General features: G+C 43.3%; 4 protein-coding genes across 7 annotated transcripts in view; 3 read left to right on the top strand and 1 right to left on the bottom strand.

Annotated features, from left to right (window-relative positions):
• rassf5 (Ras association domain family member 5) overlaps positions 1 to 10940 on the top strand; it is a 24587-nt gene extending 13647 nt beyond the window's left edge. For 2 of the 4 annotated variants that reach the window (XM_035630792.2, XM_035630795.2), the window contains exons 3-6: positions 7160 to 7273; positions 7923 to 8256; positions 8346 to 8461; positions 8585 to 10940. In XM_035630792.2, coding sequence (XP_035486685.1) covers positions 7160 to 7273; positions 7923 to 8256; positions 8346 to 8461; positions 8585 to 8728 — 708 coding nt within the window. In that variant the 3' untranslated portion in view covers positions 8729 to 10940. Of the gene's footprint in view, positions 1 to 2140; positions 3159 to 7159; positions 7274 to 7922; positions 8257 to 8345; positions 8462 to 8584 lie in introns of those variants that run through there. The other 2 variants (XM_035630794.2, XM_035630793.2) reach the window with 2 other exon arrangements.
• Positions 10941 to 13747: 2807 nt separating this feature from the next.
• dyrk3 (dual specificity tyrosine phosphorylation regulated kinase 3) lies at positions 13748 to 24576 on the top strand. Its single transcript, XM_035630791.2, has 6 exons — positions 13748 to 14616; positions 16516 to 16625; positions 20451 to 20656; positions 20779 to 21082; positions 21224 to 21640; positions 21739 to 24576. Exons 1-6 carry the CDS (start codon positions 14574 to 14576, stop codon positions 22468 to 22470), a joined length of 1812 nt encoding a protein of 603 aa, XP_035486684.1. The 5' UTR covers positions 13748 to 14573; the 3' UTR covers positions 22471 to 24576.
• Positions 24577 to 37919: 13343 nt separating this feature from the next.
• On the top strand, positions 37920 to 59468 carry mapkapk2a (MAPK activated protein kinase 2a). Its single transcript, XM_035631529.2, has 10 exons — positions 37920 to 38654; positions 50234 to 50373; positions 54350 to 54414; positions 54635 to 54714; positions 54882 to 55008; positions 55145 to 55220; positions 55317 to 55441; positions 56782 to 56867; positions 57008 to 57088; positions 57600 to 59468. Exons 1-10 carry the CDS (start codon positions 38451 to 38453, stop codon positions 57747 to 57749), a joined length of 1134 nt encoding a protein of 377 aa, XP_035487422.1. The 5' UTR covers positions 37920 to 38450; the 3' UTR covers positions 57750 to 59468.
• Positions 59469 to 61953: 2485 nt separating this feature from the next.
• il10 (interleukin 10) lies at positions 61954 to 65226 on the bottom strand. Its single transcript, XM_035632547.2, has 5 exons — positions 64862 to 65226; positions 64607 to 64666; positions 64276 to 64440; positions 63492 to 63554; positions 61954 to 63382 (listed from the first exon to the last, which is right to left on the bottom strand). Exons 1-5 carry the CDS (start codon positions 65024 to 65026, stop codon positions 63272 to 63274), a joined length of 564 nt encoding a protein of 187 aa, XP_035488440.1. The 5' UTR covers positions 65027 to 65226; the 3' UTR covers positions 61954 to 63271.
• Positions 65227 to 71470: the final 6244 nt, after the last annotated feature.

Genomic DNA, 71470 nt, shown 5'->3' with positions numbered 1-71470 from the left:
TACCTGAGTCAGGATTGGGTAATGTCAGGGTTCATCCTGCAGCCTACACTTTTACATAACCCCCCTCCTCTTTCACAACGAGCCGTCCCACCTCCTCAGCTGTGCACTTATATATTCACGTATGCGCTCATTTGCTGTTTTGTGGTCACAGAATGTTCTCTGGACAGAATCTGCTACGTCACATCATCGTCCTCATCATCTTGATGTGCCTCCTTCTCCTGCCTGCTCTCTCTCCCTCTCACGGCCTCTCTCAGCTCTCCGTGTGAAGTCTCCCTGTCGTATCCCCGCTGTAGGAAACATGTGGCGGTGTATCCTCACATCGTCAATTCCTCAGCTTCTGTCAAGAGAATGAGAACTAATTAGGTTAATCACTTTTATGTGTAGGGACCTCCCTTGTGAAACAGCTGTATTTGTTTCAGTGTTCAGCTATCCACTATTTTCCTATATTGTATCAGGGTAATTTCAAAATCTCTAATTGCAGCTTGCATACTCACATATTATGCGAGTCACGTGACATACAGATTCATGTACCACGCACAGGAGACAACTGGCGTGCAGCAGAGTGTTGGCAGCTATTTCATGGCCCGGGGGCAGATATCGTAGAATTAGACCCCTGGTAGTGTGCCAGGTACTACTCCGCTTCCACCTCTAGAGAGTGTGAACAAATAATGTTGCTCTGAAACGCAGTAATGGGGATGGAGGAAGAGGATGAAAAGCATTCAAATTTACCAAATGACTTTTACCAAACATCTGTTTGATGGTTTGGTGCCAAGCAGGACTAATACAACCACATTTTTTCCAATATACAAAATCTGCAGGAACAAAATGATGGCATGTACTTTTTTTGTACTTATTTTTAGCCTAACCACTGCTACTCTCATTATGTTTAATGGCCGTGTAGTTAAAGATGATGAGCAGGAAGTCAGAATTAAGTGAGCGTTGATGATATCTGTCTTGATGGTATGTGACCTCCCTCTCCACACCCGAGTGCTCGAGTGCTGCGGACAAGAGCAGAGATGACAGTTGGTCTCCTGCAGTCCTCTTTCTCCCCCTTTTACAGCTACAGCGCTCTGTGTGTGCTTGGGGGGTCGTACAGGCCGCTCAGACACTGCTGCAGTCACCATGCACACGCAGTAGACTGACCACACTTCATTGATTTGTGCTGTTCAGTATACATGGATGCATGCGTGTGTGTATAGAATACCAACCCCCCGCACGCTGCCCTCTCCCATGGTGATTACACCGATGGAGGCGAGGAGCCTGGCTGCAGGTGATCAGTATTCGGCCGACTCGATCCTGACTGAAAGACACCCGATGAAAGGGAGACACACTGTCCCTGCCCGCTGCAGCTCCTCAGTGCCATTCATGCTCACCTATCATCATGTCTGAGAGTATACTAAAATCACAGAAAACCATGCACACATATGTCCCCATTAGTGTCATCATTGACATTGACAACAGCAGCTGTTTGACAGGGGGGGGGGGGGTCACTGCCAGAGTCAGAGGCCAGATTGCAGGGCCAGTGTAGGGTCAGAGGTCACTGTAATCTCCATCCTGATGGCAATCAGTCATTATTTTCCTCAATCTCACCTGAAGCACTGTGATCTCACCCCTCCACCGACACCACAGCAGTGGCAGTGGCGCTGGTTCTGGGTTTTGCCATGCCGTGTCTGTCCCTGATTGATTTTCGTGTGTTGATGGATAACGTCCTAAATATTGCCTGTTCCTACATAAAAGCCACACGTTCGCAGCGGTTGTTGTGCTTTGCATCGCGCTGCAGTAGAAGGTCAGGAGCATAGCAGCCGTCGTCCCCTGCCTCTGAGCTGCTTCCTGTCAGTGCTGCTCTTATGTATGTAAAACAGGAGCTGCAAGGCTTCACATCTCTCACTCAGTCTCTATTTCATGCCCCTCTCTCTCGCTCTTGCTCCCTCTCCGTGTAAGAGGAGGTGGCCATGCTTTGCAGAGTCCACTAGCTTGCAGGAAGAGAGAGAGAGTGGAGGGAGGGAGGGAGGGAGGAGAAGAAGGGGGTGCTTGCAGTCTGATAACACAGATGGTTGAGCAAGGCTGCGAGACAGTGAGTGAGAGAGAGAGAGAGAGAGAGAGAGAGAGAGAGAGAGAGAGAAAAAGGAGAGGGGGAGAGTAAGAAGAAATAGAGCGAGGCTGAGTGGGAGGCATCTGTCTCTCGTATTGCCAAAGCAACAGAGAGAAGAGGAGAGAGGACGAGAGAGGAGGCAGTGCGATGTTTGCGAGCGTCTTGTTGCTGTGGCCGAGATCTCCTGCTACTGTTTGCTCTGGACTCGAGGGACGGGTGGATGCTCACACGCATAAGTGCAGTTATAATTGAGCTGCTGCTGCTGCTGCTGCTGCTGCTGCTGCAACAACCAGGACTTGAACTGCACCTACAGCAGTGCAGTGGGTGCTCACAGAGACACCGTGCGAGACAGAAGCAGGACGTGGTATTGCGTGCATGCTTTTTAGGAGCGTTTGTTTGCGGGTGTAACAGGTGCTGTCAGGTGAGCGGGGTTAACTTGACACCGACCTGTAAACTGACTCCATGATGCCTGTGTGTGTGTGTGTGTGTGTGTGTGTGTGTGTGTGTGTGTGTGTGTGTGTGAATGTGTGTATGTTTAGCTGAAAATGACCAGGTGCATATGCTGCATGGTGTGTGCATTTTTGTGACGCCGTGAGGGCATTCACACACACACACACACACACACACGCACACACAGGCACGCGTCAGGAGGAAGTGACAAGCTTCTGCTCGCTCTCGGATTTCCTGGTCCCGTCTCCGGTGGCACGCAAAGTGTCGAATCTGAGCCGAGTTCACCTGTCTCGCCGTCACAGGTGGGACGTCGGACTCCCTGGATGCCTCAGCAGAGCAGCGCTGTCTTCATCTGGATGAGTAGAGGACAGTTAGATGCACGTAGACTCTGATTTGTGGCTGAGCGTCACATCAGCCCGTGCCTTTTTTCGAGATAAACCAGCACTTCCTCAAGCCTGTCAACCGCTCCATGACCGTCAATACGGTGCTGACCCCCTCCATGACCAGCAGTAACAGCATGAGCAGCGGGTACTGCAGCCTGGACGATGAGAGCGAGGACTCCCATTTCTTCACGGCCAAGACCTCGTTCTTCCGCAAGCCCAGGCAGGCGGCAAAGGTACAGAATGGGGATAGAACTCTGACCCTGATAGATTCAACTGTAAGAGTAAGACAAACTCATGTGGGTCAGGTAGCTGGCTGGGAAACAAACGGCCATTTATATCGAGAGAGAGAGAAAAAAACGGCCAAAAAGCAGAAGTGCGGAGAGGAAGTGGTAGGGGGCCAGCTCAAATAGGCCTCTAGGTCTGTGTGTGAACGTCTTTGAGAGTGTAGCAAGCCATGTGTTGTGTAACGTCAATGTGCCGTCCCGTCAGCCTTGCTCATCGACCTCGATGCCTTCCGGCGGCTCGTTTATCATGTTGAACGGCTCGCATAGATTCAAGCGCCACAGTCTGACAGCACCGCGCGGAGACCGGAGACGTCAACAGAGATCGCGTGTTTGCATTGTTTCAGCAGAAATGATGAGCTAATGACGTTAACCCACAGATTTCATAGAGGTCTCTGCTCTGCACTGCGTGGGAGAGGTTTCCGTAGAAACAGAGTTGGTAGAACCAGAGAGAGAGAGTGTGTGTGTGTGTGTGTGTGTGTGTGTGTGTGTGTGTGTGTGTGTGTGTGTGTGTGTGTGTGTGTGTGTGTGTGTGTGTGTGTGTGTGTGTGTGTGTGTATGTGTGTGTGCGTGCGTGCGTGCGTGCCTGCGTGTGTGTAGGCCAACTACTTAACTCTAGCAAACCAGTTTCCTAGTTACCATAGCAACTCATGGTTTTGTTGGCCCCTCCATGCACTCCCTGAGGTTTGGTTTTTTGAAAACTTTACACATTATTGTGCCATACACAGTCCTGTAACCACAGTGTGTACAGAGCTGCGGGCTCTGCAGGATGTGAGGTGCTGCCTGGTCATTGTTTGGTCTTGATGCACATCAGGCGATTCAATGTTTTTCTGTAACAAAAGAGCGAGGGAGGCCGATTGACACGGGGAAAGTGTTTCAGGGTTCTCAGGAGTCCTGGAGATGAACGTCTCGCGAATGCGGCGACGTTTTACGTTCATCCAAAACACGACCAGCGCTGTTCTTACTGTCCTCGTCCTGGCACTGCCTTTGGTGTCGGACTTGGAGACTGTTTAATCTCTGAATAATTGACCAGCTGTGTTGTCAGTGTGTGGAGTTAGGATTTGCCGTCGTCCTCAGATGGGAGGGTATTGGGGTTAGCTCGCCTGGGCTGCCAGCGAAGAAGCTGCCAGCCGATGGAAACTCTGGCACCTCACCCTCGGAGAAATACTGTGTGGAATACAATATAGCGGCACTATCAGCCAATGGGAATTGGAGGGAATTGCTCTACATGCTAAAAGTAATTGAGTTGTAGCCGCTGAAAGTAGCCCTGCGTTGTCCTAGAGGGTTAAGGGTTTGGGTCTAGCTGTCCATAATGAATGGAAGTCAGTGCAATGTCCTGACAAGGATAGCTGTGCCAACTTGTGTGTGTATATGTGTTGAGCTGTGAAACAGAATCTGTGTGTTCTCAATTGTGCTTCTCCTCAACACACTGTATCATTGTGTGTGTGCAAACGTGCATGTGAGTGTAAGTGTGTCTCACGCGTGCCGATTTGTGATTGTTGCAATCTGTCCACATTTTAGCATTGATTATTTGATGATTGTCAGTTCAGTTTTGGCAGAGCTCATCACGATCACGTCGTCAGACTTACAGGCCAGTTGTAACAGATCCCAGCGTCTAGTGTTTCCTGAAGATCATGATGAAGAACACACACACACACACACACACACACACACACAATTTGGCACGGTGTTTTGATGCTGACTTCTTTGCAGCGTCATTTCAAGTAGTCGTATGACCTCTGCTGTCTGATCTCATCAGTGAGAGCATCAACACGTGCCAGTGTCACCCAAGGGTGTGTATCTACAAGGCTTGTTAACGTGTGTGTGTGTGTGTGTGTGTGTGTGTGTGTTTCCATTACGTAACAGTTCCAGACATCTTACACATATAAGCTGCCTTGGGTCTATCTGAGTCACGTTAAACTGGGAAAACGTGGCCTTGATACTTGTTAGTACCAGACAGTGACGAATCATTCGGTGGGTACACTTAGTGACCGGTCATTGTCATATTCATTCAGTTAAAAACAACACGTTTGTACATCACCTGTGTCCTCGGGTTTCGTTTTTCACGCGGAGCTCAGTGCTGTCTGTGTATTTTTAAGTAAAGTGGGATTTTAAAGCAAGATTTCGAAGGTTGGTGTATGAGATTGGAACATTTTGTAGTAGTATTAATAATAATAGATCTGAAGCTTAACCTGGCTGCATCACTTGCGTTGAATCATTGATATAGTGTTGACATATGTCTGAATGTGCTCTGCTAAACATAAGATAAGTCATCACTCAGTGTATATTAATAAGTAAAAAAAGAACTTGGGATCCAATGATCTGCTGGGGGGGGAATGTATGTGAATGAGTTTCACGTCACATTTTTACCACTTCATAAGTAGTTGACCAAAGTGCTCGTCCTTGGACGTTTTCGTCCCAGGACTTTGCTGAACTCTCACGGACTGAAACTGCACTATTGTCCAGCGCTATTGTCCTCGGACCACTCTCACTGGTATGCAGAGAGGCCGGGCAGGGCACTGGCTCTGATACATGTAGAAACATGTATACAAACGCAGGAATTCCTGCTGCGTTCTTTTCACTTTGTTGATTCAGACTTGGTGGAAATTTTGCTAGAAAAAATCGGCTCCATCACAACCCTACCATTCACACTTGTGCACGTCTGTGGCCACTCAGGCCCAGTGATATTTAAATGTATGTTTTTGTCCTAATTAGAAGGGGTTTCAATTATTTGTCACATGGAGTGACCGTGGGCGCATCGGCCTCTGTCCCTGCTGTTTCACTGCGGTGTCAGCAGTTACCTTGAGAGCGCAGAGGAGTGGCTGAAGGGAGACAAATGCGGCAACCAGCAGAATGAGCGAGGTGGTCGGCAAAATGACATCATATTCCGAACAGCAGCCTTGAATTTCAAATGTTGTGCCCTTGGTTTTGCTGAATGTTGGCCAGGATGACCTGAGCCTCAATCTATATGTGTCCACACACAGAGAGAAATTCATGCAGTCACGCTCACTGCGTCTGTATTGAATGAAACAGTGACTTCATCACACAACATGAGGACTCCCCTCCAGAAACCGTCCCTGCCCTGCATTCGCTCTCTCTCTCTCTCTCTCTCTCTCTCTCTCTCTCTCTCACTCTCTTTCTCTCTCTGCCCCAGAAAATGAAAACGAACAGGCTAAGGGGAGAAAAAAAAAGCTTTTGTGAGATAGAGACCATGCATCCCACTGTACTATAAATAACCTAGTCAAACTCTGTGTTGCTAAGGCTGGCTCAGCAGCCGCTCTCTCATCAGTCCTCACCCCCTACTCGCTTCCTTCACTGCATCCCCCTCTTTCACTCCCTGCCTCTCATCCTCCTTTCATGGCTTCTTTCCCCCCTCTCTCTCTCTCTGTCTCTCTCTTTCTCCTTCTCTCTTTCTGTCATTCCTAGTCACAGAAGGAAAGGAGTAACAGTGACAATATTCTGAATGATGCTGAATGTGTGATTTGCTCCATTCACAGCGTTTCCTGTCCCTGTGTCTAAGGGCAGGGTTGCGAGGAGGAAGTCGTGTCTACAAGAACCCTCATTAGCTTCAGTCAGGGCAGCTTTTATTCTGAGAATGGCTGGAGGGTGGAACAGTGTTGTCACGAATGGCAGTGAACGGGAGAGACGGGGCGGTGCTGGAACCAGCCTCCGTGCCGTCTTGTTTTCAACCAAATATAACACACGATATACCTGCAAGTCAGTCAGTCCACTATCTTTAAAGCGATGCAGGGTGGAAGGAGTTCAGCTTGGCGTATTCGGATATATCTATTCATAAACTCATCGAGATAGAGCATTTGACTTTTCCTGGACACATGGTTGGGAGAAGTGGCGCCATCTGCTGGTAAAACATGAGACAAGCCTACCACACGATCAATTACTCTGATAACTTCAGCACTGACATTTTCTCTCTCTCTTTCTCTCTCATGTTACAGCAGAATGAGGCAAAGGAGGAAGAGGAGGGAGGGACAAAGGACCTGTCGGCCGAAGAGGTGTGGAGCAGGATAGAAGAGTATAATGCTCAAGTCAGTGAAAATGGCATGACGCTGGTGAGTTTCGAAGCTGGTGACTGGGCCGATTCACATCTAAGTAACAATGAAAATTGATTTAGTTTTTTTTAGCTTCCTTGCTTTCTCACTTCATACAATTTGTAATACAATAATTAATATGAAATTGGAAATAATGTGGTATCATGAGATACATACAACAGTAAAAAAAAAAGGTAGGATGTGCAGTGCAATGACCATCAAAGGTGCATGATGTACAATAGAAGAAGATATATCTATATGTGTTTGTTTTTATTGATCAGTACCACTCTCAGGTCAGTCCAGACATGATGGAGCTACAAGCAGCAGCGGCTTAGCTTAGCATAAAGACTTGTGTTGTGCCATAATAACAGCTCTGCCATGAAAAGCACGTCTGTACATTTAGGAGTGATGGTTGGTTTGGGTCAGCATTAAAAAACGGGAGGCGCTGGTTTGTTATATTCCACTTTAGAGTTGTTGTTAACCAGCTGCTGGCAGCAAGAAAGTGAATGTTCATTTCTGAAAATAAATGTCTCTTTAGAGAATCACATGTAGTACTCCTTTTCAGTCCTGCTATAGTGCAAACAATGCCGCGATGCTCCTCCACCCTCTTATCGTCTCCTACTGTCTCTCTCTCTGTGTGTGTGTGTGTGTGTGTGTTTGTGTTTTCTAGGCTTCAGACGGATCCTACACAGGTTTCATCAAGGTCCACTTGAAGCTCAGTCGACCCGTCACTGTCCCCTCTGTGGAGGCGGTGGGTTCGGAGGGAGCGTCCAGGCAGATGGGCGGTCACAACCGAGCACCGCTGGAGGACCAGGAAGGGAATGACTGCACGCCGAGTGAAAAGAGGACGTCCTTCTACCTTCCAAGCGACTGTGTGAAGCAGATCCACATCAGCTCCCTGACCACCACCAGAGAGGTCATCCAGGGCTTGCTGAAGAAGTTCATGGTGTTGGACAATCCCCGCAAGTTCGCATTGTACAGGCTGATGCACCGCGATGGCCAGGGTGAGGAAAACGGCTACGAGCTCACCGGCTCGTCTGCAGAATGTAAAGTGACGCCATTGAATAAAGTGTTTTTTCTTTTCTGCATGCAGATCTCTTTCAGAAGCTTCCTCTGTGTGAACGTCCTCTTCTTCTAAGGTTGATTGCAGGGCCTGACCCAGAGCTGCACAGCTTTGTCCTTAAGGAAAATGAGACTGGAGAGGTGGAGGTGAGAAATCACAGAAACATGCTTGGAACAGGCTATGTGCAATTTTGAGAGAAAAAGTTCAAATAAGTATCTGGAATAGTATAACAATCTGTTCCTCTCATATTCACCCTTTTCGCACAACAGTGGCATGCGTTCTCCGTCCCTGAGCTGCAAAACTTCCTGGTAATCCTGGAGAAAGAGGAGGCAGAGCGAGTGCGGGCAGTGGAGCAAAAATATGCCATGTACCGGCAGAAACTACAACGGGCCCTACAACAACATGACCCCTGACCTGTTACCTTATGACCTCAAACCAGGGAGAGACTGACCCTTTGAATGCTGACCCCTCAAGACCCCGTGATCTATTCAGAGACTGGAGCCGGAGCTGAACTTGTCTTCACTCTCCATGGATACACACAAACACACAGTACATTCATACACAGATGCATACACTTTCTCAGGACGTTTACGACACCCCCCCCCCCCCCCCAAACAATCACCATCCATATGTCCACTCCCTGAGGAAAAAATCAGGGGTTGAAAGGGATGTGAAAGTCTACAGGGTGTGTGGTCTGCTCGCTGATAGGACATACAGTGTTTTCATTGCCAAGGACACAAACAGAAAGATCTTGCCACTTTCTGTGTGTGAGACTTGAGATCTCATTTGGGACTGATGTGAATCAACGGTGTTTCGAAAGATTCCGTCGTCTCCTGCTACTGCTGCTGCTGCTGCTGCTACTGCAAGTGTTACTTATGCATGAGTCTCTCTCATCCCCCTGCACACGCTAGAATAGAAACCGAGGGCATGATTACTTTTTTTCTGCATCTCTGTGGGATGGAAGGACAATCATACTGTGTGTTTTTATTTTTTTCCCCCTCAGAATTGATGCATATATTTACCAGATGTTTTAATTTTGTTGCTGGAATATGTGTGAATTTGTGAGGGATGCATTTAGGGTCAAGGCTGCGAGTTCTGGCAATGAGTGCTTCGCCCTTAAGCAAGGGTAGGAAGTAGGAGGCTGTAAGAAGGAATGGAAGGACAAGAAAGCCAGATTCTTTCTCTGATTTTTCTCAGGGAGCATGTGTTGAGTGAATAGGAAACTTAAAGCAGGAAAGAGGAGCCTCTTCCACCCTACACATCCCTACTTCAACGCACATTGTCGGTTCTTATTTTTCCTCTTAAATGCCATTTGATGGACCTTTGTGAAGTCAGGTGCTTCACTTGATTGAGAGACCTTCAGTCAGATTCAGTTACCACCTCTGCCCTTGCTCTTTCATACAACCACATGATCCCAACCTTTTCTTAGATAATAAAATGTGAGTTCATTTTCATTTCCCTGCCCTAATTCCCGGTCTGACAAACCTTGCATGAAGTCCACCTGCAAATGAAGGGAGGCAATTCACGTATATTTACAGATTTGACACTTTACATACAACATTATGGTATAAGGGTTGTACTTGAATGTGAGAGGAATTTTTTTTACACCAAAGCTTAGAGGGACAGATCTATTGAGAGGATTTTAAAGGGAAGAGAGACATTTGGAGGTTTATAGAATAAAAGGTAGGGTATGTAAAAAATGAAAACCGCTTCTGTATTGCACATAACGACGCCGGTCACTGAATGCCCCGTACCTCCGGGGCTGGGCATGCATATCTCTTTTCATTTTCTTTTATTTCTCCATCTTCCACCCAGAAAAAGAAACTTTAAATATATAAAATCCATGATAATGGCTATGATGTACAAACAATGTGTTTGCTTTGTATTATGTAGACACTGGAAAAAGAGTGACAAGGTTTAACTTTGTTGTTATTACAAATATTATTTTGGTATCATTCCTACTGGTGTGCGTGTGTGCGTGTGTGTGTGCGTGTGTTTGCTCTTCTAGGGCAGGGAAAAAAATTAGATTTTTGTTTTATAACGAGTTTCATCAGCACTCCCTCATTGGGCCTCACTTAGCGAGTTATTAACACATAAAGTACGTTGAATTTGGTGCACATTTAGCATCACACACAACAACTGCAAATTCATGAATTTACCAAATTATTGAAAGAAACGGTTTGCCACATCCTGATGTTTCTTTATCGATTCCGTGTATCGACATCACCACCCAAAGTCCAAGCTGTTCTGCTGGCAGTGCCTTTTGTTTTGTGTGACCCCAGAGTATAAGGTGTGTTCCAGCACAAAGGTGCCTGAGTGTATGTGTGGATTGTTCTGCATGTCTCTTGGACAGTGTTGTATCTTTCCTTCATGTCCTCCTATGCTTAATACTTTTGTGTCTGTCCAACAAATTCTATGTCTGTGTGTGTGCGTATGTATGTGTGTGTGTGTGTGTGTGTGTGTTATTTATTTCATGGTTCATACCATTCACATGATAATATGTGAAGGATGTTGAGCCCCAAAGCTTTTTTTGCAATTCATTTCGTTTTATTTTAAAAAGTGTGTGTAAATATATCGGTAGAACTGTACAGAATATCAACATGAAATAAAAAAGGTCATCCCTTTTATTGCAGTGCTCTGTATTTATGTATACACACACTCACACACATACACAGAGCACAAATGATCTCTACAAAAGACAGCTACTCCCACAGATGATGTATGAAATGTGTCTATATACATTCAATTCAATTCAATTCAATTTTATTTGTATAGCGCCATATCACAACATACATTGTCTCAAGGCACTTTACATAGTGAGGTCAATATTACAATATTACAGGGAAAACCCAACAAATCCCACAATGAGCAAAGCACTTGGCGACGGTGGAGAGAAAAAACTCCCTTTTAACAGGAAGAAATCTCTGACAGAACCAGACTCATACATAGAGAGAGAGAGAGAGAGAGAGAGAGAGAGACTGGGACGTTCACAGAAATGTTGATTAATGTGTGTCGTGTGTAGGTAGTTAAAAAATGATTAATTAATTAAATAGAAATAGTTTAATAGAATAGTTTTAGTTGCTTTTATGCAATTACTTTTATGACATGTACATCATCATCATTTTGTAGACAGTCAGTCATAGAGACAGATGATGAAGCAGACTTGATTGTTGTCCAGACATGACCCAAGTAAAAATTGCTGAGCTTGTATTGCTTTCAAATCCCCAGCAGGGGGCAGCACACAATCTGGACTTCAAGTACTACTGTATATTCACCATGCAGATGATAAGCGGTGTATGTTAACACCCTGATAGACAAGTGTGTGATTTAAGAAATATATAAATAAATGCTCTGATATGCTTCACACCATAACCATGCCTCAGCAACATTTAGATTTTCCTATGACACTCACACTTTCACAATTCTTTCCCCGACACGACTGTGTTTTGTCTGATTCTGTTTTCAAAGGACATTCAAAAAAAGGTATTGGGCCAATAAATCCACAGGTGCCCGTGTCTGTCACAGACTCTCAGACCAAATACAGCCAGAACCCCCAACCCCCACAAGGACCTGGAGGTAAAGCTTTGCACCTGGTCCCATCTTCTGCTGTGGCTGTAAATTCACTGGCTGTGATTAGCGTCCACACACTTACACCTTGAACTCTTTTGAGAGGAAAGTGCAATACGTAGGTCAGTTTATAGGTATTGTCACTTATACACCACTGTCTAAGAATAATCTGCATGGCCGAGCTGGCCTTAAGGTCTGGCTGCTGCCCAGAGGACCACCTAAAACTGTGTCAGTATGCTTATTTATGGCAGCAAATATAGACAGGCCCCCTCTTCTCACCTCTGAGAAAGAGCTAAGATTAGCACCACCCTCTGCCCAGCATGTATCACTGTTTGAATTTAGCCTGTTCCCCTTCTCATGCCTGCCTGGTCTCACTTCGTCTGTCCTCTGCCTTGCCCCTAACTATATCCAGACCAGTATAGATCTCCATATCCTCTCCAGTTTCAATCCGCGGTTCAGCTTTCCAAACGGGTGTGCAAAGTGGCTGAGCAGCACTGTGTGGGCCTGAGTAGAGGGGTCTCATAGCCACAGCGCTGCTGTTTTCATCATCACTTAATCTGTAGATTGTTTTCTAGATTTATCACGTATTTGTCCAATTTATAAAATATACTCAATATACTACGATAGACAACCCAGCATATTGATCAACTACTTAAGTAGTTGAACAATTTAAATGCCCCTTCAATGTCAAGCTTTGCACTGGGAACTGCATGAACATTCATTCATTCATTCATCGTCTACCGCTTTATCCATTTAAGGGTCGCGGGGGGTCGCTGGAGCCAATCCCAGCTAACATTGGGCGAGAGGCGGGGTTTACCCTGGACAGGTCGCCAGCCTATCACAGGGCCACATACAGAGACGGACAACCATTCACTCTCACATTCACACCTACGGTCAATTTAGAGTCTTCAATGAACCTAACCCCATTCTGCATGTCTTTGGACTGTGGGTGGAAGCCGGAGAACCCGGAGAGAACCCACGCATACACAGGGAGAACATGCAAACTCCACACAGAAAGGCCCTGGTTGAACCGGGATTCGAACTGAGAAGCACCTTGCTGTGAGGCGAAGGTGCTAACCACTACACCACCATGCAGCCCAACTGCATGAACATGTGAAATAAAAATAATAATTAGCATGCCATGTATATGTAATGTATATGTTTATTTATATGTATATGTATATCAAAATCAGAAATAGTTTAATGATCCACGGGGGAAATTGGGTTCCATTACTGTTGCTCAACAAAAAAGTATATAAATATATACAGAACTAAGATCATAATAAATAGGAATGAAACATATATATATAAGTAAATGTAAGTAAAAATATGAGTGCATTGTGTGCACTATAACACACACATACATACACACACACACACACACAAATACATACACACATACACACACACAGACACAGTATATGCAGTTAAGTATGTATATGTATATGTGTATATCACTGTGAGAATCAGAAATTGTTTATTGATTCACAGGGGAAATTGAGCCATGTTACAGTTGCTATATCCAAGAATAGAAATATATGCAGACCTTGGATTATGATAAACAGGAACATGAAATATAAATGAGAAGAATGTATAGAGATAATAATTATGTAAAAAAAAAAGATATATACAAAATCACAATACAGTTAAGTTTGTCATGTATATGTACATGTTAAAAATAATACTTTATATAGGGTTTATAAGCTGCAACTAGAGGAGTGCTTGACGGTGAATCAATCATTTACGATGCTTTACAATAGATGACGGTCAGCGTCCATCCATCCCCTGCAGAGCCGCACTTGGCCGCTGCGGGGCGCCCTTCTGCTGGCGGTGTCCACGCTAAGCGCCGCCCCCCCCGCGCCCTCCCTCTGTTCGCCTGCTGACTCCGCTCAGTGAAGACGCCCTTAGCAACAAAACAAAGCTGCGTCGAATAAGATACTCGTACGGCAGAGAAGGGGGATTAAACCGCTGCCGCCTTATCGCCCCGACTACAGGCGAAGCTCTTCCCCTGCGAGAGAGGCACGCTCCGGGTCGCTCCTGCGGTTAACATGGGGCACCACTGCAGCTAGCGAGCTAGCCTATTTCGGCTAGCCTTCCCCCCCGAAGACCAGCGGAGCAGCCCCGAGCTGTCCGGAAGGAGGACACGAGCCCGTGCGGGGGTTTCGCCGAGTGCTAGCGTCGCCGTGTGCAGCTGCAACAAAGTCAGCTAACCGGGAATAAGCACGGGGATGGTGCACCGGATCGAGTCACTGCACCGACAGAGAGAGGCGAGGGGCACACGGGTCAGAGCGCCGAGGCGTAACATTTGGACTCAGACTATTTTTATCGGAGGGAGCGGCTCTCCGGCGGACGGCTGTGCGAGCTAGCTGGCTAGCTAGCTAGGCTGCGGGAGACGACCCCCACTGCTTGCTCGGGGGTTTCTTTTCTTCCCACCAAACGGCAGCCGGGGCTAATGCCACAGTGAGAGTAGCACGCCGAATACACACCTGCCATCAATACGCCGAGGACACGTTATAGAAAGAAGGAGCCAGGTCCGTCGGCGCAGGGCTCCTCGCGGCACACGGATGCGCGCTGCTAGCTCAGTTTGCTACGTGGCTCTAGTTTGAAACTTCGCTTTTTTTCCACTTTTTATTCGGGATTTTCTCTCCCCCCCCCCACTTCGGATGCTGGCATCACGTGTCAATTGCAATCATGATGATAATAAGCAGAAAACCAGAGGGGCCAATAGCAACAGGTAACTACCATCGAAGCGTCGCACCAGTTGTCAATAACGTTTGTTTCCCCTCGTCGTGTCGCTCTTTGTTCCAGCTGCACGTTGACGAGTCGGCCCTCGGCCTGTCCAGCAATATCTTGTGCTTTTAAGATGCTTTGATTGACGCGTCTTCTCCCGTAGCTCCTGGTTGAAACGACACCCCGTGTCGGGGGAAGGACACACGCAGCGAGTGTCCCTCGGTGTTTCACAAGACGATGTTTGTGTGCTTGCTTGTTTGTTGGTTGGTTTTTGCTTTGCCACTCCAATATCAATCACGAGACTTCTCTTGTCTGCGTTTTGAAGACGGACCAGGAAGTGCTGAGCACCCACTGTCTTCAAATCAAATGTCGATGATCCGCAGTGTTTACAATAGTTTTGACCATTGTTTTGCAGCCTGCACCATGCATGTTGTGGTCATCGCCACTGGCCCCTTGGACATCTCGGTCAAGCCTCGGTCATGTGTACCACCCTCTTTACATGTTGCATATTGTCTGTAAGGGGGACTCACTTTGCCAGGAAGAGGTGGACCAAAGGCAGTGTCTCTACCCCACCTCTCTCCCACTGACAGGTTCTATGACACATGATCTGCTGCACGTCTGTTTGCGTGAACCCTGTTCTCTGTCCTTTGCTGTGCAGAGGGGGGGGGGGGGGGGGGGGGGGGGGCTGACCGCCAGCTGGATGTAGTGAGCTGGATGGTTGGTTACTTTAGAAGTGTGGGCTGTGTTTGAAATTCCTTTTTTTAACTTTCTGCAGGAAAGTTTGCTCGGACAACAGCGTCAGATGCTGTCCGGAAAGTGCGGCGCCCCCGCTGAGTTGTTAGGAGTTTGCAGAGGGCTAATGGGGTCTGTGCTCGCCTAACATTGTGTGTGTGTGGAGCCTTAATTCCTCTGTTTGCTGTGCTGTGCAGGTCTAATGCGTCTGTATCCAGGCAGCAGGTCTAATCTGTCCCGGAGCTGCTCAGTTGACGAGCCAGCGCAGGGGACACGGTCTCTGACGCACCTGCACAATCTCAGTGGCTGCTCAGGGAGAACAACCCCCCTGCAACAGCTTTTGGGCTTTTGTTAATGAGCTATCCCATCCTATCTCTTCACCTGTAACTTGTGTATTAGCTAAATGGCTGTTGAGACGAACAGCCGGCCGATGAGGGTTTGTCATTTGAGAAACTTGCCTCCTCCTACAGAGCCAATTGCTCGTCTCAACCGTCTGCTCTTGATTGTATCGTCTCGCATTGAAAGTTTGGCTTGATGCCACAAGAGGTGAATGCGCACACTGCACTGTTGAGTGACAAGCGGCCCCATCTCTCCATATGAGCTCTATTTCTGAGCACACCTGGTGTGTGTGCACTACATGACTCGGCCTGAATGGACAGATGGGCAGACGGAAAGATGCTCTCGTCACAGAGGCATCTGTTACTCCCATTAGGCCAATAATACCACTTGCAGCGCTTGCGATCCGAGACCCTAAGCCCTATCTAAGCTGGTCAGGTCGGTGCCCTGGCCTCGGGTACAATGTACTGGAGGCAATGAATTGAATGGTGTGTCTGCCAATAAAGGGCTTTTCACAGTTTAAGGGTGTTCTGGCAGGTAGTGTGCGTTCCCTTTGGTCTGCGAAGAGCAGTATAGCGGGGCTGTCCTCCTGAAGCCAATTCTAAGGGTTCGTTGGCTCACTCAACCCATTTGTTTGAGTCTCAAGGTAGTTATTGGAACTGGTTGGACAAAATAGTGAAATAATCAATAGGACTTTGCTTGGTTTGGACAAGCAAGCGACTGTCTGTCTCTGTGGTAAAGATTAGATTGCTTTGATCCCCGAGTGTGTCTGTGTTGCAGATTTTATGATTCCACATCATCACGCTGATTAATTTGTTCCCCTTTGTCCCTCCAGCACGCCACGGTGACGGCCTGTATGACTCGTACATGAGGACTGACCACATCCTTAAAGACGAAGCCGATACAAACAGTCCGTCTGGGCTGCCCCCAATGCCCAAACACGCAGTAAGTATAAACACAAACACAAACATACGCCACAAAGAGAGCAAAGCCCCATTTCCTGTGCCGAAGCACACTGTCTCCAGACATCCTGTTCCTCAGAGAGATTCTCATGTTCATCCCATTTTCACTCCTTTCTTTCCTCAGTCTTGCTTTGTAAGGCGGTGTAGTTTATTCCTCGTCTTATCATTTTTTCCAATCAGGTTTTTTTCAGTCAGGCTTTATACCCTTCAGAACACGAGAACAACATGATAATGTGAGTGATATTGATTTACTGCCTGAGGAGATATAAGAATGTGTGATGCAATGGGTAATCCTCCATGACTACATGAGATTAGCTGAGGTGAAGTAGCCATTTTGTGTCCAGCTTAAGTTAATACAGAGATCCAACAGCAGCTACTGGCATTGTGAACATTTTTTTATTTCAACATGCAGAACATTCAATAACAGTAATGATAAAAATGATCCTTTTTACAGTTCACGGCATGTAAATCGGTACCAGTACCAGGAATATTATATATATCAAATGCAGTTTATATGCTTCTCTGGGTTAACTCATAGATATTTTTATACTTTTTGGCTGATATAGTTGCTGCTTTATAATAATATTATAATAATACCTATTTGGACTGTCTATCAGACAAGGACATCACTGTGAGATCTGTTCACAACTGTCCTCCTGCTATGTTAGCCTGTCTGAAAAGCCCCTTTGGCAGAAAATGCACACACAGAGACGGTGATACTCCCATGCCCTCTTGCACCATCAGAGGAAAAAAGGCTGGTTTGATATTTTGTAAAGATTTATTGGGCTTGAAAATGTGACCCACAAACACAATCGCTAATCAACGCCGGCCCCACCTCCCCCTTCTTCTGTCTCGTGTAATCCCCCTGTCAGTGGGCTCGCACAGAGGTTAGGCCCAGTTTTCTATTCTAGTCCCGTCCTTCTTCCTTTGTATTTTCTGTCACGCTTACAGAGGTGATATCCTCTGTTGAATGTGACTGACAGTCGCTCGCCCCAGTTCAGAGTTGCCTTGTGCTCCGTTAAAGTAATAACGCTATGTCATCCCTGTCCTCTGTTGGGTAAATGGACACACCGATAAAAAAAATCTTTCGTAACACAACATCAATGTGTGAGAGGATGGTGAGCTCTGCTCAAAAAAACTACACAACACAACAATTTTGTTTAGTTTGTGACCCAGCTTTATTCTCCATGACCATGATTTGCTGATATCTAATTGAAGAATGTGTCTCCTGAGTGTGTGAGTGTTTGTGTGTTGAGAAACAGGAGAAAAACGCACTTAGGTGTTTCGCTGACAGCAAAGATATTAGCTCTTCTCAATCTGTTGCACCAGGCAGATTTGCACACAGAGGACTCTACCCCCAGTATCACCTGTGTTAAAGAATATTCACAGACTCTGGTTTTTAGTTGTCAACATCGGCCACTTTTGAAAATGTTTTTGTCTGATTGTTGCCCCCCCCCCCCCCCCCCCCCCCGGTCAATCAATAATCCAACACAGGGTAGAGAGTTTTGATTTTTTTTCTGTGTCTGTGTTTGGTGGAGGGGCTCAATCAATTGACATTCTCTGTGTTCGTAGCACAGCCTTGGGACAACAGCTGCATGAAACCCTGGGTCAACAGTAGGGCTGTTGTGATAAGTTAATACCATATAGTTACAAGTATGGAAACCCGTCCCGCATTCCACCTCTATTTTAGGACTCCAACCTAAAAGACAAACACTCCAAGCCGAGTCCTCTTTTAGTGGAACATGTCAACGCCTTCTTTAAATGTGGGATTCCTTGTTGTGTTGTCTTCATCAGCTGACACGGCTTCAGCCATTGACCCGCTCAGCTGTGTGTGTAGTCAGACACTTAACAAGACTGCATAGAAAACTAATGGGAGGAAAGAAAGGAGTAAGGCCAAGCATTCCCCTCCTTGAAATGAGACCAGTCTGCTGTTCACTTGAAGTAGAGACAGCCAGAGACACATTTAATAGGCCTCTGCAGACCGTCTCAAAATAGGAAGGCAATGCTGAGTTTATGTCAGCGTTTCTTATTAACAGCCACACTGCTTCCACAGTTTAAGAGTATAATCAAACTTTAATGACTGTCTTTTCCCTTGTGCTCCATAATTTTGTGGAGGGTTCTTTCTGCTGATGAGAGAGAGAAAACAGAGAGAGACGGAGGGCGAGGAGGAATGAATTCCTGGGTTTGCTGAAACGAAGCCGTTTACTGGCAAGGCAAGAGCGAGACCCAAAAGCTTTCCGTAAACTCTGCTGGCCTTTCAGGTCTTCTCGGACAAAGGTCAATCCGTTGGTCACTTTTAATGCGTATGGGAAAAAATGTTGAAAATAGATAATGAAATGTAAAGGGATGGTTTTATCATTACTCAATTTTGTTTTGTGCTTAGCTGCGTTCGCTGAGTCCCAGTTTTTAGTGACAATGGCTAGCCACTCTAATCAGACATAGTGAACCCCAATCAGACTATTAAAATCCTTTTTCAGAAGTTAAATTCTGGACTTCACGAAGGATTATTGCAATGCTGGGCCAGAGATTGCTTATACCTTTTACCTAATTGCTAACAACTACCAAACAAACCAGAAGGCAAGGACGTGGGTTGTTTTGCATATGTCATGTTTGGGGGTGGATCTGTTCTTCTTTTGAATTTCCAACCAGACTGTTACTAGATCCAATCGTGCTGGTTCATCCACTGCAGGCTGCATCTCTGCAGGCTGCAGAGGCCTTTGAAGTTAGCTGGTGATATGTATGCCTGTATGTAGCAAAAGAAAAACCTTTGTCTCATCTGCTACCTGGTTGCACATTTAACCCCTTTTTGCACCGTGAAATCGGGAGTTCATTGGGAATCCCTGCTTGAACTCTTTCTGTGATATCTTTTCTCAGGCCACATCCACATGACTTCCACTGAAACATATCTTAAGCAACATTTTTAAAACTTCAATTTCACTCCTGGCGTCCACACTACTCTGGAGTTTTCGAGCCCCTGAACCCGAGAACTGTGGAAATGCTGCTGATCCTGGTTAAGTTTAAAAAATCGGGCTGCGTTTTAGAGCAGAAACGAAGGCAGTTGGAAACGATGACACAGTCGCCCACATTCACTCCCCGATCGGGTCTTAACTCTTAAAAGTCATGGCTCGACTACCAGCGGTGAATGCAAAGCGTTGCTAACTTGTTGTGGCTCCAAGAAAAGAAATAGCTTCTCCTACTTTTTTCCTTTGCCGTGCCTAGTTAGTAGTTTTTTTGCAACCAAGCAATCAACTGGAAATAGACACTGCGTTCTGTTTACACCGAGATACACAGCACACGTGCTATGTACGTGACTGGTCATGTGATGTGCGTTTTCAGGTGTGTTAGTATGGTCAGAGATTATTTCTGATACAGAGTTGAAACGCTCGTCGGACGGACACGGCATTTAAAACTATAACATTAATGTGGATGTAGCTGTAATGTGTGGTGTTTATATTTGTTTACATCTCTTCCCAATTCCTCTACTTTGCTTGCAAAATGAGCTTAAAAGTGCTGTTACTCTTTTTAATAATATTGATACAATCTAACAAAGAAATATTTTGTGCATGATTTTGTTCAGCGACCTCTCAGTGGGGGTCTTGCAGACTTAAAGAAGTTGCTGTTGCTGTTGAAGTTGTACATAATTTATAACCAGTTTGTAGTTAGACTTATACAAGGAGGGGTCCTCCTTGCTTAACGCTTTTGAACACATTCAATGACACAATAAACCATGTCTTCTCCACAGTAAAGTGAAATATGTACATCCTGTTCACAATTTCCTTTTTTTATCCGTCTCTTCTTTCTGTAAAAGGTTGTCGGTAATAAGACTGTCATGAGGGATCAGGCAACTGTGCGCGGCGGCCAGCTGAAGGTCAAGTACCTGTACGAAGACTCCACCAACAACCGAAAGATAAATGCTATATCCACGGCAACCATTGGGAATAGTGGGACCACCGGTCAGACGCCCAGTAAACCTGCCCCAGTCCCCAGCCTGTCCAAGGAGCACAGTGTTGACAGGTAAGAAAAATGGGCACATGAACTCACTAAAGGAACTTAAAAACACGTCTGCAAGCATGTTTTAGTTGCAAAAAAACTTCGCATGCACCAGTATATTAACACCAATTGCATGTTTTCCACAGCACTGAATCCAGTAAGGCCTCCTCTGAATCCTCCGGCACACACGGAGTTGGGAATGGAGGGAACAGTGGGAAGCTGTGTGGCCCCCTCACTCCTGACCAGGCTCTGAGACTGTACCGGTCTCAGCTGACCACCCTGGAGCAGACTGAGATCCACTCCTACCCGGACATCTACTTTGTGGGACCCAATGCCAAGAAGAGGCCTGCCGTTGCCGGAGGCAACAACAACTGTGGCTATGATGATGAGCAGGGCGGTTACATTCACGTCCCCCATGACCACCTGGCTTACCGCTACGAGTTCCTCAAGGTCAAACACAAATATTTTGATATTGGAATTGTTTGAAGGCTATTACAATTATAATCCAGCACCTGTTAAACTAATAATGTTGTCAGTCTGACTTGTAGGCCACCCCAAATTCTTATCTCCCTATTTTGTTGTTCTTTTCAGATTATTGGTAAAGGAAGCTTTGGACAAGTGGCCAAGGTATACGACCACAAACTGCAGCAGCACCTGGCTCTGAAAATGGTGCGCAACGAGAAGCGCTTCCACCGGCAGGCGCAGGAGGAGATCCGCATCCTGGAGCACTTGCGCAAGCAGGATCGAAACGGCACCATGAATGTGGTGCACATGCTCGAAAACTTCACGTTCCGCAATCACATCTGTATGACCTTTGAGCTGCTGAGCATGAACCTATATGAGCTTATCAAGCGCAACAAGTTCCAGGGCTTCAGCTTGCCGCTGGTCAGGAAGTTTGCCCACTCCATCCTGCAGTGCCTGGAGGCCCTGAACAGACACAGAATCATCCACTGTGACCTCAAGCCAGAGAACATCCTGCTCAAACAGCAGGGACGTAGCGGCATCAAGGTGAGACCCGGCTCATTGATGGAGGCACTAGCCCTAGAACAGGTTTTGTACATCTGATGTGGATGTTCACTCAAACAATCTTTTCTGGTCTCTTCCAGGTGATTGACTTTGGCTCCAGCTGTTTCGAACACCAGCGAGTATACACCTACATCCAGTCTCGTTTCTATCGGGCTCCAGAGGTGATTCTGGGTTCACGTTATGGCCTTGCTATTGACATGTGGAGCTTCGGCTGCATACTGGCAGAGCTGCTCACCGGCTACCCACTGTTCCCCGGCGAGGACGAGGGTGACCAGCTGGCCTGCGTCATGGAGCTGCTAGGCATGCCTCCGCAGAAGGTTCTGGAGCAGGCCAAAAGGGCAAAGAACTTCATCAACTCCAAGGGCCACCCTCGCTACTGCGGTGCAAACACCCTGCCCACGGGGGCCACTGTGCTGACGGGGTCTCGCTCCCGCCGTGGGAAGATGAGAGGCCCGCCCGGTAGCAAGGAGTGGAGTGCCGCCCTCAAGGGCTGCGAGGACCCCACCTTTACTGACTTCATAAAGAAGTGTTTGGACTGGGACCCCTCATCTCGTCTCACCCCTAGCCAGGCCCTCAGACACCCCTGGCTGTATCGCAGGCTGCCCAAGCCCCTACCTGGGACGGAGAAGAGCCAAGCGGCCGCGGTAAAACGACTCCCTGAGCACCACAGCACCTCCTTCCCCTCTATCCTGGCCAAAGGGGCCCCTGGCTTAGGCACCACAGCTGCCAACAACAAACTGAGGAGCAATATGATGGGAGACTCGGGGGAGGCCATACCTCTTCGCACGGTCCTACCAAAACTTGTCTCTTAGAGAGAGAGAGAGAGAGAGAGAGAGTCTTCTAATCTCCTCTCTCTATCCTCTTCCTCCTCCTCTGCACTCCTCAGGAGGGTTCAGAGTACAGGAAGAAGAGGAGCCTCGGTTTTAACTTTTGACTTGTTGGGTTGTTCTTTTAATTTGTTTTCTACTGCGTGGTGTCGACACCCCAGTTTCCCGGTTTTTAATATTAGCTGAACACATAGAGAGACAGACAATAAAAGAAACACTCTAAAAAAAAGGTTTTTATACAGAGGATTTTCTTGAGCGGCTGTGGAGTGTCTATGTCGACAGCCAACTGATAAGGTTTGATTTAGATGATGCTTTTTAAAATCTTCCTTGTGTGAGTGGACGGCTTCTGAAATGAGCAAAAGTTTTTAACCTGCGTGTGTTGTCACGGGAGTGTCGTGTTTTAGTAAAACACACTCGAGCACACCTGCACTGTCGCCTGCCTCACTTCCCACTGAACGCTCACGTTACGACCACCCTGTCCGGGGAAGTCGTTTATGAGTGACACTTGAAAAGGGCTACAGAGATTTACTCTTATCAGGTTCGAGTCAGCAAACAAAGATGTGAGCAGCGAACATCGGTAAAAAAAAAAGAATCATGCTCAAGTGTTTTGGGCCCTAACACTGACAAAGTTATCCCTCATGTCTACAACCTCAATGCCTTCACACAGGTAATGAGGGATTGGCATTATGTAGTGAACAATTAGAAAAACATTTTTTTTAGCAATAATTCTAAAACTTCCTCGTAATTTACTTATTGTGCTCTTTTTCTACCCTTCCTGATCCCCGGTGCTTGAATGTCAGCTCAGTGTGTACGTGTGTACGTGTCTGCGCTTTAGCCTCATGGTGCTACTGTGGGAGGTATTGAGAGGGCATAGGACAACCTATTTACAGCCCCCTACTCCTCCTGCCAACTCCACCTTTGAGTGGAAAGAAGGGGCTGGGGATGGACAGAAGCTCCACTCGAACTCTGTCATAGAGGTGTCACCGTCACACTCGGTACTTCGCAAGCAGGTTTTTTGTGTGAGACTGCTGTATGAGGTAGAGAGACGGAGGGCTGAAAGTCGCAGCACACACACACACACACACACACACACACACACACACACACACACGTCTGTGGGGGAATTGCCAGGAAGGTTGTCTTTGGAAAGTTAATTTTGTATGCTCGTCACCTGTCCATGCTCCTGATTGGTTGCTGTGATTGCTGGCAGTGCATTAGTCCTAATAGGAGAGCGGGGCAAGGCGAGAAGGGTCATGGGGTAATATGAAGGGCAGTATTTTTTAATATGAGCCAAGATCTTCTTTTTTTTCTTCTTCTTTTTCTTGGGGAGGTGAAGATGAGTTGGCAGGAAGGGCCAGTGATGAATTAGGGTTTTTATGGTACTGCAGTAAGAAGTGTTTCTCAGGGAGACATACTTGATACATCCCTTCACCTTAGATTAACTGTGTTCCACTTACAGTCCTCTGTCCCGACGATGGATGAACATGCATGCAGTTCTGTCTACTGAGAGCGAGAGAATGCATATACGAGTTTGTCCGCGAAGGGGGTCTGCATGCTCCACAATCTGACCTAGATTCTCTCTCCTCCCCCACCATCCCTCCCTCTCTCTCTCTCTTGTTGTCTCACTGTCTCATGTAGGGCAGGGAACCTCTTAAACCAACATATATATAGTGAATTATGGTGCTGTCCGAAATGCAGACACGCACACGAAGACACACACGGTGCATGTTGCTATGGACCACACCGCTCGGAGTCCTTTCTCTCGTCCCTCTTTTTCTAAGCCAAACTGTCAGGGATTTCTACTCTGTCTCCATTCTTTTTTCTTTCTTTTTTTTTTTTTAATAGAAGTGGTTTCTATTGCTTTTCACTCCAGAATATCAGAGGATGTAAAATGCGAACGTGGAAAAAGAGAAACTTTGTATACTGTCATGTTGTACTTGTGGTGTGCGTTAGTAGGAGGGTGTTTGGTGTTCCAGCATGAAATCACAACCTGTTATCAGACTGACTATGAGAAGAGAAACTGTACAGTAACCAAATGAAGTTGTGATAGTTTCTTTTTCGAAAGAAAATAAAAATGATTATTAACTGAAATGTCCTGCTCTGCGCTGATTTCTGATGTGAAACAGGAATATCTTAACGCTGGTCAAACTAACCAGCTTAATTTATAAAAGAAGGAGTGTATTTTAATCTGTTTAACAGGCTGGGTTGATGCAAAATGTCCATGATTTTCCAAATGTACTCCTCCGCAGAGAGCCACACCACAACCTTTGGCCATAAGCCTTTTAAATAATTTTAATTTTTTTAAATCTGATTTTCAGTTCAATTCTGAGAAGCTCTCTGTTTTGTCTGGGGAGATCTGCAGCAAGAGTGAGACAAAAGATCAAGAAATTCAATAGGCCTTTCCTTATCTGTGGCCCCACCCGGGGCTTTCGTAACCAGCGGTAACCAGTGTTGATGTCGCTACCTGATACCTGGGACCTGTGTTACGAAACAAAACGTGTGTCTGGACGGCTGGCCCTGGTTCAGTTGCTGCAGGGAGTCGCTGCAAAGCGACGTGGATTCAAGACGGCGATTAGGTTACAGGTTCTGTGAACATCGGGACGCTGATGACTCAGCGGCCTATGACTGGACTTCAAGGCAGCGTGTGATACTGACACCGCCTTGTTATTTTGCACTAACATGGAGAATACAGAGCTGACTGAGCAGAGTGTGTAACAGACGTCTGTGAAGATGCAGCCGTTCATGTCATAAGATATCACCCAGGAGCGCCGAGTGGAAAGGCGTTGGTTGACTTACACATAGAGACACGTGATGTACGCTATCGCTGTGTGCAATACTTTGGTTCTCTCATATAAAAATTCCAGAGCAGCTGCAGACAATAAAAAATAATGATGGGTATTGGTGTGTTTACGGTGAGTGAGCGATGACAATGTTCAGTATTGACGTTGGTTCGTCGCTGCAGCTGTTTCTACCCTGCTGCGACATGTGAAGTCAGTCACTTCGCTGAATAGTCATCTTTCAAGTCCAGTCACTACGTCAGCTCAGGTGCTCAGTGTCATCATTCTGGGAAAATGTGACGCTGGCACCGGTTTGACTGTCTGTGCAGTTCTTTAACTAGGGACGTAAGGACCAAGTTAGTTGGAAAGTGGGCCTGAAGTCCTCATGCACATTTAAGGGTGATTCCACCCACACCAGCCATCATGTTCTCACCAAAATCCTTATCGGTTAAGATACTTTTCACAAAACAAACTGTCTGTCCTGCGTCCCATCTGGACGGGTAGCAGAGCAGACGCACATCTCTACCACAAATACTTCTGTGAAGAAAAGAGTGGGAGAGGAAGATGACTGTGATGATGATGACGGCAGACGGATCATCTCCTGTAACGCTGGTGATTCATGGAGGTTTACACCTGCAGACTGTGGTCCGGGGGGGCAGAAATCAGGTACATACGTAACAGAAAGAGGAGGAACCGGTTGAGCAACGTGGCGTGATGAAGGCGTCGAGAGCGAGGTGGTGAGTGGGGGGTTGGGTATGTATGTGGGAATATGACGCAGGTGTTAAGTGCTCGCGGATCTTGACAATGGCAAAGGGAGGTGGGTGTCATTAGTTCCCATCGGCAGGGCATTGGCTCACTCTTTCCATCAAGTGCAAGTCAGCATGCCCTCATTATCACGTTCATATAGATGGCTTTGAGACAATGCATGAGAGAGGACAGGTGATTTTATTTCGGTGAGTGTAATGGGACATAATCTGAGATGTATCTTTATTATTTGCCCTTTAGCAGATTCATTCTTTGACGTTGGCGTCTATACAAAATAACGAGTTGTAACAATGTTTTATTCCTTTGTTTTTCCCTTGAGATGTCCCCATTCAATTGTTTATGACTTCTCAAAACCTTTTTAAGCACTTTACAGTAAGGTTTAAAAAAAAAAAGTAAATGATTCTGTTTGGTTTCTCCTCTCCTCTTTCTGTTAATTTAAAAGCAGATTAGATCAATCCCATTAGTCACCAACCCAGTCACCTTCTGACCATATGGTCGAAAGCTCTTTGTCCCTACCTCCACTGGCACACTGACTTCTATTCTCTGAACCACTCGCATTAGACGGTTCCTCGCGGTTCCTCTCCTCTCCTCCCATATGGAGCCACTGCAGGGGGTCCGGCCCTGAGTGCAGTTGGACGTCTGGTATTGATTGTGGCCATGTTATGGTTTTATTCTTCCAGATTTGAGATAAAATAGGGCCGATTTCCCTGAACCCCAAAAATTTAAGGTTCATAGGATTTTGTTTGTTGGTCTCGCCATATTAAAATATTAAACAGTTTAATAATAGCATCAGAGACAATTGTCCCAGTTATACTGGGTAACACAGAGACCTCACTGTCTTCTAAAAGAGATATGTCACTACGAGAGAAGATAAAACCAAAAACTTTCCAAGGCAAACTAAATATACAAGCTCATGTAGTCTATTTACTTTCTCCAAACTACTGACACAGTATTTTGGCATCATATCTGTGAGCAAAGTGGCCAAACCTCAGAAATGATCAGATTGTGACCAAAGTAAGCAGTGAAACAACTTCTTTTTGGCATTTTAAGCACCAACTTTGTTGGTCTGTGAGCTCCTGTTCTATGAGAAGGAACCACAAACAGACAAACCAAAAAAAGGACATATCTACTGTTCATGATGGTTACTTACTTGGCTAGACCTTCAGGGATCTTTTGTACTATAATGGCCTCAAAAGTGTGCGTCAAAAACATTCGAACTAGAGCTTTTCTTCGTTCTCCTCGTAAATCATCTTTGGCAGCAGACTTGCACAACCTGTATTTAGGGATGTGACAGAGTGAGTGATGTGGGTTGCCCTGAGGGCTGGAAATGCGCTCATGATGTTTTCTTTGTTCACTTGTTTGCATATAAGAAACTCTTATATGTGCTTTTGTGTTGTTGTTGTTGTTGTTGTTGTTGTCTTTCGGTGTCACTGCGAGCTCTGTCGTGATCCACCGGTGGAACTTGTTGTCTTGACTGAAGCTTCATCCAGAACAGTAAGTATCACCTCTCCACTGTGCTCCAACGGGATCCTCTGCACTTCACTCCTGCATTCACACAAGCCTTTTTTGCGGACAATATAATCACACACACACGCACACACACACACACACACACACACACAGTAAACTATAAACACACCCAGTGCTGGGTCATGGAGTGCAGACACACACTAGAGCTATGTGTGTCGTCTGGCTCCGGTCCACTGGGACAGCTGAGGTACGAACCAGGCGATGGAGGCAGCAGCAGAAAACCACATTAGTTGCCCCTGTTGCACCAGCACACACACACACACACACACACAAATACAAACAGACTTCAGCCTACTGTTCTTCACTCATATGCACACAATGACCCACTCACAGCTGAGCTCACACTAGTCACACACACACACACACACAAATGCACAGCTGAGCACATGTCTGTACAGGCCGAACAGATGCAAATGGTTGGAGGAGGCGGAGTTGTGCTCCAGGATCATTTGCCCACCCAACCCACCAATCTACATTCCACACAGACTGCAGGGTAGAGGCACATGTGCATGCTATGTGATTTATTTTTTTCTATCTGCAAAAGACATTTTGCAGAGACCTTTAACTTCTTCTCGCTGGTTGAAACTTGAGCAGTCTGTCTGTACCTTTAGTTACTGTATTTGCTGCCTGCGTTGGCAGCCCCCAGATTTAGGTTTTCAGTTTCCTTGTCTTGTTTACATGACCCGGCTGGGTCACAGTTGGGACCGGAATAGAGGATGACTCATGCCCTGCCTCGGAGATGAATCTGACTGTCTGCCCATCTCTACAAGTGCGTGTGTTTATGTGTGTGTGTAGGTTTGCATGTGTTTTTATCTTTTCCGTTCCCTTATAGCCTCAAGGTAGCAGGTCGGCATAGCAACATAGAGAAGAAGCTCCAAGGGATATCTGTGAACCCACCTACTTAAAACCTCCACGGAGGTTATTTTCCAGTCTGGTCTTGTACAAGAGTATAAATGAGGAGGTGGATTTATATATATATTACTAAACATGTAGTTTCGTGTTTTATTTTGTTTCATAATGATCATAAAGACCAGTGCCACTGCATGTTTGCACCTGCTCTTTAATATAACACATTCATATCCTTACATACTGCACAAACACACTGCAACCATTTGCTCATTTCTCTTCTTTCTGAGCCATATTTTTCATGCATAACATACATCCGATTCATCTCCTGCCTTCACACTTTCTTACCATTTTTTTTCAATGCAAAGTGCTTTACTCAAGACAAACAGTATTAAGATGAACAGACAAGACAAGATGTGAAAGACTAATAAGGGTGGAAGAAAACATCACAGTCCAGGCGCACCTCAGCCAAATCTGAATGATTAGTTCCAAGTTTTATTTGGTAACAGTGGCTAACAAGCCTCATTTCAAACGACAGAAACCATGATAAAGGGAATTTATCTACTTCTGTCTGTGTTGTATTTTTGTGCCAGTGTTGTTAGCTCACCCTCTGTGGTGAATGGGACGTGGAGAGTGCATGTCCTTATATGTACTCCATTACCACTGGAAGCCATAAACAGCTCCTTCACCCAGCAGTGCCAATCCACTGTCCTCAGAAGACTTCAGAAAACATACAGTAAAAAACAATACAGGAAATCAACTAATATTCTGTCTGCCCATTCGTTTGATTACTCTCCCCCTGTCTTCCTCACACACACACACACACACACACACACACACATGCACACACACACACACGGTGGTGGTTCAAGTGTATCCTGATAGGCATGGTGACCAAAGACTGCGTCCACTTAAATCATGTCACTGTGATGCGACAGAAGCTTTGTCGTACCAGTCGTATAGCTGTCACGAACAGAACGGCACTGGCAGGTTATCTGTGGTGAAGCTGCACTCTCTTATTGTCTGCTAGGGGCACCTACAATCTGGACACTGTTGTCACAACCTTTCTGTTGCTGGGTGAATGGGATATTTATGGTTGGTTTCAGGTTTCACGGAGAAGACAGGACAACCTTTACCGGGGAATTTTGGGAGTTTGGGAGACAGTCATCTGCAGCACTGAACCTTGGCCCTCATTGCCGAGCTATACCTTTAATTTTTCTCTCCTTCTCGGTTGCACTTCACTATGAACGTTCAGGCAACGTCACATCAATTGATTTAGTTTTTCTGGATATTTGTAAATCAGGGGAGATGCAATTTAATGCAGAAAAGAGGGAAAGCAAAAAGAACATGCAAGGCGTCTGGTATTTGCCTGTGTCTTCATGCGTGCGGTTGTATGTACATGACACAGGCTTGTGTCTGTGGAGGCAGAGAGTAAACAGACTCGCCAGTTTCTGTCACATGCTCCGTCTTGTTTGTGCTTTTACTGAAATGGCTTTCCAAGTATGAATTCAGTGTATTCCAGTGTTAATCGTCAGGAACAAACAACTCTGTGAAATTGCAATTTGGTGCCGCTGCTGGTCAACAAGAACAATTTAGCGTGCTTCAGTCAGGCCATCTGTTCTTTGAACGCTGTCGTAACAGTGGGTACTTGGTAAGTCAATTCAGTGCTGATTATAGTAAATCGAGTTTGAAGAGAACACACTGCATCACTTTGTCACACGACACAGAAGCTCCATTGAAATGTTCCCTGAAAGTATTAAACAGTACATTAAATGGGCAAAGTTTGTAGGACAAGATGGCACTGATAGTGTACAGGGTAGACACTGTTTTTGTATATATGTTTGTGTGTTGGGTCGGGGGGAAGCCCCGTTGGCCTTATTTTCTCTGACGACCTCTTTCCTTTGAAGCAGCTGCTGGTTGAGTTGTTGTCCTAAGAGCTTTTTCCATGGCACTGTGTGGAGAGCCAGATTCCGTCTGCTTCTGACAGGAAACATGCTGACCTACTGAGAAGAGGAGAGGAGAGGAGAGGAGAGGAGAGGAGAGGAGAGGAGAGAAGAGGAGAGAAGAGGAGAGGAGAGGAGAGAAGAGGAGAGGAGAGGAGAGAAGAGGAGAGGAGAGGAGAGGAGACGACGATTGCACTTTGCTTTGTTAACTCTCATTTCTGTCTGTCTCACCCCTTTTTCCTTTTTTTCTGTCTGACACACACACACACACTCACACACACACACACACACACACATACTAAAGAAGCGTTTGAACACAGCCATCAGCTGGGCATAAATAATTAAATCGTGCTGCACTGCGTTAATGTTTATGTTTCACTTGACTCTGCCACTACAGACCTGAGGAGCAGCGTTGAGAGGGAAACTGGCTGCTTCATAAAACATCACAATGATGAGAACACGTGTGCCACATTCAGGACAAGGCTGCAGCTAGCAGCAGGTTAATCCATAGAAAACCCAGGCCGCTTCCTGGGGTCATATGTTGTAGACTTCTGACTCTTCCCAAGGACAGGTGCTTGTTGCCTGGCAACTGGACAGAGCCGGCAACGGTTTCTAACCCTAACCCTGAAAAAATTAAATTAAATTCACACTGACCTCTCTGACCTCCCAGAAACGCCAAAATGTCAAACTTTCATGCTAACACCAACCATTGTCCCACATTAGCCTGTGTCCACATGTGAGAAAGGTAGGCTCATGGTGGCTACCTGATGCACACACGGTCAAGGTCAGAGTCAAGATCATGGCTGAGACGAAAAGACACATGCAAAACAAAAAACAGAAGCATGTGAGGCCTGCATGACCGAGCAGAGGTAGCCTCCACGTTCTCTGGCAACATTATAAGTCCAGAGTTCAAGAGTTCAGGGCTGAATGTTACTAATCCTGTCAGTAGGTGAAATGTACACTGGAAACGTGAGGCAGGCACTGCAGCATTTTGTATATACAGTCAGGGTAGTAAAGGTCCATATTGATGTCTATTTGTGTGGCTTGAGTTCACCTCTTACCGATAAGCAGGTGTGTGTGTGTGTGTGTGTGTGTGTGTGTGTGTGTGTGTTTGTGCAGTGTGTCCAGGAGGACAAACTGCATATGTAGCATGTCAGGAAAAGAACAGCAAATAGGCATAAGGCATGACAGGACGTGATATTGGCTGAGGGAACTATATGTTTGAGGAGTGGGCTCCAGGAATGGAAATCCACACCAGTGGGGCATGCTGGTCTGTGGTTCATACAACCGTACAAGGACATGGTGGAGGCCGAGGACCATCGTACCAGCCTGACACATGCACTCACATCCAATTGGGTGTGTACTTGTGTGCATCTGTGGTGGTGTTGGTGGTGGCGGCTGGGGGGTGATGGGGTACTAGTGCCAGCTGGGCAGCTTAAAAATAGTGCCGAGTGGAGGATTGCAATTGCACGGGACTCTAGGAACACATGACCGCCAGTCCAATAGTAATTCACAGCGGATTTCTATCAGCTTGTGGTGACTGACGAGACAAGAGAGGATGATGATTAAATTGAGTTGTCTCATGGGGCCGTATCTGAGCCGTGTGTCTTTGATGATGAGACACTGGAAGGAGCAGAGTGAGTGCACTGTTTGCATATCCACTAAAGTCTGTGTTGCAGGTATCACACGGCAAGTGAGATAGGGACAATGGAGTCTGCGGTGAAATGAGTTGAGCAGGCATGCAGAGGGACTGGGGCAGTGGGCTGAGTGTAGGAGGTGAAACGTGATGGGGATCAGACTGGCAGGATTAAAGAGCACTGCACTGACCTCTGCTAATGCACAGAACAGGGGAAAGAGATGGAGAACCGACGGGAGGCTACAAGAACAGCTGCTCATTAAAGGAGGACCAGCACGCCACACCTCCTCCGCCCCAACACATACACACTCATGCACATGCATCCATACATTTACACAAAAAAACATGTTAATGTGCACACATACAACATACACAAATGGATTTGAATCGGAGGATAGTCTTGTGCACAAAGTGGCTCTTTCACCTCATGTAATCTCAGTTTGGATTAAGGTGGATTATTGGATTACAAGAGCCTGCAGGGAGGGAGAGAGACTGACAGACACAGCAAACAAAGATGGATAGCGAAAAATTTACACTTGGAGATAACATAGGATACATTCAAGTGTTCAACAGTTTTGAGAAGAGTGTTTGATGAGAAGATTGATACCACTCTCATGTCCATGTGGTAATGTCCCAAAATGTTGGATTGTTCCCTAAAAATGATTGCTGTCTGAAGAAATAGCACTAAGGTTGATAAATTGCCTTTACCTCCGGCATATTGTATGAGTATCAATGAATGAATAAAGTGTGACCTTTATGCCAATCTGTTCGAGGAAGCAAACAGCTGCTGAAGTGTATACACATGAAAGGCACCTCATCATATTCTAGGTCATCAGGGTGGACCTGTGACTGAATTTATGCGTGTGTTTGAATAAGCACCTAAACAGACATTTGTCTCTATGAGTGTGTGGGTGTGTATCTTTCCTCCAAGACTGGGTCAGTCGCCCGCACTGAGTCACGGGGAGAAAAAGCAGCAGGACATTGTTGTGACTGTGAGGAAGTCAGTGTTGTGCCAAAGCGCCAAATAACTGCAGAGACTCTCTCTGTGTGGAAGAACTGGAGCATCCTGCCACCCCACAACACTTTGGGTGGGCAGAATCAAAACCTGTGTGTCTGTGTGTGCATGTGTGCAAATGTGAGGGAGAAGCGTGAGGTGAGTATGTGAGTGAAGAAGAGACATGGGTGTGAATGTGGTTGGTTGTTCGCAGGTTGGGAAAGAAATTGGGGCATTCTTTACAACTGAGTAGGGCAGAAGACGATCTGGCAACAGAAGTAGGTTAAATAATTGTGCACTGTCATCAAACAGTCTCTTGTTTATTGGGAGAGTGGACAGGAATGTCCATGTGACAAAAACGTGAGAGCAACTGCTCACACATTGGCTAACAAGCTGTTGTCCCACTAACCCAGAAAGAAATAAAGAAATATCCTGTGCCCCGTGTGTTTCTAGTCTATTTAATCACTTTTCAATTTCATCAAGTTTTTGGTGCTTGATTTATCCACTTCCCTCCTTATCTCCTTGGTGTCCGTTTCAGTCATCCCGAACTTGCCCTCTCGTCCCAGCTACAGAGCAGGCCTGGAGTCAGCACACAAGACCGCTCTGGTCTCCGCTTGCAGATGAAAGGGGGATTCCAGTGGCGGTCACATGCTCGCCTGCAGGGCTATAGAGGAGGCCAGCCATTTCATGGATGACAAGCCATACATGGTATCCTTTGTGTGGACGCATGTGCAGATTTCTATGGCACTGTGCCGTGCTTCTGTTAAAGGACGACCTGTGCAGGACGCGTGCCTTTGTCATGTTTGGTTTCACATGTGCAGGTGTTTATGTGTGTGTGTGTGTGTGTGTGTGTGTGTGTGAGTGAGAGGTTAATGTGTTTGCTCTTGATCCTCAAGGCTTTTAGCTGCAAACAGGCAAAAGTGTTCCAAGAGAATAATTTGAATGAACCACAATTGCAATTGTTCTTAATTATAGATGAGATGTATCAATAAATTATTCTCAATAGACTTAGGGTGCAGCACACCCCAAGCATACACACACAAAAAGCACACAGTAATTTCCTGTAGGCTGGGATGCACTTCCACCTCCAGAGGCCTGTGTTGCAGAGCTGAGGTGAGAGGTGACTTTGAACACTCTCTATCTCTCTCGCATCCGTGGAAAATTGAGAAAGAGCGAGTGTCTGTGAGAAACGGGTAAGGGAAAAAGCAAGAGGGAGGAGAGGAAGAGGGATCTTAGTCAGCCACTGCCCTTAAGAGCTGTTCATCCATTGACAATGAAAGCAGGACAGGGAAACCTTTCCCGTCTTAGAGTTTAATCATGCTTCACTCAGGTGAACCAGGCCAGGAGCACTTAACTACACAAATAGACTGACAAGTTAACAGCTGGACAGACAGACCGACTTACAGACAAAGTTTCTAGGTCTTGTTTCTCTCTTAAGGCAAGGCGAAGACAGGCTGTGTGTAAACAAAAGCATTACAGTGGCTGAAAGATGCAGATATAGCAGGGTATAATGAGATCACATGTAAATATTGGTATCATCAGGGTGTGTGTGTCTGCCTGCGTGTGTCAGAGGGGTGAGCCGGTTCAACAGGTCCCATGTTGGGTGGGAGGCTGAGAGTGTTCAGGTGCTAGAATCCTATATCAGAGCCAGTGCTGACCATGGGTCTATATCAAGAGCCGGCTAGGGTTTCAGTGCCGGGCGATGATGGAGGATTATTCTGAGAAAGACGGGTTCTGGCCAGCCTGAAATAACTGATCCAACCTAGCTCGGACTTTCATGCAATAATGAAGTGCAGTGGGAGGAGAAGGAAAGTCGAAGGGAGATGCACCTCCTGCCCCTGAGATTTCCTTCCTGTCAGGAAGTTAAAAGAAGTGCTGTGAAACAAGAGAGTGTGTCAGGGGAGCGTTCTGGGAAGGAGTGGAGAAAAGGAAAATGTCAGCATGCCAGATTGTGCAGCTCTGTGCACTGGCCATGCATTCCTGATCCTTGTAGACCGGGACAAGCTTTGGGACACTGACAAATAAACCCGTCAGTTGAGGGCAGCAATCCTCTATGGAAAATTGGAGCAATGAGAATTCTGGTCTCTCTGAATATATACTGGATAAAGACATTCAAAGGTTGGAGCAATGACACTTTCCCCGTGGAGAGCACTGTTATCAACAGGTCATCCTGGGTGTCTGGGGAGCGGTACACCCAGAAATATGAAAAGTAAATGCAGCTGTAGATAGTATTAATTCATCAGCATAAAGCTGTCAAAGCGCGGGCTGCCGTTTTTAGTTTCAGACCCCTCTCTCATATAGACCTTGTGTTTGTGTGTGTGTGTGTGTGTGTGTGTGTGTGTGTATGTTCTTGTGCACAGGTGTTTCAACACAGAGAACACCTTGTGTATAAATGGATTTTATGAGGACATGTGATGTGATTCTCTTACATAACTGAGCATAATGACAGTGAAATGGATCCAAGCGGGAACCTGCGGGCAGAGCCTTCATGCTCTGCCCGCAAAATGCTCTATTGGTTGGGATGTTAGGAAGATTAGATTTACTATCCTCACAGTACGTTATTTTATTTATTATACACCATAACTCAAGACATTTATTATCCTTACGTTTGCAGGCAGATGCCCTGAGGTCATTTGTTGAAAACCCGGGGATTACTTATTGGATAACAGGTGAAACCTAAATTGTATAACTAGAATACAGAGTAGAGCCTGTGTGTCTGTCGATCATGATAACACATAGGGATGTTTTCATGATCAACAGGCACACAGGCAAAGGGGAGTTTTTGGGGGAGGTGCTTGATCATTGTGAAAACTGCTGGGTGTCTCTGTAATATTGTGAGGTCTCGACCTTACTATGTATGTAAAGTGCCTTGAGATAATGTATGTTGTGATTTGGCGCTATAAACATAAAATTGAATTGAATTGAATCACTATAGTGTGACTCCTCCACTGCTAACGTTCACATTTAACTTATTTCACTGATATTTTTTCTTGATTGATTGTATTTCAGGAATTAGATTTAGCAGTCAAGATAAACCATAGATCAAGGGAATAGAGTGAAATGTGTCCCAAAGGTGTGAGTACAGTTAACAAGTTCATACATGGCCCCTCCATCCTATTTATACACTGCATTACAAAAGACTAGTGAGTATAGTGTGGGACGACACGACAGCCTGTGACACTCAAGACATCTTTATTTTGCTTGTTCTGTAAATTCCGTAAGCATTCACTCGCTCTCTAAATGGTGTCCTTTTCAGTTATTAATGGTGCATTGTGTGGCTGATCTGAAGGCCCTTGAGAATGCCAATGTGATTAAGGACAACTGTTAACAAATAAGCAGGGGGTTAGCTGAGTGCATTAGTAGACTACAAAAGAAACCAAACCACATGCATCATTGTGAAATGAGGGTTGCAGGGCACTTTCCACTTCTTTTTTTCAGATTTGGCTGCCAACAGCTTGACCTACACAACCGTGTTATTCACTGAAGTGTACCGAAGTGTTGCAGAGATGAATGCTATATACACCATCTAGACATAAAGTTTTATCAGCAGGCATTCCACAGGGTGAAGATTGTTTTCAAATGTGTCACCATATTGTTTGAGAATTGGGTGTGAGGAGGATATTGCAGCAGGACAATTAAATCTCAGTTCAGTGTGAGACAAATGGTGAATGACAATACAGTAAGCTCCTTTAAAAAGCTTTTTAAAGCATTTTTTTTATGAATAGGTGATTAACACTGTCTGACAAACCCAGCTAATCTCAAGTCAGTTTAAAAACAACTCTCACATTACTGAAGGTAAGGAATAGGGTCTTTGAAAGATTTAGACTGGTCTGTCATCTAGTGGTTACAAGAGGCACTGCATTTAAGTTCCGGGTGGACTGAGCCAAAAAGATCAAGAACATCACAGAATATTAGCGAATAATTATACAAGCTGTAAGATCCCCCCCAAAACTGAAGAACCCCCTAAAACTGTAGCAAAATCATTCAAAATTAGGCATTAGTTTGTGAATTTAGGTTTAATTGGGCAAAGGATGCAGAAAAACACCCCAACTCGCCAACCTTGAGGTAACCTATAGGACCATGGTCAGAGATTACTGGTTCTATTTGTGTGCCTCTCTCTCTTTTTACTATCAAAACATTGCAAGTGGGTCTCTTCAGAACAGTGGAGATGGTTGGTCTCCTGACCAAGTCACCAGTGTGGGGAACTGAATGACAGAGAATATTCAGAAAAGAGAAGCTGAAACCATGCAATACTTGGCAAATATGCCCGATAACAATTATCAAAAATAATCGATAAATCGACAACAATATACAAAAATAAGGTTAAAATATAAAGTTTATAATATAAATTTCTTTATTTGTATACACTTGTGTGTAGTCTAATCTTTGATAACTTGATAATTAATTGCAATAAGCAACAAGGATATGATGGGGAAGGTTTAAGATGCCCAAAGAATGTCAGAGGAAGAACAATAATTGTTATAATTGCTATAAATGTTTACATTAATAAATTGACAGTGTTTCCTGTTGTGTAATTTCCCTCAAGAGGCTACAGGCCCCCCATGTCTTTATATTCTCCGATATGCTATTTAATCATTCATGTGGGATGTTAGTTCGGCGAAAACTGGGAGGATGTATCACGTGGATATTTGTCTGACGTTTTTTTTTTTATACCAGATCTGAGTTTGTATTTTGGTCTTTTTTTACGTGTGGTTTGTTTGCTTTTTGTGTTGATTGTCACACTCGTTTGACATTTGATGTTTGTCATGTTTTATTTAAATTTAAATATATATAATAAATTTTTTAAAAAAAACAGCGACTGCTGACCCTTTTTCCACAATTTGTGCTCGAGCGTCACTCTCGGCCTTGCTACACATCCGGTCGCTTCCTGCGTCGCACTTCTCCTTTAAGCGCCGAAAAAGCCCCGTCGCTGACGTCAGCAGTAAAACCTGCTCCGACTGGGTGTCGGTCTGTCGTCGGTCGGTCGGTCGGGGAGTGAAGTGAGCTCGGCGTGCCGCTGGTGTCGGACTGTTGTCTGTCTTCCGTTTCGTCCAGTGTTTTTTTTGTCGTTCTGTGGCGTCACCCGACAGTCTGAAGTCAGGAAGCCGGCCGTGTCGCCGCTTTATGGGGCGTTGTGGAGAAGTTCCCGAAGTGCTCTTTGAGGAACCGGTGGACGGCGGACACCACCGGAGATGGATAAGCTAACCGATAGCTGAGTGGTTAGCCGAGAATCATAGGTCAACTAGCATGCTAGCGGCTAGCTAGTTTAGCATTGAATCGGCTAATCGACTTTGTTTACCTCCTGTCGTCCAAACTACTGTCGGTCGTTCCTCGGGCCCGGCTGCTACACGGTGAATCACCTGTCAGAGGCCGACCAACCCCCCGCAAGACGCCCCGGGCCGCGCGATAAGGAACAGGAAAGAGGAGGATCGTTGCCAGGCGGCTGTTGTTCATCTCCCAGCCCCGGACACAACATGCTGTCCAACGCACAGAAGCAGCCGCCGTTCCCCAGCGCGGCGGGCCAGTTCCTCCCCTTCCACGCCAGGGCCACCTTACAGATGAAGAAGAGCGTCATCACGGAAGACTACAAGGTGACCAGCCACGTGCTGGGCCAGGGCATCAACGGCGACGTGCTCGAAATCGTCCAGAAAAAGACCGGAGACGAATACGCGCTGAAGGTAGGTTGGACCGGACACACGGGTCAGCGTCTTCCTGGGAGGAAATCTTCCCCCTTGGTTGTTTGTTGACAAAGTCGTTGTAGTGGATGTTTGGTGCCCAGCTCAGGAGATGTCTGCTGTTCAGTCTGTGTCAACTCAGCCCACACCTGCGTCTGAGATGTAAACATGCGCCAATAAGATACATGGAGCTCAAATAAGATACATGGAGCTCAAATAAGATACATGGAGCTCAAACGAGATACATGGAGCTCAAATGAGATACATGGAGCTCACATGGAGCTCAAATAAGATACATGGAGCTCAAACGAGATACATGGAGCTCAAATAAGATACATGGAGCTCAAACGAGATACATGGAGCTCAAATAAGATACATGGAGCTCAAATGAGATACATGGAGCTCAAACGAGATACATGGAGCTCAAACGAGATACATGGAGCTCAAACGAGATACATGGAGCTCAAATAAGATACATGGAGCTCAAATGAGATACATGGAGCTCAAATGAGATACATGGAGCTCAAACGAGATACATGGAGCTCAAACGAGATACATGGAGCTCAAATGAGATACATGGAGCTCACATGGAGCTCAAACAAGATACATGGAGCTCAAACAAGATACATGGAGCTCAAATAAGATACATGGAGCTCAAACAAGATACATGGAGCTCAAATAAGATACATGGAGCTCAAACAAGATACATGGAGCTCAAATAAGATACATAAGATACATGGAGCTCAAATGAGATACATGGAGCTCAAATAAGATACATAAGATACATGGAGCTCAAACAAAATACATGGAGCTCAAATAAGATACATGGAGCCCAATAAGATACATGGAGCTCAAACAAGATACATGGAGCTCAAACAAAATACATGGAGCCCAAATAAGATACATGGAGCTCAAACAAGATACATGGAGCTCAAATAAGATACATGGAGCTCAAACAAGACACATGGAGCTCAAATAAGATACATGGAGCTCAAACAAGACACATGGAGCTCAAACAAGACACATGGAGCTCAAATAAGATACATGGAGCTCAAATGAGATACATGGAGCTCAAACAAGACACATGGAGCTCAAATAAGATACATGGAGCTCAAACAAGACACATGGAGCTCAAACAAGACACATGGAGCTCAAATAAGATACATGGAGCTCAAATGAGATACATGGAGCTCAGGCAATGGACAGGAAACACTGACCTGCAAACGCTTTTATAGGTGACTAATCTTCAAGTTCTTTTTAGTTTTTGTTTTTGCTACAATATGTAAAGATTGTAAATCAAATACAGTAGGGGTGATCAATATAGTTTTGTAGGGGCCATACTGACATGGATTTGTAGAAATGGAAGAGGACCGGTAATCGATGTTTGGAAGTGAAATACGTCGCACACTTGCAGTGAAAATTTAAGTTTTGGTGTCAACTACCACTAAATTAAGTCTACGGACACCCGACTTAAGTCTGTGGCTCAGGAGGTAGAGTTGTTTGTCCAGCAACCTTCGGGTTGGTGGTTCCATCCCAGCTTACGCCAGTACAAATGCCGTTGTGTCCTTGGGCAAGACACTTCACCCTAACTTGCCTCTGACGGCTCTTCCGACAGTGTATGAATGTGACAGAAAAATGCACAGTAAATAGCAGCGCTGTATGAATGTGTGTGAATGGGTGCATGTGACTTTACTGTAAAGCGCTTTGAGTGGTCTATATGACTAGAAAAGAGCTATATAAATACAGTCCATTTACCATTTACCCGCTGTGGTGTCCAGATGTATCTATTATCTTGTTGACCCCATTTATATCAGCAAAGGCTGGCTGAACAACCCAGACAGCCTCCAAGTCTTCTGAAAAACTAGGGAAAAAGCTAATGTCAACGTACTTATCCACACACAGGTGACAGAAACATGACCCTGTGGAGCCATTATATTAGGCTAATTCAGTTTTTATATATCCTTATAGATGGGATCGTTGCGTAATGTTTATGCTTGTGTTTATTAAACATAAACACACAGGCACACATGCACATAGTCTGTGACTAATAGGTATCGTGTTGGTGAGTTGTGTTTGTATGTGGCTAAGCCATGGTATTAGAAGATTATGTAACATCACGTCAAAGATAGACTACAGATAGACTTGGCCGTGGAAAGAGGGGGGAATCCATATGCTGAATATTGCACCCCTAAATTTTCTAGTATCATGGCATAGTTTGACATTTTTCCTGATAACGTGGTAGAACTAAATGTTGACAGGATGAGTTTAACTAATAGTTAACTCTTGGCACTGCTTGGCTGTGGTTTAGTTGTTGGCTTTGATTAAGTGATAAAGATGCAATAAATGTTTATGGAGACACATAACTCTATTCTTTCCACTCATTATTACTAATCATTACTGCCTCTGTCTCACAAAAAACTAAATGGAAGAGTAAATAGCGCTGCGGAAAAAAGTTGTTTGGACATTAAAGATATCAGTTCTTTTAAATTAACCCTCTGCACTAAGGATGTCAACTCCTGCACCTCTGGTAAATGACCTCCGGACAGTGTTTGGATCTATGACAACATCAGAGGTGCTCTGGACTTTACACACAGAATCTAAACATCAGTCATAAAATCAATGAAGGAAAATTTAGCTGAGTTCAAGATCATTGATGAGGCGACTGTGGCCAAGGGAGAAGGGCTCAGATTAAGGTAGCCGCGCATACACACACACACACACACACACACACACACACACACACACACACACACACACACACACACACACACACCTTACATACAGACAGTTTCATGTAGTCTGTGTAGTCGTTATCATTTGAATCTCGAAGTTGAATGTGAATATTAAATTAAAGCGCTGATCAGCTGTTTATTCAAAATGTATTAATACTGAACATACCGCGTCTCCAAATTCAACTCGGCACTTTCTTCGACCCTAAACAACACACGTGTTGTGTCAAGTGTTGGGCTGATAAGATGAACGGTACTCAAGATATGACTGACAGACACATTTCTTGAATAATCAGCAAGATTAGTAAGAAGCAGTGGAGGGTAGCCTTTCTGCTGCCCTCCAATATTTAAATAAATTAAGTTAAATGTCTGAATTTAACTTAATTCTTTTGAAGAACACAAAAGATATTTGTGACATGGTCTTAAGAATATGAGGGAAAAAAGTCATCTGATATATTACAATAACCTCTAAATAACCTGTTCATAATTTCATACAAATTGCTACTTTTAATAAAATAAAATAAGCTACTTTCCCCCCTTTTTTGTAATTGGAAGTCACTCGTCAGTGTCCATACAACACTTAGGTTGTAAGAATATTAATAATGGTGATCATTCATATCCATACAACCTATGTGTTTATGATTAAGTTCTTTACTACAGCACACAATTGTTTACTATAGAACAGATCCAGCCTTCCAGATTAATGGATTTAACTTTATAATACTAAATGTCTTTCGAGAGGCATGCCCCCTAGAGGGTCCGATGTCCACCCCCCCACGGTCTCTCAAAATCCTTTGGGAAACATTGTAGGAACTCAGTGAAGTGTTCAAGTAGTGTAATCATACACACAATTACTCAATATTTTGGCCTTGTTTTGAGTCGTTGAGATTGTGCAAGTTTCTGCAATGAAGTTAACACACCTGTTCTGTGTTGGCTGAGAAAAGAGGAACTGAAACCATTGGCCAGTTCATATGGAAGTTTTTTTTTTGTTTTACAAAATTTTCCTCTTGGACTATTGTAGAGCAGATTAATCTTCACTCTGCTTAAATTGTGTATTTCAAAAGTAGTCTTTCCATTGACAGCCACCATCTACACAGTATTAATTGAAATTGCATTCAGAAAGTCAATCTCAATGCAGTTTCAGGGTTAATGCAGAGATTCAGAGGAAGAGTTGGGCCCGTTCTTCAATCATGAGGGTGAGAGAAAGGAAGGAACAGGAGGGAGGGAGAGAGGAAGGAAGGAAGAGGTTCTGTGTTGGCCCTCTGAGTTGTTTCTCATTAGAGCAGCATCTCTAAGAAGTATTGTTAGTCATATATGACATTAAACTGAATATCTTCGGTATTCAACTGAAGGCTGTGTGATATGATAAATGGCATTTTGTCTATTTTGTAGACAAAACAATCAATCTAGAAAAATAACTGTCGGGTAAATCAATAATGACAATGATCATCAGTTGCGTCCCTAGAACATTTGACATTATTTGTTGGACTGTAAATTTGGATAACCATGTTCCTTGCTACAGATATCCTTTCCGATACTGGGTTCAACCCCTAGAGAATTTGATATATGGACACATTGGTTAGCTGGAGTCATTTAAGGCTACATTCACAGCACTAGGATTTTATTTTGAAACAAAAACTATTTCTGTCCAGACAAAGCGCTGTCTCCAGAATATAATCTATTCATACAAACATGGTTGAGAACACGTATCAGATAACCATTAACCATGGGTATTGTCACAGATTGCTCTAACAGTAGCTTGTCTCCTGCAAATGTAGGCAGTCGTAGCGTGGTTGATTAGACCCAATCAGGAAGGGTACTTGGATGTCTGCATCCTCATTTCCAAAAGTACCTTTCTGTCTGTCCAGACTGAGTTTTCAAACTGAGATAAGAAAAGAAAATGTGTTTATTGACTATTCAAGAGGCATTGTACTTCTGCATTTGATCTTGTCTGTCCGGTGGTAGCAGCGGTTGTTGGTAGTTCATGCTGGACTGGCTTTAACTCAGGATCTGTATTACAGCCTGTGGTGTTTAAAACTGTATTGTTTATCAACATTACGGCAAAACTGTGAAGGATCACTCAATGCAATAAGATCTGAGTTCTCCCTATAGATAATGGGGAAAATATTTATTTGACATTTGTCACAAACTAACAGATTAGCTGAAGCAAAAGCTCTTGTGATAAACACGTATCTTAGTATTGTAAGCTCCTTTTGACATAATGTGATTTACTGGAGTGCAGTTTATATGGCTGGTGATCTGTTCCACACATTGACTTTGTTGAGGGAAGTGTAATTGGAAGGATGTGGCTGTTTATAGAAAGACCCAGAACTAGCGAGCCAACTGTATCTGTGGTTCAGAGTAATTTCCAAGCTGATGAAACACTCAGTCATAATGAAAGTTCATTGGCATTACTTCAATTCAAAGCACAATTTTAATTAAAGTGGTCACCACAGCTCCTGTTTTTTTTGTTGGTTTTTTTGGTGCTGCGTTGGTCTCATGATCAGTTCTCCAATATGAAGCAAAGCGGTTTAGTTGTGCTGAATGGGGTTAACGCTAATTTTAGTAAGTGATTTTTTTTCTCTCATCCACAGTTGGTTCATTCAAATTTAACTGGTTTTCTGGCAACAAATTGCTTCCCCTAGTTTTCTGTTTGTCTGCCTGAGTACATACTCTGCATATTATCTTGCACGCACGCACACAGTAGGAACCCCTGTCATTTGAAAGCAGCTGATAACACACCACTCTGTCAGAGGGGGATTCACTTCATGATTCATAAGATGTCAGGTAGGAGTTAATGCGGTGAGCTCAAAGGGAAAGAAACAGTTTGTGAATAATTCCACATTCCTTTTGTTTCCAATTTGTCTTTGGGAACAGTCTTTAGTTGTTGACCCTGACAACCCTTCAGTACCTCTTAAACAACTACTCCATCTACTTCTTTGTTTTCATGCAGGTCTTGCAGCCAGTATGAGGAAGTGAGATGTCTACTTCTGGGTCCTAGTCATCTCTCATTTTCTCCCTCTTATCAGTTTTTTTTCTACAAATAAATATGTGTTGTGCACTGGGACACCTACTGGCTTAAGAGATTCACCTGAAGTGAGCAGAGTGTCTAGAGAGGTTGGATTTATTGACAGCAACTTTATTTTGACCGCTTATATCTTCATGGAGCATGGATTTTTTTTTTCATAGGTATGATCAAATTGAATATTTTCTCCTTTAGTAAGTATGCTGGAATGTTATTACACTTTCTTATTCTCCCACAACATTCCTGTTGCACACGTTAGCTGCAGCTTTTAAGGAAAATATGCACCGATTGTGTGTTGTGTTTGTGTCAACTCTGTTGAGCTAAGTCATAGTCAAATCCTAACCGTTTCACAGTAAACCATGGCGGTTAGTCCACGTTTTCATTAAAACTGTGGTTGATTGCCACAGTAAATACTGTCCGACGTGTGGGCATATTTTGGCTTTCACAAAGTGCTGAAGGACAGTTGATAGAAAATGGCTATCCCCTCTGCAGAACATGTGGGAAAAAATGGAGAGGGTGTTAGTGAAGATAAATAATTGAATCAGAGAAATAAAACAGTTTTTTTTAAATTTATTTTTAATATGATTGTTTCAAGGTGGTGATTTTGTAAAGCGGAATAAGACCAGGGCACATCTTTGTACAAAATAGGATGTTTGTGTATGCAATTCAGCCGCAGATCTCTTCCTCGTGTTTATTTTTTTCATCATATTTTAACAATACAGTGATAATACTGATAACCGTGATAATTCTGGTCACTAATGTGGTGTGAACTTTTCAATACTCTAATTGGTCCTCATAAAACACGGTATGTGATGGTCTTGTGTGGCCTAGCAGATGTCTTTAATCAGATCATGTCCTATTGACACAAACATGTTTGCTGCCTGACTGTGTTACAAAAACAAAGACACACACACACACACACACACCTCATATGGTAGTGTTTAACCCTTTTTGTCAGATTTAAGGGCTGTTTGAGCATTGCTCAACACCCCCAATCTCCCCTGTTCAGATTGTCACTGCTCTGTCAGACTGTCACCCTCACTGTGATATTTTTTCTGGATTCACCACATCATCCATTGGCTTTTCCTTGGCTCACTAGTGGCAGGTGGAGGATGGGTCCCCCCTTGGCTTACCCCCCATCCCACCTCCCACTGTCCTGCCCTGGGGTTGGGAGCTTTTGTGTTGGCTAGAGGAAGTGTATTGTGTGCCCATCTGCCCCCCTTGTCTGCCTCCTTCTTCCTAAGCCTCACTGTTTAGCCTCAAAGGGCCAGCAGCAGATGGGGGGCACTGCAGTCAGAAGCACCAGCAGAGAGGCAATGGGGGTGTGTTCCCATGTGCATGTATAGTTGTGCATGTGTTTAAAGAGATGTTGTGAAGTCTTTGTTTCTGGAGGGAAGACTGCTATATTTAAATGTGCTGATATTATTTTATATTCCAGTGCAGGTGTCCATGTCAGCCTCTTAGTTCCTCTTAAACCGTTGGACATCAGAGCAATGGACAGATATTCATTCAACTTTATTGAAGTAACCTCTTTGTATGAACTACCCCATGCATAACGGAGCAAATCCAGTGAAGATCACTCATACTGCTACTCATTAATTAGTGGTGTCAATTAGATGTTGCAGTGGGTATGAAGATGACAAGGCTGTTGGCTAACCTTGATTAGAAAGCAAAAGTTTTGCCAATCTGAGTCTGTTGATGCAAGTGATGAAACCTACTTCATGTAATTGATGATTTGTTGCCTTAAAAGTACAATAAGGCCTTTAAACAGTATTTCTACCTCTGGATTAGCCATTGCTAACACATAGGCATGTCCACACACCAAATATCCGGAACCTGTGGATATTTGGTGTGTGCACATGCATCCATCCATGATCCTACAGAACGTCCTCCTGACGTGCAGGTCTGGAAGACCTAATCAAAATTTGAAATGGCTGCAGATTTAGGGTGATGTATACAGTCTGACTTGTATTGAATCAATGCTCAACAATCATTAACCATTCCTCACAAAGAACCCCAACGCAGCAACACTGAGATAAGTCATAGTCAAATGAGAGGGAGGTGGGTCTGAGAGGATCACATGACCTGTGAGTCCCTATGGTGAAGTTCCTGCTAGGCAAGTGGCAAGTCAAAGATGATACAGTAACACATGTCCATCTACTCATCCTGATTTCAGCTGTGATATTGATTCCAAATTGGGAAGACAAATCAGCTCAGCTTCTGTGACACTAGAGCATGCAGCTGCAGTTTAATGTTGTCAACCGGTGTTAATTGTTGTGTTCTGTATTTGCAGCTTGCTTGTTGTCAGGTCAACAGTTACCCAGACAGAGCAGCCTTTAAGATATCTATTTTATAAGTTATACTTTTTAATTTAATTGTTTTTGTTACATGTAATGTGAATATATCCTTTAAGGAAAATTGACATGCATGGTAAAAGTACTGTCTATAATCTAATCACATTTGGAGTAATGGAATTTATACTTCAACACATTTCATGTAACTCTTTGAGGTGGCCACACGTCTGGCTCTTGGCAGTTGTGTGATGAAATTGCAGTGAGCGAAAATGTCAGAGGATTTCAATACATCCTTTTTGTCCAATGCCTCAAGTATCCACAGGTTCAAGTGTCTGTTAGAGCATTTTTGTTTTTTTCCCTACTCTGCTGTGACGCTGGAAGACCCACCCTTGTTTGTTCTGTGCCAAAGGGTGGTTGAACTGTGCTCTGTGATCAGTGATGAGATAAAGCAGTGATACAGCCCTACACATACCAGCTCTTCCTGGTTACAAAGATCACACACTCTGGGTTAATATCTATCAAGAGCTAATCAAACTAACCTAACTTTTACCACGGGCGGGATCACTTCATCCTGTTTGGACCAAAATAGTCTTGTGACATATGCAGTGGGAAGACAATAAATACCGTAGGTGTATTGTCAAATATTGACTAGATAAATTGCAGCTTGCCCTAACTTTAAAATGGAATAATTATTTAATTGAATACATGTGTTTATAGTGTTAATTGTGAAAGAGAGAAATTGAAAATGTTGTTACATTGGTAAAGTAATGAGAGATCAACAGACAGCCTTCACTACTTTATTTTCTTTAATTACTTAAATGCTTTTTTTTTTCTTTCTCTCTATCTTATAAAAGTCATGAGGCCAGCGTTTGGCTTACTGGCACTGATATGGTTTAAGTTGTTGCAAGCATGGACCTTGCCAGAAGATAATACTTTTCCAATAAAAAGAATCACGGTACTTGCAAGCCATCAGCTTGTATGACACTGGAACAAAGAAATAAATTCAGCTACACAATCAGAGCTGTCTGCAGTGAACTGGAACCAAATGTAATCAAAGCAATAAAGCTCTCAGAAAATTTGAATGCTGACTGACAAATATTGAATCAAACCTTCAGTGGCCCTAATGAGTCTTAAAATGTTTTTCAAAGTAAACCTGGTTTATATGTCCCTGTGAGAGGCATTGTAAACTTGACTGTTGTTTATGCTGGCTGAACAGATGACATAGACAATGTCTGCTCAAGTGTCTGAGGATATAAGAAACCTCAATGACACTAAAGCCAAGTGCATCTGTTCACATCTCTTCTGTAGATGTAAAATGTACTAATCTATAAATACACGATTAGAAGAGCATGGCTGGCGAGGTGGTGCTGATCACTGGAGCAGGTAGAAGGAGTGGACGCCTCATGGCTCAGGAGTTTGTGGCCCTGTGCTGGTGTTGGATATTGACCAGGAGTGTGTCCTGTTTGAACGGGGTGGAGTACTTTCAGTGGACTGAGAAGAAATAAAACAAATGAAAAATCAGAAAATGGCTGGAATCAGATCAGAACTGATGCTGTATTTACATACACATCCAGGTTGTCGTTTTGCGTTCCCCCCGATTTCTTCAACAACAAGAAATCTGGTTTGCACAATTTGGCTGATTAAGTTTTTCCATGTATGTATGTGGACGAAAATGATTTAAGATATAAGGTAATGCAGTGAGTCAGGATGAAAGCAAAGCTTTCCAATAGCAATACATCCTCACATTCAAAACAATTTCATCCATAGTCCATTTAAAACTACCACAAAGAAGCTTCTAATAGTCATGCTCCACCACTGCATATTTCACTGTTTGGAACGATCAGGCACCGCTTTCCCAGTCCTCTCCCTGTGCCATTAGTCCTCTGTCATTCACCCTCTCACAAACAAAGTCAGAAAGCTGTGACTTTTAACGCTAATGCGCTTCTAATAAGTGAAAAATCATTTCAAAATAAGGCACATAGGGGAGAAGAATGAATACAGACCTGCGGCTCAGCAGTTTACCACAGCGCATGTGATCTTATTTCCTGCGCAACTTGGTTTCCCCAAGTAACCTGGTCTTGTATGTATATGTAAATCCACTGGACGTCCTGTGCGCCAGGCCACACAGCAGAATGGGTGCTCTGAATCTCCCAGCTCTCGTTGCTTGCTGGAACTAAGCCCACTGTTATGTCGCGACCGTGGGTTGGGTTGGAATGTAATGCACGACGAGGTGGACAGACGGTGGCTCATTGTCGAAGCTACAAGGCTGAATTCTTTCCACTGACTGACAAGGATATTCTTAGTGTTTGTACATGTGGCAATGTATTCTATATTGTATCATTACATTTATAAAGAACCACAGGTACTTTTCAATTTTATATTGTCACTACTTCAGAACATAATTAAAGCAGTTTTATTTCTGAAAAGTCATAAACACTGTGTGTTCTTGAAAACGTCTAATTCACCATGATTTTGATTCTATACCCGGTACCAACATCTTTAATGAAAATAACTTATTTCCGAAATAAAATAACTCACATTTCATTTTTGTTTTTTTGGTGTTGCTGTGTAATCAGGATGTTCTCCTGTTTGATGTATGATTAATAAAATGATCATGTATTCATTCTGAGAAGGACTGGAACTCGGAAATTCAGGCCTACATTTGACCAAGCAACATTTTTACTACTTCAAGGGAGTTTTCAAGTTTCATACCACAGTCTTCAAGGCATTTGCTGTTTTATTTACAACTGGCAAGGTCAAAATACATGTTCCCTACCAGAGTAGGTTCTTTTACTTACAAAACAAGGAAACCTGAAATTATAAGTTAGCCTGGATTTATTTGATTTATTAATTTTATTTTTAAAAAATTATATATTTCTAAAAATAAAGGTTTGTTCTAATTATTTCTTTGGTTGTGAATAGTAATGGAGAATGTCAATTAATGGTGTGAGGGTGTGCAGGTATCATTCACAAAAAAGTCCTATTTGATAATCATTACTATTACTTGATCAAAAGAATTAACTTGATTATACACAACCCTAAAACTATATTAAACAGAAACAACAACCGTGTCAATTATGGTGGCGCTCAGTTGACCAAGCTTTTTATTATTCGCTCTCTCTCTCAACCATGTCCATGGGCACAGTATCACTGATTTCCAGAGAAGAAGAAAGCAACGACAGTACATCTCCATACAGATAAATGTATGATGACAAAATGCTTGGTGCATTGATGTAGTGTCACACACAGAGGGTGCTACATTCATACCAGACTAGTTTAGAAAAACAAAAACAATCCTTCCAGCATTCTGCCAGCTGATGGCAGCACTGTACTTCACACCTTGTGTTCACTGTTGATGTGAGGGAGTGGTGGGACCAGTTGGTCTCTAGTTTCCTTTAGTCTGATACAAGATGTTTATTGTAAGAAAGAAAGAAGAGTTAAACAGTAATGTTAAATTGTAGTTTAATTTAGGATTGAACATTTATGTTTGTATTGAAAGTTAATCACCGACCATGCTTCTGTCTTTCTGTCCAGATCCTGCAGGATTGTGCCAAGGCCCGTAGGGAAGTTGAGCTCCACTGGCGGGCGTCACCTTGTGCCAACATCGTGCGCATCATTGATGTCTATGAGAACCTCTATCAGAGCAAAAAGTGTCTGCTAATTGTCATGGACCGGTGAGTTCACAATCTTGGGGTACGGCCGAATTGTCAAATTTGCTTAGGAAGGTTCCTAAATCTTGAAATGACCCGTAAGTAACTGGACTTTCCTAATGGATTGGAAAGGAGAAATAGACGTCCCACAATTCATTGCGGTAGCAATATTTAACGTGACGTGCCATGCACGAACGTAAACGATTAAATCCAAAGTAGAAGAGTAGTATGTATATGACCCAGAAGGAACGCATGTAATCATGAAAGTGAGTGAAGCATTTACATCTGATGCCATACAGTAGTCATGTTGATAAATATGAGTGGAAAGGCGCCTGAGCAAACATTCTCAATGTGACAACCTTTTCTTTCAGTTTCATAGCCTATATTAGTGTTTTTATTTCAATTGCGACCCTTGGTATTGAATAAATATGTTTCAATATGTTGTCCATGTTTAAACTGCATGAATCAACCCGGCAAGACCACACAAGGTGAAGTAGCCTATAAGATGCGCATTTTGTCGTCCAATTTCGGAAATGTGTAGTTTCACCACGGCAGAAGCGCGTCAATAACATCCTCCGTGGCAAATGGACTAAAGTGACCATTAATGACTTAATCTCACTATACTCTAAGGCTTGAGAAATTCCCCAATAATCCTATGCCAATATCATTCCTCATTATTTTTAATGTTCAAATTTTATTCAATAGCTATTGATGCTCATTTTGACATACAGGCCACAGTACACCTTTCAGGAAAGTTAGTGTATATCTATAGAATATGGCACAGAGGGAGGAGAGGGTTGGGTCGAGACACCTCAAGTCTTGATCACTTGGGAACAATTGTCAGATCGGTTAGAGTGTATCTATAGAATATGTCACAGATGTGAAAACATCAGATGAAGGGGAGTTTTTTGGGATTCTCTCTCTTTGGCAGCTGCAGTAGTTACACTCCCTGTGTGGACGACACCCGCCCACGAGCCACAGCAGATCAGCGACAAAGCCGCCACACGCTGCACACCTACCCCGAGCCACTGAGCCAACACGTGGCTTAAAATACATATTTTAATACAAATTTCAGCATTCTGATTGCATTGGGTTTTTTTAAATATTGAAATTATATTTATATTCGTTCCAACATCCCTGCTGTCCTCTACATGTTGCGAGTTTTGATTGGTCGCAAATGGTTATACTGATGAATGTGGAAGCTACAGTAAGTCTTCAAACACTGGGGACAGATATTGGTTAGTGATGAGCTTTTTTCATAGCCAGGTTAATTATTGTAAATCTGTTTTGTAAGACCTTCGTAGAAAATGACCCATTTCTTTTAAATGAGCTTATTATCTTTTCACGCCTTTGTATTTCCATCTTGCAGCACTTTTAAACCACCATACCCACATTTTGTCACGTGCATACATTAGGTCTGTGGTTTACTTTGTAATGCAGAGGTAGTGGTCCCTACGCAGTCACATGCAAAAATGCTTTAGCTGATGACTAATTTCCTTGAGAAAATGAGCTTGCCAAAAATTAAAAGTAGTTTAGATGAAACTAAAACGTTTCTTAGAATATCACACCAGATAGACACGGCAGCAGAGTGACATCTAACTCTTCGTTTCCTTTTACAATATAGAAATTGGGCCAGTCTGGTCTTTAATGTGTTGTTTAGGATCCCCCCCTCCGATGTGTAAAAGGTAATCGTGTTACTATGTCAAGTGACTTGATAATTTAGGAAACAGTGAAGATGAGAGAGATCAGCTGCTGATCTGCCCTCTGACTAAGGAGGCCACGGTGTGGACATGTTCTCAGTGGGTATAAAACTCGTGACAACACATTTTACAAGAAAAGAGGTGTGTTGGCTCAGTCTCTGTAGAGTGCTGATATCTTTAACTTTAGATTTCATCAGCCGGTCATCCGGTGGACATTCATTATATTTCTTCCGTCCTTAAAGCCCAAATCATCAACATCCTCCCTCTGTCAAATCTGCTCTTGTCAGGTGATGAGACTCTGTTACTCTGTGATGTGACTCTGCTGCTGCACTTTCATTTTGTGTCAGACTTAAGTATTGATAATCAGTATTGGACAAATGAAAGAGTTTCTTTTTTTTATTCGATGAATGTGATGACTGATAAACCAAACTGAACCAAATAGACTTACTATCCATGAAAAAAAAATCACATATACACTGGAGCCATTGCGCAAGTTATATTATCTCTGTGTGTGGACGAGGTGTAACACCAGTAACACAGACTACCGTGGCAACCAAAGCTCTAGTGACATTCAACACTTCACCGTACCAGACCATTAGAACAAATGTAAACTTTTATTCAGTTTGCATTTAATAAAATAGCAATCATTGATTAAACAAACCCTGAATCTGTTGAAACAGCCGGTGTGTTTCTAAATGGGTGGAAATGTTCTCATCCCTGAATCGTTTCCACACTGTAAGCAGGATGTGAAAAAATTATAAAATGTGCAAGGGTGTTACAGTGCTTCTGCTCTGAAGGTGTGAGATGTGCAATCTTATTTATCCCATTCTCATCAAAAAATGATTAAGTATCTATTCTGCTGAGAATTCATTCACGTCACCACGAAACACTTTCAGAGGGTTGGGTCGAAAGTGTAACTCTACATTTGACCACATGGGAACAGTTGTCAGTTATTGCATTGCAGTTATTTTGATATCAGATATGATGCATCAAGCTGCTGTAAGTTTGATGAATCATGAGAAGTTTGATGTGTGCTGTGGTTTAGAATAGACTGCAGGTCTTGCGCTCCCGTTAGCACACATGCGCCTGAAGAATCGTCCACTGCTGTCATGCTTCTTAACACACACACACACACACACGCTAATTTGGCATTGATGATTCGACCTGAAACTCACACAGTCATACTGAGCGAAATGATTAAATGAAACTTAACATCAAGTAAGCTGAGTGAGATTTTCTCATACTCAATTGAATTATTAATTAAAAGTATTTGACTTTTTGTACCCGTATCTTTTTTTTCTGCAACTCTTCGATGTCATCGATGAATCTGTGCTACCTTAGTTAATACCTGCATTGTTTACAAATACACAAGTCTCTCAGTGGATCTGAGGCTACTGACTAATATTAGCAGTATAATAATTATAATAATGAACCGTGTATTTATACTATACATGTTTATGCTTTCAGTGTTTTCATTCACTGGTTCAGTTTCAAACATAATATTATATAATGCTGTTTGTGCCTTTAAGTTGGTCAAGTTGAAATAAAAAGCTGTTTAAGATCACACAGCATGTTTACATGCAGACTATGACTTTTAACGCTGTACTTTAGAGATGTTCACTGAGCTATTTTCTGTGTTGTTACATTTCACGATTTATCAATGTTTGTCATCATGTTGCCGTGGAAATTGTATTTTTTCCGATGCAAAATACAGCATCTGAAACTGTGAAATGATGAACTCCTGTGTAAGGAGATACTTGAAGGCATTTGACCTTCAGCTCAGAACTGAATAAGCCTCTTGGATGAGGGGTGAAGCATCGTCAATTATCTACTGCCTGGTCCGGTGGCCCTCAATCCAACTCTTACTTGATAGCTGTGACCTTGATGACTGAGAATCACCGAGGTTGTCAGAGTAAGAGGGACAGATGTCTGCATCCTTTTGGCTTCAAAACAACTGGGTCATATTTCACACACCTGAGGCACAATCAAGCTAGATCATGAATCATGATCATCTTTTTTTTTCTTTCTTGCCCACATCCTCTCTTTGCTAATTTTGGTTCAATACTACTCAGGAACAAACAAGCTCCGGTCATTTTCCCCTTTTTGTCTCCATTCCTGTCAAACACACACACACCACCACCATGAAAGTGTCTGGCTGTCCAGTAATATCATTGCAAAGTTGTTATAGTTGGGGATTGTTGATCTGTGATTGGCATATTGAGACCTTTTGAACTTTTTTGGAACTTTGAGAAATTAGAAGACTTGACAGACTGAAAATATCCTGACTTTTTCTTTTCCAGCATGAAAGGTGGTGAGCTTTTTAGTCGTATCCAGGACAGAGGAGACCAGGCCTTCACAGAGAGAGGTACCACGCTTTTGTTTCACTTAAATTAACCAGCCTTTTATTAAGCGATCACAGCGCACACTTGTAGTACAGTGACAATGCATCAACAATCACTACTGGCATTAACTGACACCTGCTAAATATAATTATCACTTTTAAAGGTCTACAACATCATGCATTCACATTTGCTGATGTGTGGCCTCTAGTCTCTAAATGTGTAAGGGTTTTTTTGTCTCTTCAGAGGCCTCTGATATCATGAAGAACATAGGAGAGGCCATCCAGTTCCTGCATGCAATCAACATTGCACACAGGGACGTTAAGGTTTGTGTTTTCACATTATCCCGCTGGTTAATAAGACACTTTCTCGCTATTAATTGAGAAAAAATTGTCTGAGAGGGGAGAGCGTTAAAGGATTACTTCCATGGTTGCAGTCGATAATGACTCATTCTTTATTTTCTTCTGCGTTGCTTCTTGAATCCTCCCTGCAGCCAGAGAATTTACTGTATTCGACAAAGAGGCCTAGTGCCCTGCTCAAACTCACAGACTTTGGCTTTGCCAAGGAAACCACCACACACAACTCTTTAGCTACGCCCTGCTTCACACCCTACTATGTTGGTAAGTATTGATTCTGGGTTGACTCAAGTATTCTTTCTACTCCTTGCTTATTAGTAGACCGTAAAAATGGACACTAAACACATTTTCTACTTTTCTCTCCATTGCTTTTCCATCCTCCCTCCCTTTCTTTCTGCAGCTCCAGAGGTTCTTGGCCCAGAGAAATATGACAAGTCATGTGACATGTGGTCGTTGGGTGTCATCATGTATATCTTGTAAGTCATAAAGTCGACTTGTAATCTCTCTCCTCCCTTCACCACAGTTCTTTACTGAATGCAGTAGCTAACACTGTCATGTTCAACCCTCACCAGGTTGTGTGGGTACCCTCCTTTTTATTCTAACCATGGTCTCGCCATCTCTCCTGGGATGAAGAGGAGGATCAGGTTGGGACAGTATGAGTTTCCCAACCCTGAATGGTCTGACGTATCAGAAGAAGGTGAGGCAGTAAATGTGTACTGGTCCCACTGCAGGAACTCCTTAGATGTGTGTATTGGGAATGGGTATCGTTAAGAAATGTATTATTACTACTCTTATCTATACTGCTTATCGATCCAATACTTTGACGGAACTCTATGACTAATGGTTATTATTATTTATGCTATTAACCCATGTTAGTGCAATTTAATTAACTCTGTGTGGGCTCCTGCTAATTTCACATACCTGAGGTGGAGGGGGAACGGGAGATGAGCTGTGAGCTAGGCAGTCGGAAACTGTACATTTCTCCACCTGAATATGGTTTAACTTTCACTAAATGTTTGGATAGATCACTTGTGTGACCGCCCTTTACACAGATCTCTCCTCAGAATTGGGAATAGCGAAAATCCATCATAGACGACTGCATTAATTTCTTCAATACCGTTTATCAATACTGGGGTCTTGTGTAATTTAGACCTGGTAGCCATCCCTAATGTGTAAATCCTCTTTTTCTGTATTTAGGAACAAGAGTTATTTAGTTTACATGTGGTAAACTGAGTCTTTCCCCCTTTTTTCCTAAAATTGATTTAAAACCAAATAATGTGAAGGGATATTTGTTTATTAAAAAAAAGTGGTAACTAAAAGTAACAGAATTGACTGTGTTGTGTTGGAGTTGCATTGAGATATTTTCGTTTGTCAGAAATAACATTTCATCACAATGTTAAGTGTTTCACAAGGCTTCGGCAGGCACTCCTCATTAGGTGTCTCACTGCGCGTCTTAAGTTTCTGACCAAGAAATTGAAACTAACCGATTCTTTTTTCTCCTGTCAGTCAAATTCACTACAATTGAAAGTGATGTCTTATTTCCTGAGCAATAGATTTGTTTTTAAAGAGATACAAAAAAGCTACGTAGTGAAGATTTGGCCTACAGCTACACAGTATCCCCTCCCAGCTGTACAGTATATATGTGGGGAAAACAAAAGAAGGATGGGTTGTGCTTACTGTAATACACAACTCAAGAACCCATGCAACGGTCATTGTTGCTGTCTATGATGAGTGCTTTTCAATTCCCTTTTAGATTACACCGTCAACAGCAGAACATCTCACTCCTCAAAGGGTTAACTTATCTGGTTGCCTCTACCCTTCATTGGGACACGTGTGCCTCATGTATAGCGATATGCTGTAGTCTAGTTTGTCAACATGCAGGGCCCTGGGTCTCTACCAGTGTTTTCTGAATCTAAATGATTTTCTTCTTGATCCTGTTGGATACAACGGTATGACTGATGTTTATATAAATATTATATAGTAAACTAGTAGCCAAGCTTTTCTTCTTTTTAATGTTGTAAATAATCGTGTTTGCAGCTAAACAACTGATTAGGAACCTCCTAAAGACTGAGCCAACCCAAAGGATGACCATCACAGAGTTCATGAATAATCCATGGATCAATGTGAGAACATGACCTCTCTTGCTTTTTGTTTTCTACATCACTTTTATTCCATATTTTTTCCCCAGGCTTTATTTTCCAGGCTGATATCCCCCTTAAATTGAATTAAGGCTGAGATTTTGTGTGTGTGTCTCTTCCTAAAGCAATCAATGGATGTACCCCAGACTCCACTTCACACCAGCCGTGTACTAAAGGAGGAGAAGGACGCATGGGAGGATGTCAAGGTGAGATGTCTGGTTATCTTTGCATCCGCTTCTTTTGGAGGGGAAAATGGAAAAGACAGTTCTGGTAGTTAAATCAAATGATAATTATAAGCCAAAGGAGCTAAAACCCTGCCACCTGAGGTCACTTTGAATTTTTGAATTATTTTAGAAAGATCAAATTAGCTTACTAAGTGAATTTTTATAATCCATGCTACTTGGTTACCTCATTTACTGTGAGTTAGTAATTCGTCCTGGAAGAACAATGCTACTATAGATGTTGCTTAATTAAAAATCTAATTTTAACATAAAGGGCCTATTTCATCATACACTGTCGTTATGTGGTATAGGAATTCATTCTTTCAGAATTATGGTGTAGAGTGGGAGTAGCTTCACATTGGACAGATGTCATCCTCTGTCTTGTGCTTCACTGTCTTCACCAGCAAAGCAGTGGAATGTAATGTTTTTATGAAAACCGCAGATTGTGATCGGGTTACGCAAGTGGCCTAATGAGCTCATCCTCTTCATATTTCAGGAGGAAATGACCAGTGCCTTGGCAACAATGAGGGTTGACTATGAGCAAATCAAGATCAAGACCATTGAGGACTCAACCAATCCACTGTTAACGAAACGGAGGAACAAAGCCAGTAACCCCATGGCGAACCCACAGTCTGCTGCCCACTGAAAGATGCACGCATGCATGCACATATAAACACAGGTTGTAAAAAGGAAGCAATAATTTGTCGACACACCATCTTGCATGGATTTTCTCAGTGTTTTATTTTTTCATGGCAAATTTCTAATGTTTTTTTAAGGAGTGTTTTTTGTTTTTATTACTCTACCATTTTAACCAACCCGCCTCTCTGGCCTGGCAGAGGGGGGTCGGGTTGATCTGTGTTTGTACACCAGTGAAGAGATTATGAATTTACTAAAAGTAGAGGAAAGGGAATCTGTGCGATCTCTCTCTTCTCCTTTCCTAAATATCAGGTTGTGTGCTCAGAGGGGCCTGAATGTTGGGACAGGACATGAAGCCTTAGCATCAGCAGTAGTTATCTTTCACCCCACAGCCATGTTCTAGCTCTTGCCCCAAACCTGTGAATGTTAAATCAAATGGCTAAATCCCCCAAAAAAGCAAGGGAAGGTATCTTTTACATACATGCAAAGTAAGCAGATGTATTTTGAACTGACAAGTAGAATGTATGGACGCTGTCCCTGATTGTCGGAGTTGGCTAGAAATAGTCGCCCATTTCTAGGATTTGTACTGGGCGTGTCTGTCAGGTTGAGTTTGTCTTTGTGAATGTCGAACAGAGGCCTATGCACTCACAAGGGCCCCGTGCCATTCAGACTGAGCATCTCACGCGTCGTCATCGTCCTCCTCTATTATGTTGATGTATACTTGTTTTTCAGGTACATGGTTTTAGGGCAGAGAAGGTTTAAGAACAGAACCTGACTGGTCTTTCTCCTGCATGTAGCTCACAGGCGAGTAGCAGACAAAAGATACTGTATTTTTTCATGGATTTTATGAACATTTTAGAATAGGCCTTACGGAGTGTTGCTAAACCAGCAGATTACATTTTAACCCCTACCTACCATTTGGTTCAGGCTTTTACCAATGTTATGCTTCAGAATTTATAACATTGCCAGATTATATTTCAGGTTAATGCTATGCAGATGTGTTTGTCAGCTTGAAGTACTGCTAGGGCCTTTTTTTTGTATAAGTTTGATTTCTGTTTGCAGATGTGTCTCGCAAACAATAGGGAGAGTGTGTGTGTGTTTTGTGTAAGCAGTTGCACCCTCTAGGGAGAACACAGATCGGACTGGTCATTTAGAGTTACTGTCGGTTACACCAGCTCAACTGTCGGCAGCCTCAGCGGAAACTAATCTGGTTTCGGTGTTCCCCAACACGTCTCCTCCTATCTTCCTGGAGGATCGATAGGAAGCAGAAAGTACTAATGAGCTGTTCCTGAGTCTGACATACCACCAGCAAACTGTCATCACATTCAAAGAGGGTGTGATGGTTGGTTCCTCTTCTATGTTCTGCTAACACAACAGGACACTTCCCAGCTCACTTTGGGATCATGGGAAATGATTGTGTTACTTTTGTCAGTTTGGGCCACATCACTTTGTAAAATCACATGCACATTAGCTGTCTTATCACACATGAAAATCTCACTGTAAAAAATGTTCATTGAATGTTTGAGGCAATGTTCCCTCCTTCTAACTTTCTTTTTTAACTTGTTTGTATGTTTCGTTTTTATCCCTCTCTACACCTTTTTTTTTGTAGTGAAAGCACAGATGTGTTTTTGAAAAAAAATTTCCCCTGCCCCCAGTCGTTCAGTCTGTTCAGCTCCACCTGCCGTACTTTCTGCTTCAGCTTTAGATTAAAAAACACATAAAGCACAAACCTGCTCACTTTTCTCTTCATTTTCTGAATGTTAAATTTTTCTGACGGTGAAAAAAACACGAGAACCCTTAGAGGAAACTTTTTTGTCGGAAACATGTTCACGTGCAGGCGTTCAGTCGCATAAAACAGAATATGAAATATCTGGATGTCAACAGTAACGTCTTTTTCTATATACTAGTCTAACTTTTAAACTTTGATTGAAAAATACATATTCTTTTTTTCTGATTTTTTTTCTACTAAACAGATTATTGATAGATGATTAGATTTTAATAGTTAATATGCACTCATTGCACTACTACTCTTCATAAATTATTAAAAAGTAGAAGAATTTAATAATTTAGTACTGCAATGAGTTGAAAAATTATATTCATTAGTCTATCAATCTAATTTTGTCTGTCAACATTTAAAAAACGATGTTAAGTTATCTGAAACGTGCTTCTTCTGATATGTAAATATGACTATGTTTTGGACACGTAATATAAAATGTAAATGATTTGCCCTGTTCGACCTTTGCCTCCACATGTAGAGCACTTTTCAGCTCAGTCATGTCTCCAGCTATGACTCGGGTTGTCGGCTCGGCTCTGGATTCTGTGGCTTTTGACTCGGAGTGCACAGACTCAACTCGTGACAAACTTGTATCATCCCTGCTCGCATGAGTGACTCCTGGAATATACGCATTTGCGTAGCAAAAGCATTGTGGTGGCATTGAGTCAATGCGGACATTTGCCAACTCTGGTGTGTTTTAAAACGGGTTCCCACCAGTGCAGGAGGTTAGTTCTCTTCATGTGCGGGTCAGACTTTTGCTCTCAAGTTTCCAGCTTTGAATATGACTGTGCCAGTCTGTCAGCGAGAGAGAGGGGGTAAATGGGGCTTCCCTCACAGATGTGCTGTGGCAGTCCTACCGACAAATCTCAAGACACAAACAGCACACTTTGCAACAGGAGGCCTCCAACTGTTTCTATTATTTCATCAACAGAGGTTGGAAACAGACTAAGTGGAATGTGAAATCACCTAAAAATAATTAAATAATTCATACATTGGGACAACTTTGGTGTCCAAATGACCGAAAAGCTAAAGGATTTTAGACTCTAGATATTTGAAAGCCACGATTGAATAAGAAGATGTACCTTTATTGACCCCCCACGCTATGGGTGATCAATAAAGCTACATCTTCTTATTCAATCATTGCTGCTCTGAGTTCAACAGCAGGGTTGTCAGCATTTCTCAGATCAACTTTTCTCAGAAGACAGTGAAGAATGTGTTTCTACCAAAGACGCAAGTTTTTAAAATAATCGGCACAGAAAAAAAAAAAAATCAAAGCAGCCACAGTAACCACAGCATCTACACAACGCTGTACCTGACAGGAAGAAAGATGGCAATTCCAGCACAAGTGAAAAAGTTAAAAGCTTAAAAGCCGCTGCGGCTCGTGTAAGACTGACAGGTAGGGCCTTATCGTTTGATCATGTCTGAGGATCTCACGTCTGGCATTTCACTTTAACTGCGCTTTGTGAAAAGGGTCAGCCAGCTCAGCTTCGACTGAGAGGGTGTGTCTGTGCACCAGGAGGGAACGCCACTTCAAAGAACTCTGCGCCACTTTAACCACCTGAGAAGTCTTCATCCTCTGCACTGCATGACTCTTTGAGAAAAGGGTGTACACAACGATGACTAAGGGCCCCACTGACACATTTACATTCACATGTTCAAATGGATCATGCACATCATGCAAATTGGTGCCAAACTATAGTGACAATAAGAGGCTTTTGGTTTGCTGTAATTTTGTCATGAGTAGGGCCGGCCCTGTAGGCATAAGCGAACTAAGGGGCTACTTAGGGGCCACCAGGGGGCCAGTGTAACTATAGGCCCGATACAGCCAGAATCAAATTCTGCATAGGGCCCCATATAGGCTAGGGCCGGCTCTGGTCGTGAGGGCTTATTTGAAAATGTAACCCTAATATGGTCAACAGGAATACCTGAGCGCAGTGATGTCATTCACTTGTTCTTGTAATTCATTCACTCACATTGGTCAGAGCTTACACGTCTTGTTCTTTCCAAGGAAAGAAACAAACGAATGACTTGATGTGAGGATATGGGGTACTTTAGTTGTTGATCTGGATGACATGGTAGATCCACATATTATATATTCAAAGTAAGAGTTTTTGACCATTGAATATATCAAATCAAAAGACAGATGTCTTTTTGAATCACGTTGCCTACAGTGGAACTGTGGAAGAGCCTGTACTGTAACTAATCGTGTATTAGTTGTCTGTCCATTGTGTTCTCCCCCTGCCTCGATACCATTGCTCTCTGAATGGTGGCATCCAGTCATTACATGACCATCCAGACATAAGATAAGATAAGATGAGATATGCCTTTATTCGTCCCACAATGGGGAAATTTGGACATTACAGCAGCAAAGTGGATAGAAGAATATAGGAAGACATTTTAAAAAAGCAATAGGTATGTACTAAATATAACAGAAAATATAAAAAAGATATATAAATACTATATACAGACCAGTAGCAATAGTGACACATGGAGAAAAAATACAAGTATTAATATTGCACAGATTGTTAATTGCACTTTAATTGTACCAGTGAATTATTTTTTACAATGATACATATATATACATGATGTGGACGGGAGGCGATTCAAAACGTACACACTTGTTTTTAAGTCACTGAGTCAACACTTGTATAGCAACATGATTCAAAGTGTCCTTTATTGGGATTTGGGTTTCCTATAATCCGAGGAGTAAATCGCTAGTTTAAAGGGCCATGCTCCCCAGAGAGCTGTTGTGAATTACATCTTTGCATGGAGGCACTGTAATCGCTGTAATGATACTATTCGGCTCATGTCACACTGACCTAACAAGTGAATCGTCTAGTTTCAGTGCAGACCTGAATCAGGACTCAGTCAAGTCAGGAACCGTACACACACTTGTGTGACTACAGTGACGCATGTTCGCACATTCAAATCTCATTTGGAACGTGTTTTATTTTTGTTTGGGTATTACTTTTATTACTCAGGTATCTACGGTGACATCCCCCCCTCAAAAAAAGAAGAAGTAATATTTGGTTATTTAATGCACGGCTGCTCTGTTTTACCCCTTTGTTTAAGTTTCTTTTTTTAAATAAAGATACGATCTCCGTGTGAGTAAGTGAGATTGCTTCTGCATGTTTTGAGAATGCGCATGTGCAAGTATGCATTTGTAATGAGCGTAAGGCTGGCTAGTTACAGTTTACGGTAAGTTAAGGTACAGCACGGCTGCTGCTGGTAAGTGATGTATGTGGGTCACGTTTGAGGTTAGAGCATCAGCCCGTTGAGTTTACACTCAAGTAGTTCCCCACATGTCGACTGCAGCACTGCAGGATGTGACATATAAGTGTTCTGCCGGTTACCCACTCCTAATGAATGGAACACCATAGCATCTGTATCATCTTTTGGGGGGAGGCACGTGTTATATGTAAGACATTTATTTTACTTTAAATACTTTAAATACAAAACACACACAATAAATAATACAGCTTCATCACACAGTTTTGGCTGCAACTACATACACATACGTGTAAGACTCAATATGGTCCTAACTGATACTTGTCCTCAGGACAAAAAAAGGAAAAAGAAGTCTCAGAACAACAAAGACATCAGCTCAGCTGACTCGGAGAATAAAATCAACATCTGAGAACATGGATACCCGCTAAAAAACAACAACAGTGGATTGAATGCAAATCAATGCAAGTCAATAACTTTTTCACTTTTTTCCCCGAGATGAAGGTCACATTTCGATCAGGTTCAGCACATCTTCAGGCAGAGGCCACGTGGTTCCGCTGCCGTTTGGAAGCCAGGTATTTCTCAATGTAGTTGAACAGCTGATCCAGCTCGCCCATGGCCTTGAACAGACCTCTACTCTCCATCTGTAGGAAAACACGTGTCAGTTAATCAAAAATGCTCCGCCAAAAAACAAGCATGCACACATGTACTGTACATGGTTTGAACATTTAAAGTTGAAATCTTGACACTTACCTGGTTGTAAGTAGAGTTGAGGTGATTGATGTCAAATTGTTTCTTGCATGAGAAGTAGTTTCTCTGTTAGAGGGACAACATAGAGATTGTGTTACCTCGGATGTACATTGCCATGCCCCCAAAAAGCTCCATTTTCAAACTGGTGAATACAGTTGCTGGTGTTAATTGGCAAAGGGCCATGACTGGCATTTGGGTTTTCTTAGTTAAATGCCGTATGAGCGGGAAAAAACTTGATGACCATCCTTCCTCTTTTTCAAGAGCTGGGTGATGCACAGTTCTGCACGCCGCCGCTGCAGTCTATGAATCACCGACCAATGCAATATTATGATCTGTCCAGTGAGCAGTCACTGAACTCTTTCCCTTTGTGTCACAGTCAGCTATTTGCCTCATGTCAAAAATTGCTGGGGATGTTTTGACAGTTTTTGTATGAAAACCAAATCAGGAAGTGGTCTTAAATGGTTTTCCTCTGGCAGACAAGCGGCTACTAATCACATGTTTTCCTGAAAGGCATGTGGGCTTGTCAATAGCAACATGTTGAACTTGAAACTTATCATGTCCAGATTCTCCAGGACCAGTATTTTATGTTTTTAGTTCTAGGACATTATAATCTCGAGTAAAATGTCCGTTCAAATCTGTTTTTTGTTGTATTTGAAACAAGGAATGCAGAAGTGTGCCGCAGCACTTTGCGCACTGAACGCCGCCTTCAGCTGCGCGCAACGGGTGCGTATTTACATCCTCCCTTCTTTCTTTTGACTCTGTCTTAGGAGTAACACGTGCTACTCACACATCTGCTGACATCGGACTTGAGCTCGTCGAAGATGTGCTGGATGGACTCGACGTGGGGCTTCAGCTCCTTGGCGTCCTCCGTCACTCCGGCCATGGCCGTGGGCAGCACGGTGCTCAGGTAGAAGTCCAGGATGCTGTTCATGGCGTGGCACGCAAACGGACTCTGGATCGGGGAGGAAAGCGAGGAGCCTGGTTACACGACGCCGTCTCGGTGAGCACGATGCTTTCCTTGTACCCTTTTTTTTTTTGTTTTCTTTTTGTTTTACACGTTGTGTATTCACCGATCCATTTAACTTCAGCTCTGTTGTATTTTTGAAACGGAAACTCACTTCGAAAGAGTCCTCGACGCTCTGGTCCAGCAGCGCCGTGTTCAGGTCGTCGTTGGCTTCCTGCGCAGAGAAGAAGAGGAGAGAAGAGGCGTTAGAGCCGAGTACTGACGTGCAGACGGGGGGCGCCGGCATCGCCTGGGGCCCGAGGGGCCCGAGGGGCCGCGGGGCACGAGGGGCCCGAGGGGGCCGCGGGGCGCCTGGGGCCCGAGGGGGCCGCGGGGCGCCGAGCGCGCGCCGGTCGGTGCTTGTACTCACGTAGAAGTCTCTGATCTGCGAGTAGTCCTCCCTGAGCCTCCTGAGTCGGACAGGGAAGCCCTCCACGAAGCGGCAGCACCGGTTGTTGCACATGGGGCCGCTCCGGGCGGTGCCGAGGAGAGACAACAGAGCCAGGGCGCACAGCAGGAGAGACCGAGGGGTCATGGTGCTGGTGCAAAAAAAGGGAAAAAGGAAAGACAAAAAAAAAAGAATGTGTCTGGAGAGAAGAGAGAGTGTGCAGCTGCTGTTGGCTCGTCTTGGCTCGGCTTGGCGTGATCGTGCTGTCTCGAGTGCCCAGGAGAGCTAAGTGCATACATCTGGGCCAGTCTGGTGTCTTCATATATACACCAAAATGCACACCTGAGGGAGGGGACTGACTGGAAGAGAAATGGTTAAACATGTTTCATTCATGGGGGGGGGGGGGGGGGGGGGGGATTTTTTTCTTCTTCAGAATCGTAGTACACATGAGTTCCTCCTCCCACGAGACAGGTGGGTAACAAATCACGAGCAAGGAAAGAAACGTCTGACAGAGCACTTTTGACATGGCATCATTGCATCATTCTCTCTCTCTCTCTCACACACACACACACACACACACACACTTCCTTATTGAGTTAATAATGGTCAATATTAATATTATATTATTCGGGCCCGAGCTCCATTGACAGAGTCCGAGCGAGGACCTATTGGAATCGAAGGATATATTATATAATTTTTATTAATTCATATTTTTTTTCTAGTTATTACTACTATTAGTACAGTGCAGTGGCATTGTCTTCTTTCATTAAACTAGCACATATTGTATTTGAATATCTGACAGTAATTCATACTGTATATTATTGCCATGCACACTTACAGTGACGGAGGAAATCGTGCCACTCAGGCAGATGATAACATTCTGTGGTTTGTGTCTGATGACGCTGTGGATTCCTGATGTCAGACCTACGTAATAAACCTGACTGAAAAGTCAACACATCTGTATGTTGCTGTAAGTGACAGGAGTTGTGGTATTTATTCCATTCCATCTTAAAAAAGGAAATGCATATATATATATATATCTATATATCTATATCTATATATATATATATATATCTATATCTATATCTATATATATATATATATATATATATATATATATATATATATATATATATATGTATATATGTATATATGTATATACATATATTTATATATGTGTAGAGGGAGAGCGAGAGAGAGAGAGAGAGAGAAGTTGTTTGGGCATCTGAGTGGAGCAGTGTAGGGGGTATTTTTGGACACTTCTGTTCCTGCTGAATCTCGATCTGCCCAGGTCACAATTACATGTTGGGCAACAATGGTATTTTAGAAAGTGTTGTAGGGGAAATCAGTCTAAATGATAATTGCCCCACAAATCTTTGCAAAATAAACTTCCAGATCATTTGTCATTAGTTCAGGTTGGAGTTCATTTACTGGTTGAGACATACTGAAGATAACAAAATGTGCTGTTCAAAGTGAAGGCAGTGAGGTCCACCCAGGCAACGCAGACCAATATTAGAAGGTTTAATAACAAAGTTTAGTGTTCTGGAAAAAGCCGGTTAGTATGGAAGATTTAATAGCCCTTAATAATTATATGAAAAAATAAGTATAGAGGACAATTGTTTAGGCTTTTGTCTTTAATAACTGAATTCCCCTTAAAATCTGAGCCATCTTAAAATCGAATCACAACACAGAATAAAATTTGAGGAGGTTCATTACATTTCAATGTTTTAAAAAAAAAAACAGCATCGACCTGCAAATACGATATTAAAAGCATTTCTTTTTTAATGGACAGCTTTTCGCAAGTAAAAAAACTTTTTTGCCTGTAAGCTACTACTTTGGACTGCACTGTTAGTGACTGTCTACATGTTAAGAACCCTCGGCCACACATGTACAGTAAATAGTAAAGTCTCTGCAGCCAGTCCGCTGCAGGAAGCAGTTTTAATCTGACAGGCTGTGTCGTGGCATGTCAGATATGATTCAAACAAATGTTTCTCCCCCAAAACACGACTGAACAGTTGATTTGCTTGTATTTTGCCATGGCCATTGCTTTTCCATTTTCAAAAAGAAAATGCTCCCTTGCACAAACATGAGAACTACTGTGTGTTTCGTTTTGGCAGATCTACACTGCTCTCTCCTGGACAACATTGAAATGTAATTCAAAACTTCATTTTTTTTTCCTTCTAATGATTCAACTTAAACTATATAGTGTATTTCACTTTACTTCTTCTTTACATTTGTTGTATTCAGTCTACAGCTGCAACAGTTAATCGATTAGTAATCAATTACTAAATGAATCGCCAACTATTTTGATAATCGATAAATCGGTTCAAGTAGTTTTTTGGGAAATAAAGTCAAACTTTTCTTCTTCAGTCGGGTTTATATGTTACCAAGGCAAATTCATTTTCAACTCCAAATTTCAAAGTTGTGACAGTTTAGTGTGAACAAACTAGATTTGAACAAATTACACCAGATGTAGTGTTTTGATGTAGTTCTTTGTCCTTTCTAAAAATGTAATTTGTTTAGACCAAGTCCAGAATGCTGCATCAAAATCTTATTACAATAGTAAATGCAAACAACATAAACATTCTGAACCACCGACACCCTCGACAAAATAGTCTGCAAGCTGAAGAAAAGGGAAGGTGGCGGCAGTTTTGGAATGAGACAGGAAAACGGACAGGAGGGGGTTTCTGAGTTTGTCCCCATAGAATTCTGTAAATTGTGAAATATTTGCAACATTAGTCAAATGAGAAGTGCAACAGTCTGCAGAACAAATTTGATTATTGTACATGCACATGCAAAGTAAATTGAATGAATGCTAGTTTGTGCAGCAAAGAGTTAATGTAAAAAGTAGATGCAAGTTGTTCAATATGTAAGAATGACATTTTTTTATCCACAAACTTGTTATAAATGGCAGTATCTCTGTGTTTGTGTGTGTTTGTGTGTTTGTGTGTGTATTAAATTATATTTGAAATCAAGATGACTCAGCAGTAAACAGTTTATGGGAAACCCCTCTTGTTGCTCAGTGTGTGTGTGTGTGTGTGTGTGCGCGCGCGCGTGCGTGTGTGTTTTTGTGTGTGTCTGTGTGTGTGTGTGTGTGTGTGTGTGTGTGTGTGTGTGTGTCTGTGTGTGTGGTGTGTGTGTGTGTGTGTGTGGTGTCTGTGTGTGTGGTGTGTGTGTGTGTGTGTGTGTGTGTGTGTGTGTGTGTGTGTGTGTGTCTGTGTGTGTCTGTGTGTGTGTGGTGTGTGTGTGTGTGTGTTGTGTGTGTGTGTGTGTGTGTGCGTGTGTGTGTGTGTGTGTCATGTCTACTCTCTGCATTGCTCCTGCTCTAGCTGTGTGATTTCATGATATATTTGTGGTTGCAGTAGCATTTTAGTTGCTTCAGTCTGCAGGTATTTCACTTTCGTGTGCGTGACAGAGATGTTGAGTTTGATATTACCTAATGTAATTTTTTTGCATAAAGTCACTGTAGTTTAGCCTTTACTTTAATGGGGCTTCTTCCTCCCGCTCAATTCATGATCAGCCCCGGTGTTACAGAAGTGACCAGAGAAACTGGTGATCAAAAAGCGATCAGAAGTGTTTCGCCAGATGTTCACAGAAACTGGGTGTTATGACAGTATGAATGTTTCTGTGTAGTAATGTGTTTAGTCTTACTAATCCAGTCTATCTTGAGATATTAGTTTCCTGAGTGATTTCCTGGTATCCAAAGAGTCTATAGCACACAAGACTAAGCTGTGAAAGAAACTAGAAACTCTCTGTAGAGCACATACCTCTGTCAAGGTCTAACAATCCTACACTTTGTCGGACTCTAAAAAAAACTGAAAAGGAAAAATTAAGTTGTCTGATAGTTTGAACCATATTATACACCATATCTCCGAAAACACACAATATGTCTGATTTCAATAAGAATACAAATTGTTGGATCTTCCGATTTAATCAGATCAGCATCACTTGGAGCAAATGGGTACTTTTTACATAACATTGCTGCCTAATAATAACAACAATAACAACAACAACAACAACAACAATAATAATAATAATAATAATAAACAATCAAGAAAAGTAGACAGAGGTGAAAACATCACCTGCTTGTAAGGTAATCACTGACTTTCAGTTAATGGTACCAAAGCTTTGCAAAGTGTAGAAGAGTATGTGGATCAAGTGGACGTTTGATTTGTCAACTTTTGTTCTCTGTGTGAAGATTTTCTCAAGTGACAATATCACAGAAACTAATAACCTTGTGATTTAAAAAAGTGAGTGGATTGTGTGGGAGGCTTAGGCAACATCCACATTATTATGTTTTCGTTTTAAAGGGCATCTCTGCTGCTACGTTTATGCCTGCCATCCACACTACTCCGGAGTCCTTGAGCACCCAGAACTGAGAAGTTAGCAAACGCTGCTCGCCAGAGATAGTTCTAAACTTCTCTGATCAAACTGTTTCCTTCAGCCAGCCCTGCCAGTAAACAGTGTCCCTCTCCACTGCCGCCTTGTTATGGAGCCAAAGCTGAATCAGTCAATTCTCATCTTCCGTGTTTCACCTTGTCATCGACTGATGAGACAGAAGAAGTCGTCTAATCTGGAGACGATCAGGTGTGAATGTGGGGAAGGTGTCTCTTCGTTATTACTCCTACTGCCCCTTTACCTCCAAACCTGGGTTTCTGTTGACGTCGCTGGGTGCTCAGAATGTACATTCAGCAATGAACTGAAACCTCACTCATATCCAGTTGATTCAACCTCCCTCTCTGAAGCATGAATCTCAGAAAGCTCCACATGATGCTGAATTCAAATTGCAAATTGACAAAAGTCTGATGCGGAGGTTCGGGGCAGTGAATCCTTCCGTGCTACAGACCAAATGTGCCGCAGGCTTAACTGTAGTTATGCTTTTACATATCCTCCACCTTATGCATCAGATTTCTTGTGTATGTGTGTGTGTGTGTGTGTGTGCATGGCTGCTGTCTGCATATTGTACTTGCAAGTGTCACCTTGAGCGGAAACCTATCTGACTTTACAAACACATTCACCACATTTCTCTTTCACTTTCACACAGGTCTGTTTGACGCAGCGTGCGTCTGTGATGCCTTGAGTCCTGCAGCGGTCCCCTTCTGTTATTGTTTGCTACGTGATTATGAATAACTGTGATAAAGTTTGAGTGTGCTAGTGTGTTGGAGTATGGTTATAAAGAAAAGAGGAAACTGTGAAGTTATTACAACAGGGTGACACTAAGCCGCCCAACCACGTGCCAATGGACGCCTTGCGTGTGAGAGCTGATATCTTTGTGGAGTGATGCCCATGGTGATGAACATGTAGAACAGAAAAAGAAAAAATTCTTGGAAATTCATCTGTGACTCCTCCGGAATTCACATGAATTATTCCATCATATAGCCTTCCTCCCTCATCACCCATCATGGCAAATGTGAGCTGTACTCTGATAAGCACATTGCGTATACACTTCGCCCTTTGGGTGTTTACGATTGGACCATATCCATGGACCGTGGGAGATCTCTCAGTGCAACGGAGATGAAAACGGGAGGATTTAAAACACCGCATGCAACAGAAACTGCAAATGCCTCCCAGAATTGAACACGGGAGGCTTCCTCAGAAACCAAATTATGAATGTTGAGCTTCGTCAGCAACATTAAGTGAATGTATTACTGTAACCTAAAACTCGAGTAGCCCTGTCCGTGTGCTGACCAAGGATGTTCATGGGAGGAGATGAAACTTCGGAATTCCCTCTGTACACAGCGTTCAGTTCGACCTGGACATGATCAGCAATGTCATATTTGAGTCACTTAGGCAATTTCTGTTGAATCGGTACAGTCTGGTGTGATACTTCGAATACGCACCCTACTTTCCACATTATGTTTTTTTTTTATGTGTGTTTGAGTCCAAGTGCGTAAGCACATGCGTAGATATATGGCCAGTCGCATATGTACCTGTGATGGTGTTAACCGCACTTATGTAAGCACTGCTCATTGTGACAGCTCATATTTTCCATTATTGTTAAAAACCTGAATGCTGAAATAACAGTCTCTCTATGCAATTTGGATGAATCATAGTTTCATTGATTTATCTTCACGTGTTAGTTTGGCTCTTGGCTAATGATTAGATGTGAAGCACGATCGAACCTTATCTGTGTTCACAAATGAAAAAAGAAGCTAGAACCCTGCTGACAACAATGATGACTTGTACATCCGTTCACCTATATTAAACCAAAACACTGAGTTGTCCTTGATCACCACTAGAGTAGTGTTATGCAGAGTAGTCATCATCGTATTTTGTAGATCGGTCCGATCTACAAAACCTGTGCAGGTAATACAACCTGTGCAGGTAACACATTGCCCCTCTGATGCATTTCATTATACTGTTGATTATAACATGTTATTACCTCCAAAAAGGAAGTTATATTTTCAACCATGTCTGTTTGTTTGCTTGTTTATAAAAAATACTGAACAGATTTAAACATGCAAAAAAAATTTCATCAAGACACATGCATTATTAATTGATTTTATTAATTAATAAAAAAGTGAGAAAAATAAATTCTGAATCGTCCTAAAGTTTCTTGTGCCATCCTTCCACCAACTTGCATTGAAATCT

This window comes from Scophthalmus maximus, chromosome 6 (genome assembly GCF_022379125.1).
Source record: "Scophthalmus maximus strain ysfricsl-2021 chromosome 6, ASM2237912v1, whole genome shotgun sequence".
Taxonomy (NCBI): domain Eukaryota; kingdom Metazoa; phylum Chordata; class Actinopteri; order Pleuronectiformes; family Scophthalmidae; genus Scophthalmus; species Scophthalmus maximus.
Note: the sequence above shows the minus strand (reverse complement) of the source record. Positions and strands in the feature narration are given on the sequence as shown.

What these genes read in the sequence shown, in the direction of transcription:
- dyrk3 (XM_035630791.2), top strand. Translation starts at nt 14,574, where the DNA reads ATGATGATAATAAGCAGAAAACCAGAGGGGCCAATAGCAACAG. An exon ending in AGAGGGGCCAATAGCAACAG is followed by an intron (nt 14,617 to 16,515) that starts GTAACTACCATC and finishes TTGTCCCTCCAG; the next exon opens with CACGCCACGGTGACGGCCTG. An exon ending in AGGGACGTAGCGGCATCAAG is followed by an intron (nt 21,641 to 21,738) that starts GTGAGACCCGGC and finishes GGTCTCTTCCAG; the next exon opens with GTGATTGACTTTGGCTCCAG.
- il10 (XM_035632547.2), bottom strand. Translation starts at nt 65,026, where the DNA reads ATGACCCCTCGGTCTCTCCTGCTGTGCGCCCTGGCTCTGTTGTCTCTC. An exon ending in CGCAGATCAGAGACTTCTAC is followed by an intron (nt 64,667 to 64,861) that starts GTGAGTACAAGC and finishes TTCTCTGCGCAG; the next exon opens with GAAGCCAACGACGACCTGAA. An exon ending in TCAACTCTACTTACAACCAG is followed by an intron (nt 63,383 to 63,491) that starts GTAAGTGTCAAG and finishes GTTTTCCTACAG; the next exon opens with ATGGAGAGTAGAGGTCTGTT.
- mapkapk2a (XM_035631529.2), top strand. Translation starts at nt 38,451, where the DNA reads ATGCTGTCCAACGCACAGAAGCAGCCGCCGTTCCCCAGCGCGGCGGGC. An exon ending in CTTCACACCCTACTATGTTG is followed by an intron (nt 55,009 to 55,144) that starts GTAAGTATTGAT and finishes TTCTTTCTGCAG; the next exon opens with CTCCAGAGGTTCTTGGCCCA. An exon ending in ACGCATGGGAGGATGTCAAG is followed by an intron (nt 57,089 to 57,599) that starts GTGAGATGTCTG and finishes TTCATATTTCAG; the next exon opens with GAGGAAATGACCAGTGCCTT.